Source organism: Lactuca saligna, chromosome 5 (assembly GCF_052625555.1).
Source record: "Lactuca saligna cultivar CGN05327 chromosome 5, ASM5262555v1, whole genome shotgun sequence".
NCBI lineage: Eukaryota > Viridiplantae > Streptophyta > Magnoliopsida > Asterales > Asteraceae > Lactuca > Lactuca saligna.
In genome coordinates, this window is record NC_136421.1 from 182,820,803 (window position 1) to 182,892,891 (window position 72,089).

Consider the following 72,089-nt stretch of genomic DNA (forward strand, 5'->3'; position numbering starts at 1 on the left):
AATAAACATACTAAACTATAATGAGTATAGTTAGGTTGCATATACATTTCAAACATTTTAATAAACTATAATAGGTATATTTTATGATCATTTACATAACACACTCGTACAAAAAGAAAGGGTACAAATACAAAGTGTCGGGTTTATATACAAAAAGAAAGGGTACAAATACAAAGTGTCGGGTTTATATACAAAAAGGGGTACAAATACAAAGTGTCGGGTTTATATACAAAAAGGGATACAAATACAAAGTGTCATTTTTTATCCAAAAAGGGGTACAAATACAAAGTGTCGGGTTAATACACAAAAAGGGGTACAAATACAAAGTATCGGGTTTTATACAAAAAGGGGTACAAATACAAAGTGTCGGGTCTTTATACAAAAAGGGGGTACCGATACAAAGTACCAGGTTCACTTAAAATAGTTATTATGATATTAAAACTATATTTCATCTAGAATTGTTAGACTTCAACTATAATCACTGAGCGTATAAGTTTGAGTCATATAAGAATTTAGTCTCGATTGGCTTAGAATTGGTGGGGCCCGCCTCATCTCCTGTTCCTCGTTGGGTTGTGGACCTAGGGCAGACCCACTATATTCAACGTTTTATCTAATTTAAACCTTATATAACTTATATACGTTGGACGATTATAGGAGAATGCTACGGGTCATTAATACATCATATAGGAATATTCTGTTCACACCTAAGAAAATATTGAATTTTCTGGAAATCAAACTATATCGATTTTACAAGGAAAACGGTTTCTACTTCAAACAAAACTCTTATGAACTCACCAACTTAATTGTTGACACTTTTTCAAAACTACTTGTATTCTCAGGAAATCAGTGAAACAGGAAAAACTTCAGCGCCTTGAGGATGGAACGTTAAACCGTCAACAATTTACTGTTATCATCATAATGTAATTGATTTTGAAACATGTAAACATATACTTTGGTGTAACTTTTCAGTTATATTTATAATGGTTGTATTTACTTTGAGCACTATTATACACGTTGTTGTGATATTGTACATGAAGTCCTCCACCCCCAGACGTTTCCGCCATCCTTGGTTTGGGGGTATGACACATCCAATCATAAGAGAAGAGAGGGAGGCAGGTAACAAATTGAAGAAAGGAGAATTATGCATGATCATGTGGATGCCAATCAATCCACACCTATTAATGATGTGGCTATTGCGGGGCGATGTATCCAGTGGGATTCAAAGCCACGATGGATGCTGAAAGACTACGGGGAGTGGTGCCAACACCATTGAGCTCCGCCTCAGCATTCTCCGCCTCCACCTCACTTTGTTGAGGGAATTTGCCAAATAGCCATAATGGGAAACAACAAGCAAGAGGGGAGAAATAAGAAGAAAGCATGTGAGGGAGTACGGGTGAGAGAGGTGAAAGAGTATGGTGTGCAACAAGGCCACCTCATAGCCTTGGGTGTTTGTGAAGATTTCAAAACAAGCAATCATTTTACTTTCTGCTAAATCAATATGTTATTTTTTTGTATTATTTTGATGCATTATTGTTATTGGATTTCCAATCCACCTACAAAAAGATATACAATATTGGTTACTTCGGCATACGAACTCGACTTTTTGAAAGTTGATGTGTTAATTACTTTATTTGATTTTTTTGGAACGCAAATCTATTCTACTCCTAATTCTCTACCTATATCCCTCACGAGACTTGAACCCTCGATTTCAAGGAGAGAGATCAAGACGTGATACCGCTGGACTAGAAGCCTTTTGTTATTACTTTATTTGATAATTTTTAACTTTTAGTGTGAATCCAAACCGAATCAAAATCACGTGATTGTCTTAGGGGTATTTTAGTCCTTTTATGTTTGATTTAGTAAAAACCATAAACGACACTAACTTGGTTAGTGGATAGAAGTTCAAAAAAAAATTATGGTAGTTTTAGCTATTTATTTGTTTCCTTCTATTGCTGAATAATGGAGTAGAAATTCCCAAGTGGTCAGTTTTTCTCCTTCCTAATTTCTCTCGTATATATTGTTTTGCTTTATCCTCTGTTCTCTTGTATACAGTAACAACTAAGCACTACAAAGATCATATTGTTTTGCTTTATCCTATTTTTTAATATAATTTTGACCTGTTCAAAAGAAAATTAATGGTTAATGCTTCCACAAAGCACAACGGAATATAAATTGTATTGCAAACCTAAATAACAAATTACCTTGCTGAATTTGTAAACAGATTGAACAACCCAGTCATCAAATTAACAACTTGGAAATAATGACATCCAACAAAAAGTTCACACCCTTTCAAGTTATCAAATAAAAGGTGTGATCAATGTACATACATTCATTCTCCAAAATACTAGAAAACACAAATTTCTTACTATTGAAATTTTAGGAAGATAGAGAAGAGAGGTATGATTAACAAATTAACCAACAATCTGGTCAAGTGATTCTAACAGTTTTACTGAAGCATATGTAAACCCTAAATCAAATACAGATTCTAGTCGCTGAATTAAAGGTACCAAAGACAAATGTCATGTATTGCATAAGCATATAATCATACAGAAAAGACGAATTAGAATATTGGATAAGTGATATTGTATTAATAGCTTCAATTACAAGTAATACCACTTCGGATTACAGATAAGCCAACAAATCAACAAGAACCCTACAAAGTAGAAACCGTAAAATTCTCTTAACCACCAAATCCGTAGAGAGTACGGCCTTGGCGCTTCAAAGCGTAGACAACATCCATGGCGGTGACAGTTTTCCGGCGAGCGTGTTCGGTGTATGTGACGGCGTCACGGATGACGTTCTCAAGAAAGATCTTCAAAACTCCACGGGTCTCCTCGTAGATTAGGCCGCTGATACGCTTGACACCTCCTCGTCTGGCCAGACGGCGAATCGCCGGCTTGGTGATACCTTGGATGTTGTCCCGGAGAACCTTACGATGTCGTTTGGCTCCTCCCTTTCCCAATCCCTTGCCTCCTTTTCCTCTTCCTGACATGTTTTCTCTCTACTTTTCTTTCGTTGGAAATGAATCTGATTTTTGTTTGTGTTTGTGTTTGAAATGGGTTCGAAGGATTTATAGAATATTGGGGTTTGAGTTTGAAAGCAAGTATGTATCCGTCCGTTGGATTAGATTAAATAGGAAGCATAGATAGCCGCAGGATTATAATCTGTGTGATGAGAAATAAGACGCTTTGATTGGTTCATTTTAACAGTGTTGGATCCAGGTTAGGATAGTCCGGGTCAAGTATTGCGAATAGCGTTAAATTAACTGGTATATGTAATTATAGAGAAAAATGAAATCTAGTCATTTTTTAATTACTATTTTCTTAAATAGTTAAAAAAAAATGTGTACAAATACATAAAACTAACATACAAAATTATTATTTTTTAAAATAACATCTTTGGACTTAATTACTAAAAAAAATATTATGGATTAAAAGATAACGTTAAAATGTTAGGAATTTACTCTAAAATACAAACGAATAGTGATATTCGCATTTAGGTTATTTAAAAGCGATAGGCCCAAGTATTAGCCAACGGGCTAGCTTTCCCATGGATTTTCCACCTCAATCAAGTGAATGTATAGTTATTTTTATGAACATGATTTTAATATAAATATTTATTAAAAGTATTAAATATATATTGAGAGTTTATATGTGAATTACATCTTTATTATCTGAAATATGTGTTAAATGTATATTTGATGATATATATTGTGCGGAGCATATATGGTTATATGTGTTTTAAGGTGTATATATGATACTAATAAATGATAATCTTAATAGAAGTATTATTATTACTGAATGATTAATGTATATTAAATATTCAATACTTTGTGTTAAATATATATAACCTAAATTAAGATAGTGTTGTCTAAACAGAGTTGGTATTTGAAGTTGATTATAATGATTGTGATTTGGTCTAATTTCTAAATGGAGTCGTATAAATGATGCTTAGATCCATTTAAGTTGGATAATAATATATTCATATATTGTATTGTTATAGTATGACATAAATAGGAAAACGGTTTTGGATGTTGATTACAAGCATTATAGTCCTGCTTGGTGATGGAGTGTAACACTCCAAAAATCATAAAAATTTAAACTTTCCAAATTCAACCATCAACCATCATTGTTTACAAAAGAACCATTGGTTCAAAAGTAATATCATATCAGCGTGTCCCAAAAGTCAATATCATAAAAATAGGAGGATATATACAATCATGCATTTACTGAATGATACAACCACTGACTCGTCCACCAAACACTTCCTCAGCTGAGAAACATGGAAAGTGTTGTGGATCTAGCTAAGCTCTGCCGGAAGATCCAACCGATACGCAACCCGACCCACCCGGGCCAAAACCCTAAAAGGACCAATTAACCTGGGGCCCAACTTGCCCCTCTTCCGAAACCTGATAACACCCTTCCAGGGTAACACCTTCAGGAGGACCATATTGCCCACCTGAAACTCCAACTCCGAACGTCTCATGTCAGTGTAACTCTTTTGTCGACTCTGCGCAGTCTACAGCCTGCTACAAACCTGCTGGATCAACTTTGTGGTATTGAGCACCACATTATCATTACTCCAAAACATGCTATTTGCATATTCATAAAAGCAATATTTTACATTGATATAAAGGATTTACAAACTATTGGATACAAACCTTCTATTACAAAGTGTTATATATATTACATAACTACCAAAGATATTGTAATTTATACAAACATAAAAAGTAGTACAAAAGTACTATTACAAACTATTCTACATCTTTCAATAGTATGTAAACATATTATTTATTTATCACCTGCAATTGTTAAACATTGATAGGGTAAGCGGTGACGCTTAGTGAGTTCAAAAATAGTTACAATATAATGTTATGCCATATATATGTACTTCAATGTGGCAAAAGCAAAGAGGAACAACAAGAAGTATGTGAGATCATGTGACAAGCGTTCATATCAATTAAAGGCATTATTCAAAGATATTTTTTCAATTCTTGATATACATCAATAAAGCTTTGGCCCAATTGGCATAGAAGACATGCAATTTATGATTAACATCTTGTTATATTTCAGGCTTATAGTCCTGTCTACAAGGAAATGGAAATTTGGGTACCTCTAGAAGATGATAACTGAGATAAGTGTTGATTCCCACCTTCCACTTGCTCCAATCTCGTTCTCCTCCAAGCCTTCTACCTCCAAAGATCCTCTTTTCAAGCTTCAACACACAAGGGCACACACACACACACACGGATTAGGGTCTCACAAGGGCTCTCTAGAACTATAAAGAGGACCAAAGGGGGATGAGGTTCCTTTAAATAGGGTGTAAAACCCCGAGAATTAGGGTTTCATTTGCCAGCACCTACTCGACGAGTCCCAATATGGACTCGTCGAGTAGGTCACTTATCACGCGATCCCACCTTGTTGCTACTCGACGAGTAGGGAGACCAACTCTTTGAGTAGGCCTTAACCCAAGAAATCTTATTTAAACCATACCTGAGAATTGGGGCGTTACAACCCGAGTCTATAAAAGAGTAGTACTTTCCGTATTGGCACTAGCAGGTACATCACCTTTCATAGGACTCATTAATTGTAACACTCTAAATTCTCAAACAATTTTTAAATTTTTTTTTAACATCACATAAAACCCAAAATCACATTTATCAAAAACCACAGAAGGTATGAGTTGTCAAAACACAAGGAAACAGATGCTTGATAATATCCCAGAATCCTCAAACATAATCTCTAACTGGTGTATACAATCAATTCGGCGCCTTCCCGCGATCCTGAGAGGTACCTGAAACACATATCACACAATACTGTAAGCACGAAGCTTAGTAAGTTCCCCAAAATACTACATACACAAATAATAAGCCTCTCATGGCTATAGCTCGGCATGGACCCTCCAATCATGCATCTCAGTGAGGACCCTCCGGTCTCACGACTTAGTATGGACCCTCCGGTCATGTGTCTCAGTGAAGACCCTTCGGTCTCACAGCTTGGGTTGGACCCTCCGGTCCTGTATCTCAGTGAAGACCCTCCGGTCTCACAACTCGGTTTGGACCCTCCGGTCCTAACTCAGTAAGGCACAAAATAACATATATCATAAATCACAAAGATAAAATTTATAATATCACATAACTCAGTATACGTACATAAGATCCTCCGGTAGATAACTCAAATAAGACCCTTCGGTCACATAGTATTACCAGTTAAGTAAGTATAGTGAGAAATCTCACCTCGCCTAGTAAAACAATATATCCCACCCTCGAATTGCTGGTTTAGACCCCGCCCCTCCATGGTCTCCAAAATCCACAACTTGACCAAAACCCTAAAGTCAACAGTCATACCTGACCCCGACTCGTCGAGTGCTACTCATGAATTCGTTGAGTTCCTCAATTCTCAATAAATCACAAAAATTTGATTCAACTCGCCGAGTTGCTAACCAACTAGTTGAGTCTAGAAGATCTGGGAAAACCCTAACAACTTGTCGAGTTGTCCCATCAACTCGATGAGTTCACTTTGAATCCAAAAACAGGAAAATCCGACTCAACTCTTCGAGTTGTGTCATAAACTCGCCGAGTGGTAACGCATCCACAATATCGGGGAACACCCTAGCCAACTTGTCGAGTTGGCTCATCAACTCGTCGAGTCCCTTCAATCCACTATCTCATTTAGATGTTTTTAAGTTGAACTAATGACACATACTCTAGACCTAGCCTTTTAAGGCTGAAGTATCACATAAAGTTGCAAGCTTTACGTCCATGCATGGTATCTAGGGCTCAAAATGCCAAAACATGCTCTATAGAGGGTTTAATGCATGAAAGATGGCCAATAGCTTGATAAAGCTCAAATCTTTAGGCCTAAGGGACCTCACACTATCCAGATCTGAAGTCATAATTCCATGGAAAGCTCAAACAACTTAAGGACCCAAAGAAAAGATGGAAATGGACATAAACTCCTAGTGAAGAGATCTAACCAAACAATGATCAAGGTGATAGCTTTTTACCTCCAAATAACAGCTAGCACTGAAAGAACACCGAATCCAAGGGCTTTTTCTCGTTCCAAGACTTTTTCTCTTCAATATTCTTCCAAAAATACACTAGAACATACAATCTTATCCTCTCTCTCTCTCTCTCTCTCACACACACACACACACAGATGAATACAACTTGATTAGGGTTTCTCTCAGTGGGTCAAAATGATAAGGGAGGTGTAAATGAAGGCTTAAGGTCCTTTAAATAGGATATAAACCCTGAAAATTAGGGTTTTCACATGCAAGTCCTACTCACCGAGTTGGGGTCCTCCAACTCGTCGAGTAGACTCAAAAAGTAACGCGGCCATCTCAACCTTACATGATGAGTTGGGACCAACCAACTCTTCGAGTAAGTCCTATATTGTGAATAAAATTCTCAAGTTCTGTATCCAAGAAATCGGGGTGTTACAATTCTCCTCCACTTAAATTAGATTTCACCCTCGAAATCATTCTTTATCGATACATAGGTTGGAACAAAAATATGAGAAGCACAACCGGAAAATATATGGTAACATATAACGATCCCCTCTCCCATGACCTTCGAAACCAAACAGGAACCCTCAACCCAAAGAAGGACAGACCCGTTTTCTGTTACAGTATCAACTCTAACTCTTTGGAACTTGGAAACTGTAGTGGACTGTCTCCCCTACAGACTGCCCATGCAGAATATCTCCATGTCAACTGCTCATCGAATCACGGACCGATAAGGCGCTTATAACTCTGATTATTTCATTGCGACTGATGGGAACAAGTCTTTGACCCTAATTGATTGTTAATTATTCATGTCAAACAGACCAGTCGATCCAGATCATAGCTCAAAAGGAACGGAGGGGTCACATCTCACCAAGTATCAACTGCCGGTACCGCTATCAGAACCAATCTGAAGAATAAATCTCAATACTCTTCCCTCGGATACTAGAAGAATGATTATGCATGGTCGGAAATATCCTCTGATACCCATAACCATAAGCCCCACCTTCCTTTCAAATGTTCCTTCCAACACTGGGTACCAAGTCATCTCCCGACCTAAGAGTTGAACCTCCGACGCTACCCTAACACGTACGGTAATACGACTTCACAGTCGTTTTATCCAACCAAGTTGTCTCAACCAATCAAACTAGGCTCACAGTCACCAAGTTCGCTTTACCCTAAGCGATTACTACAACCAAATTGAAGTTGCACCTCACCTTCGACCTCTGTTGTCTACTACTTGCTATTTCATGTGTGTCGTGGTTCTCCTCAAACCAACGAACCGATCCACCCAGGTCTAATACATCACATGGGAAACATTCCCACTCACAATGAAATCCATTTGAAAACTCTGAAATCCCAACCTGCCCGTCCTCCACACAGATAGAGCCTAAACTCAACACAAGAGTTTGGACCGACATAGAACTAGAACCACTTGTATCCAATCTATTACTCAACTCATGATATGAGATCAATGAATCCATGCGTACATTACTCTTCCCATCCTTAGATTTGCGACAAACTCTCCCTCAATCAAAATAATATGATTCCTGACCATCATAGAGACCCCAATCTCGCCCCTGGTTCGGGCACCAAGTTCCCAGAGACTCATTTGGCAAGGCTACCCAGGCCTAAGAACAACTCTGCGTCATACCTTGACTAGTAAAGGCTATGAATCCCTGCAACTTTACAACACTCTCTCACTGACTAATAAGTGTTGCAGCTCCCCGCAGTCTTGTGACACTCTATCACTGCCTCGTGTATTCTACGACTCCCCGTAGTCTTATGATACTCTCTCTCACTGTCTCGTGAATGCTACGACTCTCTGCAGTTATACGATACTCTCTCTCTAACTCGTGTATGCTAAGGCTCCTTACGGTCATACTCTTTCTCTCTCTCTCTCTCTCACACACACTCTCTCTCTGACTCATGTATACTAAGGCTCCCCGCAGTCATATGATATTCTCTCTCTGAATCATGTATACTACGACTCCCCGCAATCATATGATACTCTCTTTGACTCATGTATACTATGGCTCCCCGCAATCATACAATACTCTCTCTCTCTGAATCATGTATACTATGGCTCCCCGCAGTCATACAATACTCTCTCTCTCTCTGACTCATGTATGCTTCGACTCCCTACAATCATACGATACTCTCTTTCTGACTCATGTATGCTATGACTCTCTATATTCTTACTACACTCTCTCACTCGCCATGGGCTCATCCATATGTTTTCTCTTACAGTCCTAAGTGATTACTCTCACCCGGATCCGCTCACTCTCTTATCACCCGATAATCTCATCATCAAGTCATCACCACACCGAGTTCACTATCTCATGCTTTGCGGTCCAACATAGTTAGGTGCATACACCTTCCCATATTATGCATCACTACTCTTGAAAAAAATTCTCTTAGACAAGGCACTCTCCTCAGTACAGTCACACCTTTGGACAATTCCCATATGGCGACAATTAGCAGATGGTCCCACATCCGGAAATATAGTCACTTGATGCTCCAATTTTCTTCTGACAAACCTAAACCTCATAATAACCCAACAATTTAAGGCCTCATACTCAGATACCCCGATACACCATCACAGAATCTCACGATAGCTTGTTACGACCACTGATCTTCTGCTTACACAACTCGAAACCTTGAAGTACTCCAACTCATAATTTGAAACATGGAGGAATTTTCAATGACTGATAACACGTTGACGACAATCCAAAACCCCATACTCTACTGATCAAAACCCATGCAAAACTACTCATACCGACTCTGAAGTTGACTGACAAATCAACTGCTGCCCTTACCGGAGTACACATAACAATCTATACGTCGAACTATCAGTCTCTCCGCAATCAAGTCTTGACCTTGGCAACCTAACCACCTTGAAACTCAAGCATTGGCACACCTGAAGAAACACAGATCGCAATAAGATTCCTGTCCAATGGCCACATGCCATGAAGACACTCATTTTCTCCTGAGCATATGTGACATGCATCATCTCGCTTTGTACGTTGCCTTAACTACCACATGAACCCAACCTCATATATTCGGACTGCAGATCACCATAACCCGAACTTATGTACCACACTAGGCTGAGGATTCTCCCCACATGATACTTAGTTCTATCCAACTTAGGTTTCGAACCATCATCCATTGACATAACAACAAACCTCACTACAGACTGGCTCACCAGATGTACCATTCCCGACTCATGGAACGTACACACAACACTTGATTTCCATCTAGATAATGACCTAATAACTCCAAGTATCCCGAATCTCAAGTGAAAACCTCGGGATCCTCCCGATGTGGCTGCCTCTGGTCACCCCAAAATCTCATACTAACTCTTCACTAGACATCTCGACTGTCCCGAATTAGTTACGACTCGCAACCTGAAATAATGAACTATCACACACCTCATCTCCGATTCCTCAACCAAAATTCCATCATGTGAATTATCACAAAATAAAGAGACCTCACTCTCATAGTTGATATACAATGTAAACAACAAGGGCCGCCACCCCGATATACTCCTATTAACTACCTGGAACTGCTGCTAAAATATGCCTTACTATACTCAACTAAGGCATACCCTTGTCCTCATCCATCTCAATCCCCACTAATGACTCTCTCTGGTGTCTAAGTCCATAACTATTTCTGGTATGTACTTGACCCAACCCGACATGGTCCATTTGGGTTGCATGGCACCATGCAATTGGATAGACTCAATGAGAGAAATAACACTTGTGGTTTATTAATATATTATAAGGTCTAATATACTAGTAGTATTATTTAATTAGTTTGATCAATAATTAATTTAGAATTAATTAAGTGATCAAAAGATAACTAATTAAATATATGGATTGATTATGTAAGTCATCCATAACTTGTATAGTGGGCTAAGAGGCTCCATGGATTATCAAGTTGGGTTAAACCCATAGGATGCTACATGGGAGTTACAAACCCATGGGTCATGGAAATGAAGAGCCATGACACATTAGGGTTTACATGGTGTAACCCTAGATGTGTCACACTATATAATGACCATCTCCTCCACTAAAATCGGCTACACAAAGAAACAAGAGGGATAGAGCCGATTTTGCAAGTGTAAGATTCTCTCAAAGTTTACTCCTTTGCATTTGGTGTTGTGTGAAGCATTTGAGGCATCACACTTGGGGTGCTAGGCTCACAAGGTTTCAAGGATCATAATCAACAACAAGGTAAGTTATTCTATCTTTCATTCAAGTTGGAAATGTTCCCCATGTATGCTAGATAGGAATATAACCTTGGAATTCAACTTTGCATGATAATTAGACAAACATAGATCCAAGGTTATTAGGGTTGCATGTACGATTAGGAAGTGTTAGAATGCTGAAAACCCATCAGTGGTATCAGAGACTAGGCTTGTTTGTTAATTTTTGTGCAAACTGCTTGAAAAAATTGTTTTTCTGTTTTCTGCTCGTATGAACTCGCCGAGTCCATGGGGGGACTCGATGAGTCCATGAACAAATGCAAGCTACTCGTCGAGTATGTTCTTGTACTCGACGAGTAGAGGTTGCAATTTTCAGAATTTCGACATTTGTTGTTGGAAATGGAATAGAAACGTTACCCTAAACTGTTTTGGTGTTTTAAAAACTTGTTTTAGATGGTGTAATGTTTATGCTAATCCATTTACAATGGAAATTATCAAAATTACAAGTTTTTAAGTGTAATTTTTGATTCTTGAAAGTGTTCATATTCATGTTCTTAAACTTATGAAGATTAGATGATCATATGAATTGCTTGTAACCTTCATGATAGTTTAATTCATGATCATAATGTGTTTTAATGGAGTTCATAACTTGTCCTCAAGTTATGGAAAACCAAAAGTCACACTTCTATTAAAGCTATTAAAAGAACACAAGAGTTATAAAAAATGAAGAGTCTTCATTTTTATTACTCAATTAATTCATAAGTTATAAGAAATGAAAAGTTTTGAAAGTTTACAAAAATTTCTCTCAAATTTTGGAACAAGTAAAGTCTTGATTAAAACTTTAATTCCAACCCTTAGATTTTTAAAAGTTAAAAATCAACCCTTATACTTTATAATATTATAAGTTAATAATATATATATATATATATATATATATATATATATATATATATATATATATATAAGATCAAGTCGTCTTACCGCTAGTACGCCTCATTCACGAAGCCAGTCTATAAAGGGGGTATAAGGTTGTTGCCTATAAAATGGCAACTTAATGGGTGTCCACTCTCACCCACCGCTTCCTTGATCGGTGGAGGGTCGTTAGCCGATCGGGTAGGACAAGGACTTATAAATTATCATTAAAAGTATGATGAATATTATAAAGTAACTAAATGCTCTTATTAAATTCCCAACGTTACTTTAGGAAAAATGTGAATAAGGTGTTAATCCATGAAATTACACTTTACACTTTGTTTAAATCGTTGGTGGAGCGTATGTGGTCAACCGGTAAAGGGTGACTTAAGGTTTATCATAGTATCGGTGGAGCGTGTGTGGTTTACCGGCACATAGATTAAGTGATAAAATTTAAGGGTACCAAGTGATTTGCATGGTAACTTCACACCTCGTTTTGTGATCCTCGGTATCCCATTCACAAAACTTGGAGGATTGAAACATGCCTTTGAAAAGTTCATTGAATCTAAAAAGAATCTAGGAATTTCTAAGAACCAATTAAAAACCTAATAATTATATTTCGTTTTTCATGGTGGAAATTGGTGAATCGTCATTCACTTACCTTTCAAATATGTTATAGCTTGGATTACGACATACCTCTTCTAAGTTATAATATATTGTGATTGGATCCTAGCCTTAATATTACATTTGGGTGTTTTTTTAAGGACTCTCTTAATATCTAAACTAATCTTGTTCTCTTCTTTCAGATGTCTTCAAACAACGCTGCTTCTGGTTCTAATCCTAATGGCTCCTTTACCCCTATGAACTTGTGTGAGAAAGTCACTTTTGATGGATCCAACTTCAATGAATGGATCATAAACATCAGGATGATTACCCGCTACTAGGACAAATAATATGTCCTCGATAAGGAGCTTAAGGAGATTGATGAGACAACTGCAACTCCCCAGGAGATTGCTGACTTCCGGGCACATGAAAGGGATGCTACCAAAGTAGCATGAATCATGTTGGTCACCATGACAGCAGAACTCAAAAAGTCATATGAGGACTTATACCCTTTTGAAATGCACCAATATATGATGGAAAGATACCATCAAAGTGCACGACAAGAGATGTATGAAATCATCTGCTCCATCATAACGACCATGATGAAGGATGGGGAATCCGTCACAAGCCACATGCAGAAAATGCAAAGGTATGTGGATTGGTTGTTGAAGCTTAATGTGAACTTCCTTGAGGAGCTTGCAATATATATCATTTTGCACTCCTTACCATCGTGCTATGATCAATTCCGCATGACATATCACATGAATAAGGAAGAGTCACACTCAGCAAACTTCAAGGACTCCTCAAGACCACAAAAACAGGTCTTAAAGGTAATTCGGTTGTTAACACTCCTACTCCAAACTTCGCCCCTGTCTTGGCAATAGGGAAAGGTAGAAGGAAGAAAAGAAAGAGCTCTTCAAAGGGTACCAAGGCTAGGACCCTTGATGGCTCTTCTTCAAGTGGAACCAAGAAAGGTTTTGTCACTCCTTCTTCTGACCCAAAAGAGGCTGAATGCTTCTATTATCATGAAAAGTCTCATTGGAAGCGGAACTGCCCAAAGTACCAGCAAGATGTGAAGGATGGGAAAGTTAAACCCAACCATGCAGGTATTTACACTATCTTATCTAATAACTCACCCCATTCTAACTCTTGGGTCCTTGATACAGGTTGTGGTATTCATATCTGTTCCGATTTGCAGGGACTAAGAAGAAGTGAGAATGTGGAGCATGGAAGAATAAACTTAATCAAGGGGAATATGAAAGCTTTACCTGTCACCAATATTGGAGTTTATACTTTATCGCTAAGTAGTGGGTTTAATTTAGATTTGAATAAATGTTGTTATTCGCCAGAAATGGCAAGAAATATTATTTCCTTTCATGCATTGTATAAACAAGGTTTTACCTTTTCACTTGATAATGAAGTTGGTTTGATTAATGCTTTCTTTAATAATGTTCTTTATTTTAAAGCATTACCTTGTGATGGTGTGTATGAAACTGTATATGTGGTTGATAACTTAGGAAATAATGTATTGTGTATTGATTTTGTTAATGATAATAACTTGGATAAAACATCATTATGGTATTGTCGTCTTGGACATATAAGCAAGAAACGCATAGGCCAACTCCAAAAGGATGAAGTCTTGGAGTCATTTGACATAAGGTCAGATGATAGTTGCGAATCATGCTTACTTGGAAAAATAACAAAGTCACCCTTCACAGGTTCTTGTGAGAGGGGTGAAGGTTTGTTGGATCTTGTGTACACGTATGTGTGTGGACCATTCAAACATGCCACAAGGGATGCTAATCGTTATTATTTGACTTTTACTGATGATTATAGTAGATATGGATATGTCTACTTAATCAAGCATAAGTCAGAGAATTTTGAAAGGTTTAAAGAGTTTAAATAGGAAGTCGAGAATCACTTGGTCAGGAACATTAAGATGCTTCGATTCGATCGAGGTGGTGAGTATCTTAGTTCAGAGTTCCTCGACTATCTTAGGGAATGTGGGATTGTCTCACAATTGACACCTCCCAGGACACTGCAGTTGAATGGTGTGGCTGAGAGGCGTAATCGAACCTTGTTGGATATGGTTCATTCCATGATGAGTCGAGCTTCGCTACCAATCTCATTTTGGGGGTATGCCTTAGAGATTGCCACCCATATCCTTAATCTGGTCCCTACAAAGAAAGTTGCCAAAACTCCTCATGAGATGTGGACTGGTAAAGTACCCAAACTAGACCACATCAAGATTTGGGGTTGCAAGGCTTTCGTGACACGCGAGACTCATGATAAGATCGAACCTCGAAGCGAGAGGTGTATTTTCATCGGCTACCCACAACAATCCTTTGGTTACCTCTTCTACAAACCTAGTGAAAATGTGGTATTTGTAGCAAGGAGGGTTGTCTTGAGAGAGAGAGAGAGAGAGAGAGAGAGAGAGAGTTTATAAGCCAAGGAAACAGTGGGAGGCAAGTTGACCTTGAAGAAATTCAAGAGTCAAGTGGTGAAGGAACTTCAAACCCTAGCACTCAACTTGAGGAGAGAACTCCTGTTGAGCTAATTGGCAAGTCTGTACGTATGAGGCGTTCCACAAGGATTAGGAATGCACCTGAGCATTACTATGGATTCCATATTACTGCGGAAGGTGATACACTTATCAGTGATGAGACACTGATAGGTCTGGATGAACCTAACAGTTACGCGGAAGCCATGGCAGGCCCTGAGTCAGCCAAATGGGAAGAGGCAATAGACAACGAGATATAGTCCATGTATGGCAATCAAGTTTGGAACATGGTTGAGAATGTACCAGGTCGTAAGACTGTAGGGTGAAAATGGATCTTCAAGAAGAAAACCAACATGGATGGTAATGTACACACTTGTAAGGCACGACTGGTTGCAAAGGGTTTCTCACAAACTCCGGGAGTTGATTATGATGAGACTTTTTCTCCAGTGGCCAAGATTAAGTCTATTAGGGTTCTGTTAGCCATAGCTTCATTTCATGACTATGAAATATGGAAAATGGATGTCAAAACCGATTTCCTTAATGGAAAGTTGGCTGAGGATGTTTACATGAGTCAGCCAGAGGGTTTTGTCAATACAGAGTACCCTAATAGAGTGTGTAAGCTTGAGAAATCCATTTATAGATTAAAGCAAGCACCTCGCAAATGGAATCTTTGCTTTGATGAGAAGGTCAAAGAGTTTGGCTTTTCTAGGAGTGAAGATGAATCTTGTGTGTATGTCAAAGCTAGTGGGAGTATAGTTAGCTTTTTGGTATTGTATGTGGATGACATACTACTCATAGGAAATGACATCCCAACTCTGCAGGAAGTTAAGTCCTGGTTTGGGAAGTGTTTCTCTATGAAGGAACTAGGAGAAGCTGCCTATATTCTAGGGATAAGGATCTTAAGAGACCGGAGTAAAAGACTAATTGGACTTAGTCAGAGTACATAGTTGGATAAAGTGTTGAAGAGATTCGGCATGTAGGACTCCAAGAAAGGAGAGTTACATATCTAGAGTAACGCCAGATTGAATAAGACACAAAGCCCTAGTACTAAGGCTGAAATAGCAGAAATGAGTCGAATACCTTATGCGTCGGTTGTAGGATCGATCATGTATGCTATGAAGTGTACTCGACTTGATGTAACCTTTTCCTTGAGCATGGTTAGCAGGTACCAGAGGAACCCTGGCAAGGCACACTGGACTGCAGTAAAGAATATCCTTAAGTACCTACGGAGGACTAAGGACTGGGTCCTTACCCTCGGTGGGAGTGATGAATTGAGAGTTGTAGGGTATAGTGATGCTAGCTTTCAGACTGATAGGGATAATTTCCGCTCTCAGTCAGGCTGGGTCTTTACCTTAAACGGAGGAGAAATTTATTAGAAGAGTTCCAAGCAAGATACAGTGGCTGACTCAACTTGCAAATCAGAGTATATAGCAGCTAGTGAGGCATCAAAGGAGGCGATATGGCTGAAGAACTTCATTGGAGACATTGGAGTTGTACCAGCTATTAAGGAGCCAATGGAAATTTTCTATGATAGTGAAAGTGCAGTTGCCTTAGCCAAGGAACCAAGGGATCACGGGAGATCCAGACACATTGACAGAAAATACCATTTCATCAGACATCGAATAGAAGGACTCCTTGTGGCAAAGAGGGTATCATCGGATGAGAATCCAGCAGATCCCCTCACGAAGGGCTGACTTGGGTTAAGCATCTCCAGCATGCTCGGAGCATAGGACTGAAGGATGATATTAGATTTAGTAGTTAGATAACCTCGAAATTTGTTAAGTGTAAATGACATTAGATGATGAATAAAATGTGTTTTATTTATGAGTAAAGTATTGCTATCTCTTGTTGATCGTTTACTATATTTCTTTTGCATGTTTTGACTTCTAGAATAATTATGTTTAGTATATCATATTATTCGAACCTCCACAGTCGGTCATATGTTGGAAGTAGGTATGAATCAAGACTGTCATGATTGGTTGCAGAGGTCTAAGTTGTTGGACATGGCTACAACAATCATGAGTGCTCATAAGTTCTAAGCATTGGACTCAACCCACGCTCACTGGAATCACTTCATGGAGTTTATCTCGAGTGATCATGAGTCGGTAATATCATATAAGTCTTCAAACCTAGAGATATGATGTGTTACTTATGAGTTGGTTATGCATTGATTGTACGAAAACGCATTGGTAACTCGATGTGATAAAACGTGCTTTTGTGTATAATTCAATGAGTAGTAGAACAAACATATGAGTCAAAGTTTATCTGTTCCTTCTTGGATTATAAGCTAATATCTGGGCCCCTCGATGATTTTGTTTTGACCTATGTACCGGGCCCGGTTAAAACTAAGTTGATGTGTTCAATTAAGTTTTTTGTCAAACAAATCGGAAATCGGGAAACAAACTGCTGAACAATAAGTAAGACATTGTTCCATGTATTTGTCCGGCTGATATCTAGAACAAAGGATTATATGATCACTTATCTTAAATAGCGTATAATCATCTTCTCAGTTCCGAGAAACCTTGAAAGAGCTACGATTGCTGATCGGTTCCTGAAGTCATACATGCAGTTATAGTTATTAGACTTATCCAAGTGGGAGACTGTTGGATAATGTGTCTAAGTCCATAGCTATTTCTGGTATGTACTTGACCCGACCTGGCCTGGTCCATTTGGGTTGCATGGCACCATGCATAGACTAAATGAGAGAAATAACACTTGTGGTTTATTAATATATTATAAGGTCTAATATACTAGTAGTATTATTTAATTAGTTTGATCAATAATTAATTTAGAATTAATTAAGTGATCAAAAGATAACTAATTAAATATATGGATTGATTATGTAAGTCATCCATAACTTGTATAGTGGGCTAAGAGGCTCCATGGATTATCAAGTTGGGTTAAACCCATAGGATGCTCCATGGGAGTTACAAACCCATGGGTCATGGAAATGAAGAGCCATGACACATTAGGGTTTACATGGTGTAACCCTAGATGTGTCACACTATATAAATACCATCTCTTCCACTAAAATCGGCTACACAAAGAAACAAGAGGGATAGAGTCGATTTTGCAAGTGTAAGATTCTCTCAAAGTTTACTCCTTTGCATTTGGTGTTGTGTGAAGCATTTGAGGCATCACACTTGGGGTGCTAGGCTCACAAGGTTTCAAGGATCATAATCAACAACAAGGTAAGTTATTCTATCTTTCATTCAAGTTGAAAATGTTCCCCATGTATGCTAGATAGGAATATAACCTTGGAATTCAACTTTGCATGATAATTAGACAAACATAGATCCAAGGTTATTAGGGTTGCATGTACAATTAGGAAGTGTTAGAATGCTCAAAACTGTAGCATCCGGAATCCTATGTATATTATTTTAATATTTTATTTTTAGAATTTGTGAAGGAACTCGGCGAGTTGATGCTTAGACTCGCTGAGTAGGTTCGCAGTTGATCATCCGGGTTCGCGTTGGACTCGGCGAGTCCATGAGTGGACTCGGCGAGTCCACGCTGTTTAATGAAAACCTAATCCTCCAGGGTTGGAGCCTATTTAAAGGCCCTTATGGCCGTCCATTGCGGCTACCACACGCTAGAGAGAGTCTTAGATCGCTTGTGAAGAGAAGAGAGGCCGTTGTTGATTAATTGTTGGTAAAAATTGAAGAAAAAGGTGACCAAGGCAAAGGAAGGCTGAAGGAAGTGCAAAGCTAGTGTCTTCAGAGAAGAAGAATATGTAGAGTATTTAGTCCCCTCTCGAGTTTGTGTTTGGATCTGGACTCAAAGGGGTCTAGAGACTTCAACCCATGAAGCTTTATGAGTCTTTGTAGGGTGATTGGATTTAGGTTGCCATTGTTGGGACTAAATCATCATTTGATGCCATTTTATATATATATAAGCATCAGGTTTTGAGCTTTACGTGATTATATTGCTTGGCAAGGTCAGATCTATGGATTTGAGGAACAAATCTGACCTCAGGAGGTCAATAGAACTTGTGCATGGCATGTACTCGCCGAGTTGTTCTTGGGACTCGACGAGTTGAGTCGTGGTATCCCCACGATTTTTACCTAGGGACTCATCGAGTAAAGGGAGGGACTCCACGTGTTAAATGGGACTAAAGAGTTAAGTGGACACAGGTGGACTCGCCGAGTTGCCCAAGTGCACTCGCCGAGTCAGGTTAAAGTTTGACCATTGACTTTGGTTGACTTTTAGGCTTTGGTCAGCAGCGAGGCCTTTGAGCCAGAAGAGGGGTAAAATGGTCTTTTACCCTTCTGAGGATGTTAAGAAAGGTTGGAGTATAGTTATATTTGTGGGAGTATTTGCTTTATGTGTTTAGGCGGAGGCTAGATCGTATTTCTACCGAGTCCATGATTTATCGAGATATCAGAGGTGAGTCTTCTCACTATACTGTACCTGGAAGGGTACCTATGTGTGACCGGAAGGTTTGATATGCTATATGATATATACATTGTATGTGATTAGTTACCCGTTTTGTATGTGCTATGTATGCTATGCTTGTTATGGGCCGGAAGACATTATGTTATGGGCCCGAAGGCATTATGTTATGGGCCGGAAGGTCAGGGAGTTATGGACCGGAAGGTCGACACGGGTAGGATCGGAAGGTTTACCGGGTTGGGACGAAAGTGCCCTGAGACACATGGACCGGAAGGTCATGGCCCGGAAGGGCGTATGCGTGTAAGTGGTATTTTGGGGAACTCACTAAGCATTTATGCTTACAGTTGTTGTGTTATGTGTTTCAGGTACGAGCGAGGACCGTGGGAAGGCGCCGACATGATCTGTACACACTGACGGAAGATTTATTTTGTGATCTTGGGATGTATTTTTATTATGATGACATTTGCTAAACATGAGATTTGAGAATATTAAATTTTTGGTTTTGTGTTGTTTGAAAAATGAAAATTTGTTTTGAAAATTCACGTTGTTACAAAAACTCATCAATTTCAACCATTGGCCGATCACTCAATCCAGACCGTAATCCTCCACAAAACATCAACTCCACTATTCCTTGAGCCCTGCGACTCTAACTGGCACCTCACCAGTCAAATCCATCGGGATATAAACTCAATTTTCCTTGAAAGGTACACTCCATTGAAGCTCAAACGATATGGATCCCTGGCCCACAATCTACCATATCCACTCTCAGTTTGAACAACCACAACGGGATAACTGGTAAGGGCGGAAACACACTCTATTACGAATCATGGTACCTGAACCATGTTAACCCACCACAATATGTTATTTAGAGCCTTTGGAATTCTCCCTGTTCTGAGTATGGATCCTTCGCTTTCAGTAGTACGGGCCCATACTACCTGCCACATCTACCCATACTTTCCACACGGATCGTCCCAGATTCTTAAGTAGCTTCTCAACCTTCTCGATCACCAATCCTATTACACATGTTCGCTCTCCAGCGAATACTCACCTCTAAATAGCATACTCATCTGACTAAAGTCACTCCCTAGGCTCTTCCTAGGTTCTCAAACTTCTATGCCATTAGGTTGTTGAGGAACTCCTTATGATGCCAACCATCTACCTCATGGATATCATCATATTCACTTAGTAGCTGACTCCCATCATCAAGAATTCCACAAAGCATAAAGCAAGCATCATTCAGGCATTGAATAACCTCCACCAACACATAAAACCACTATAGCATACAACTCCACTCGCTATATCCACAACTCAAAAGGCATCACCGAACTCAGGCAATCCTTCCTTTCGTGGGTATCTAACTACTCTCTCAGTAGATTCCTTAAATGCTCATCTAGGTATCTCTCCTAAATTACCCCTCCACTCAAAGCTCTATTTAAAAGATTTTTGCTAGGTACTCCTACCCAACACATACATAGATCAAATATCAGATAATATCAATCAATAGCATCCCCTAGGCTAAGACATCGTGAATCAGGCAACTCTAGCTCTAAATTCCTGAAGTACCTAGCCTATCTTCTAGCATGCAGCTCTAATATCTCATAAGCATCTCATAATATAAAAAAGTAATGGTATTTTGGGAGATCACTGTTCAGGCTCTGGCTGATTGTACACACTGCTCCATCTCGTTTTCTGCTGAAAGCTCTTACTCGTTTTAGAAAATCATTTATTTTAAGAAATGTTTTTCTTAAATCCTCAGTTTGAGTCCAGACATACCTGAGGGTACATCCGAATACCTCAAACCAAGGCTCTGATACCAACATGTAACACTCTAAATTCTCAAACATTTTTTTTTTAAAATCACATAAAACCTAAAATCACATTTCTCAAAAACCACAAAATGTATGAGTTGTCAAAACACAAGGCAACAAATGTTTGATAATATCCCAAAATCCCCAAAACATAATCTCTAACTGGTGTGTACAATCAAATCGGCGCCTTCCTGCGATCCTGAGAGGTACCTGTAACACATATCACACAACACTGTAAGCACGAAGCTTAGTAAGTTCCCAAAAATACCACATACACAAATAATAAGCCTCTCATGGCTATAGCTTGGCATGGACCCTACGGTCATGCGTCTCGGTGAGGACCCTCCGGTCTCACGGCTCGGTATGGGTCCTCCGGTCATGTGTCTTAGTGAATACCCTCCGGTCTCACAGCTCGGGTTGGACCCTCCGGTCTTGTTTCTCAGTGAAGACCCTATGGTCCTAACTCAGTAAGGCACAAAATAATATATACCATAAATCACAAAGATAAAATGCATAATATCACATAACTCAGTATAAGCACATAAGACCCTCCAGTCGATAACTCAAATAAAATCCTCCGGTCACACAGTATTACCACTCAGGTAAGTATAATGAGAAAACTCACCTCGCCTAGTAAATCAATATATCCCACACTCAAGCTGCTGGTCTAGACTCCGCCTCTCCATGGTCTCCAAGATCCACAACTTGATGAAAACCCTAAAGTCAACAAAAGTTAACAGTCAAAGCTGACCCTACTCGTCGAGTGCTACTCATGAACTCATCGATTTCCTCAGTGCTTGGTAAACCATGAAAACCCGATTCAACTCGTTGTGTTGCTAACCCACTCACCGAGTCCAGAAGATATGTGAAAACCCTAACAACTTGTCGAGTTGTCCCACAAACTCATCGAGTTCACTCTGAATCCAAAAACAAGAAAACTTGACTCAACTCGTCGAGTTGTCTCATCAACTCGTCAAGTTGTAACACATCCAGACTACAGGGGAACACCCTAGCCAACTCGTCGAGTTCCTTCAGTCCACTATCTCATTCATACATTTTTAAGTTGAACTAAGGCCCCATACTCTAGATCTAGCCTTTTAAGGATGAAGTATCACGTAAAGTTGCAAGCTTTACGTCCATGCACGGCATCTTGGGCTCAAAATGCCAAAACATGCTCTATAGAGGGTTTAATGCATGAAAGCTGGCCAATAGCTTGATAAAGCTCAAATCTTTAGGCCCAAGGGACCTCACACTGTCCATATTTGAAGTCACAATTCCATGGCAAGCTCAAACTACTTAAAGACCCAAAGAAAAGATGGAAATGGCCATAAACTCCTAGTGAAGAGATCTAACCAAAAAATGATCAAGGTGATAGATTTTTACCTCCAAATAGCAGTTAGCACTGAAAGAACACCGAATCCAAGGGCTTCTTCTTGTCCCAAGCCTTTTGCTCTTCAATCTCCTTCCAAAAATACACTAGAGCATACAATCTTAGCCTCTCTCTCTCTCTCTCTCTCTCTCTCTCTCCCTCTCAGATGAATACAACTCGATTAAGGTCCTTTAAATAGGGTACAAACCTTGCAAATTAGGGTTTTCACACTCATCTCCTACTCATCAAGTTGGGGTCCTCCAACTCGTCGAGTAGACTCTAAAAGTCACGCGACCATCTTAATTCCTACATGATGAGTTGGGACCAACCAACTCGTCGAGTAGGTCCTATAATGTGAATAAAATCCTCAAGTTCCACATCCATGAAATCGGGGTGTTACATTAATGAGACAAAGGAATTTGTTGTATTGTTCAGCCGTCAAGTGTCTTATTTCAAAACCACCAGGACCCTCTGAAGACTGAGAGCACTCAGAAGAGCTAAGATAAGAGGGATTAACAAAGTAGTTATTTTTATTCTGATTATTTTGACCATTTGAACTAAAATCACTTTGTGACTTGAAATATTTTGGGTAACCAACAAGTTTATAAAATTTATCTATGGAATGCCCCTTAATTTAACAATTTCTACATGTAACGTTTTGATTTCTGCCTTTATTATTGTTATTACTACTCTTATTATTACTAAAACGGGTATTGAATGCGGAAGCATTGGTTTTATTAACAGAGGTTGAATTAGATAAATAACCACCCTTTTGATGAGATTCCTCATGAGCCAAAAAGGAAAAGGCAATTTTGACACTAGGAAGAGGTTCTATTAAGAGAATATGACTTTTAACTTGATTAAAAGATCCATCCAAGCCACTTAAAAATTACACTAGCTTCATTAGTTTAGCATGATCATTATGACTAGCAACAACCTCACATGTGCAATTTGTGAAACTAGTAATCCCATCAAATTCTTTCAACAAGGAATCTAGTTTATTAAAGTAGTTACAGAGAGAGAGAGAGAGAGAGAGAGAGAGAGAGAGAGAGGACACACTATAAGTAAGTGAATTAATTTTTTGATAAACATTAAAGACCACATACCCATCAGATTTATTATATATTTCAGATAATTCTTTCCAAAATTCCTCAACTGTTTTAGAATAAGCATGTTCATTATATATAGACTCAGAGATAGACCCCAAGATCCATGAACAAACAACATCATTGACCTGTTCACATTTTAGTGACTTAGCAATATCATTAGTTTGTTTAACAACAATACCATCAACAAACCCTACTTTATTACGAGCCTTTGAATATCTAAGCATATCACTTTTCCAAATTCAATAATTCTCAGTTATAGTTAGTTTGACTATAACTAAAGTAGTCATAACATAATCAGATATGTATATAAAGAGGATCATCAAAATCAATTACTTCATTTTTATTTGAACTACCATCCTCATCAGTTGGACCAACCATTTAAACAAAGAAAGAAAAAAAGGGAATCAGTGAAGACTAAATGAACTAGATGGTCACCACATTTGTCGGGAGCCCAAGCTCAGTCAACCACTTTTTCCAAAACCAAATAAAAAGTAACAAGTAGAAAGCAGTTAGGAAATTATACACATAATCACACAAGAATGCAAGTAATAACTGGTGTACACAAGAAACCAGGATTTCCCACAACTAAACTAAGAAAAAAGGTAAAAGAGAACAATAAGGATCTTACAAAAGGTCCTTAAGCACATTTGTTGAGATAGGCTCGAGATCAAATGTTTTCTGATAGAGGTTTTTGTTAATAGATGATAGATTCCTTTCTCTTAGCGTTATTTCAAAACATCTTGGGTTCCATTCTCTTTTAGAGTTAATCAAAATCTACCAAGTCTTAACGGTAGGCAATAGATCGTGGCAGTTGACAAATTAAACCACCAAAACGAAGCTCCTGCAAAGCAAGCCAAGACACTCTCAGTAACCAAGATATAATAACAAAATATAGATCGTCTGAACAAAAAAACACACCAGATGGACATTGATGGTGTCAAATCTAGATTATTTTTACTCGAAATCTCAGATTAACTCAATAGAAGTCAAGAAACTACGATTCGGAGGAAACAAACGATGATTTTGAAAAGAAACAACAACGGATTATAAACATTAACCTTTAGAGTCACCGTCGTTTGAATCGAAACGCGATAATCGAAGCAAATTATTCAATCGGAACCGGCTCTGATATCATTTTAGAAAACACAAAAGATGAATCATAACTTGACCAATCTATTTTACTATAGACTAGAACATCATACATCAAAAAACATACAATGTAAACTCATTACGATTCACTCAACACTTAATTTATAAAGATTACTTGTATAAGAACAACATATTCTGAAATATGCAACGAAACCCTAATCTTGAAAGTGAGAGAAGAAGACGTGAGCTATCTAAACAAAATGAGATGATTGTGATTGATGAAAACCCCAACTACACATAAATATCTAGTTTTACACTTAAATCCACAAGTAATAAAAAATTACATCCAAGTCCTTTCACTTTTATAACCTGCACAAAATATTTAACCAACACAAACTAACATTTATAATTGAAGATAAATTCAAGTTTGAATATATAATCACATTTATTTTCCAAAATCCTATCTCACGCTTTCTTCAGCGTACCACCATCACAAGGACCGTTCTATATCATATCCAAATTATAACACTACTAGAAACATGGGTTTTAGAGACGGAAGTATCCGTCGCTATTCCGTCGCTAAATGTTGTTTGCGAAGGATCAGCGACGGATTCACTCCATAGGTAATTAATAGGTGGCTAATTTCTCAACGAGGGTTTTAGCGACGGAGAGGTTTTTCCTTGCGACAAATGTAGCGACAGAATATCCGTCGCTAAATGTCGCTCAATACATTTACTCAAGGAATTAGCGACAAAATTTGATAAAGTCATTCTGTCGCTGTTCTGTCGCAAATTTCCTTGAACAGTTTTTTTTTTCCGTAGCAAATCCCTTGCAAAATTCATATACTGATTTTTTTTTTCTGTCGCTGATCTGTCGCAAGCTTTAGACATGGGATTTTCCATAGCTAATCTCTTGCAAAATTTATACATTAATTTTTTTTTGTTTCATCACTGATCCGTCGCAAACTTTAGACATGATATTTTTTTCGTAGCTAATCCCTCACAAAGTTGATGCATTAAAATACTTTTTTTATTCTCACCAATCCGTCGCGAACTTGTAATATCATTTTTTTATGATTCTAAAAGAAAAAAATACTACAATCATCAAATTTTTATACTAAAAAACATCGAATAACAATACAAACAAACATTACAATACCAAAACTATCAAAGTTTACCAAAGTATCATTAACAAGTAAATTCTTTTTCATAAACAATTGTAAAATGAACATTAGTACTCGTTTTCAGAATCGAGTTCAATGAACTTCCTTTTTGATGGGTTACTTCGAACTTGTTCCAAGATGTTTGATCCTATAACTTAAGAAGAAGGTTGACTTTCTGCATTATTGTGTAATTGAGATGCATTTCTATCTCCAACATCACGACCACCAATGTGACTACCACTGCGACCACCACCACGGGCTCCTCGTGGCGCCATTAGTCAAAAGATAACCGTTAAAATCAAGAATTAATAAACTATTGGTTAGAACAAGTATGTATTATACTAGAAAATTATAGAAGTAAGAGAAAGTAACATGCTATAATACACAAATAAATGAAAGTGCAATGTATATAGAAAAAGAAAACGATCATTTTAGCTAAAAAGTTATTGACAAGAGTTAGATTACCTGCTGTTCAGCTTGTTTTTCACTGATGGAACTTTGGATCACCCTTTCAGTCAAACCTATAAACAACCATGACATGTCTTAAAACTAAATTCTATTAAAACGTAACATTTTATATTAAAATTCTACTTAATTAAAGCAATGGGAATGGCTTTGTTTTAAAAGTGCACGTTTAGTGTGCACTTTTAGGTTTCCTGTGAATAAAGATCAAAGTTTACTTGGCATCACATTTGGTTATTATATTATAATAATAATAATAAGTTCACAATATACCTTTGCATAGAGCTCAACATAAGGGCGGAATGCAGGAAGTTTCAAAAGTCCCTCTGATTCACCTTTCAGAAGCTCCCTGGTCCCACATAATCAGGGCAATTAGGGAGATGTTAAAAAAAAGTAATTATTTTATTACAGATACAGAAAGGAAATGAAGTTTTACAAAAAATATGAGTTATAAAATTATAGAAATGAAGCATGCATACACACAGACACACGTGAATTAAACAAGGTTAATTAACCAAATAATGGAAATTTACACACATGATTAATGACCTAAGTTTTTGCACAGGCTTGTTGAAGAGGATAATACTGAGGAGCTGACATGACATGACACTGAAGCCAAAGAGAAGCCGAAAAGAAGGAAGAACAAGGCTAAGAGAGTTAAGGACAAGAAGGTTGATTGCAACATTGGTTTGGTAAGAGAGATAATGTTTTTTTTTTGGAAGGAATGGAATCTGTCTAAAGAGTTGGTATTGAAGGAACTGAAATTGGAATTGGAATTGAGAAGTTGTAAATATTATGTTCTATTTTCGATTTTATTTGGATTAAGAAGCAGGGGCAATGTTGTTGCAGAAAGAAGGTCCATCACGTGAATCTATTGAAAAATGTCACAAATCTCACAAATCAAGGAAGTAGATAAAGAGTTGGTATTGAAGGAATTGGAATTGGAATTGAAATTGAAACTTTTCTTGTGAAATTGTAGGGTTAAAAGGGTATTTTGGTATTTGTTCCAATTGTTTGGCAATTCAAGGAAAGGGGCTGAAACTTGAAGCCATTAAAGTTGTTCTATCACATGCATCTAATGATTTAGGGCAAATTCATCATTTTACCATATAATTCCAAAACAAAATGGAACCACAGGGAGAAAAAAAATCGCAGAGGGGTTTATGTTACCAAAATAGAGCAAAGATCCATGCATTGGTGTCCAGGGGTAAAATGGTCAGAAAAGAGAAAAGCAAACCAGGGGCAAATAAAATAACATCCAATGCATTTCAATTTTGATCAGAATGAAAAATATTTTTTTTGTTCTTTTTTTTTTTTTTTTTCTGTAACCAGATCCAGTTAACAAGCATGCAGGGAACTTACAAAACAATCAAACAACTAAAATATTTTTGAACGGAGAACAGAGGATAAACTTAAGTGTCACGACTATTATAAATATTTTTGTCACAACTAAAACCAAATAAATATTTGATCAAATCTAAAATAATCACACCTGTTTGAACAGAGAACAGAGAAGAAGAGAGGCTCAACAGTTGCTTCTCTCTTGAACTATGGGTAAAGCATGACTGGAACTTCTTCACTCCCACCTCCTATTTAATAAATATGAATAAATAAACATAATGTAAGGCACATAAAACATAAAAAAAAAGCAAAACACTTTATACTAAACTACATTTTAGGCTTTCGAATATTCCTTAAATACCCCTGAATATAAAACTTCCCATTCCCATAAAACCTATCTTCATGCGTGTAATAACAAATGAATAAAGTCAGAACCCAATCCTTATCATGTTTAAACCACTTCTCAATCATTCTAACACAATCTCTATATATATGACCAAAATGCCACTGGTTCCAACTCCAAAAAAATCGAACACCGTGAGCCATATTTACAACCCAATAACTTTTATTTGTTAAAGATCATCACTAGCCCAATAAAACAAATATTATTTAGAAGACTTTAGCTTGTTCTAGAATGCTCTAGAAGATTCTAGAACATTATGGAAGACTATGGAAGACTCTGGAATATACCGGAAGAGTCTAGAATACTCTAGAACGACATGGAAGACCCTGGAAGGTTATGGATCATTCTAGAAGACACTGGAGCAACCTAGACTTCTCCAGAACATGGTAGAACGTTCTAGAAACATATGGAAGGATGTAGAGTATGTTAGATAGTTCTAGAGTTATCTAGTATGTAGTAAGTGTATGCTAGTATCTAGAACCATCCTAAGAGGCCTATAAATAGGTATGGAGCTCATTTGCTCCAAACCATCCAAGAAAGCCTCAAAGAAAGCAAAGTGTGTAGTAGTCTCACAAAGTGTAAGTTCTTCTTAAGTGTCATAATAAAAGTCTTGTTGTTTCCCACACAAAGAGTCGTGTTCAACAATCTGGTATCAGAGCAAGGTTTGTTGATAGTGAGAACGAGTGATTCTCGTTGTATCGTGAGTAGTTTGTGACTCTGCAAGTTTAGTGTCGAAACTAGCTTGTTTGGTATTACCGAGGTACTGCCAACACGATGGGTGATCTCCAAGTCGTCGGAGGAATCAAGAAACTCAACAACAACAACTACAAAACGTGGGAAACATGTATGAAGTCCTACTTACAAGGACAAGATCTATGGGAGGTCGTTGGTGGAAGCGAAACTACGCCACCAGAGGAAGACGTTAATGGTGCTTTGCGCAAATGGAAAATCAAAGCAGGCAAAGCAATGTTTGCCTTGAAGACCACAATCGAAGAAGAGATGTTGGAGCATATTCAGGATGAGAACACCCCGAAAGAAGCTTGGGACACGTTTGTGATGCTTTTCTCAAAGAAGAATGATACGAGACTACAACTTTTGGAGAACGAGCTATTATCAATCTCACAACGTGACATGACGATTGCTCAATATTTCCACAAGGTCAAGTCGATATGTCGGGAGATTACCGAACTAGATCCGCAATCCATCATTGCAGAAGCTCGAATGAAAAGGATCATCATCCATGGACTCAGGCTAGAATATAGAAGCTTCATTACTGCTGTACAAGGATGGCCCGTTCAACCATCACTTGTAGAGTTTGAGAATTTGTTGGCCAGCCAAGAAGCTATGGCTAAGCAAATGGGAGGCATCACGCTGAAGAGTGAAGAAGAAGCACTCTACACAAGTAAAAGTTGGAGGAATTTCAAGCCACCTTCTAAAGAAGGATACAAAAATGCTGACAAAGGGAAGAGTCAGCAAGGAACCTCACAACCATGGAGATCTCAAAAGACCGACATTAAGAGTTCTCGGGGGAGGAGGTTCGAAGGCAACTGCAACAACTGTGGAAAGTGGGGCCACATGTCCAAGGATTGTTGGTCAAAGAAAAAGTCTGTGGAAAGCAATGTTGTAACTTCCAAAAAGGAAATAGAGGATGAATGGGATGCTGAGGCATTATGTGCCATAGAAGAAAACGAGTTGGCACTCATGGCAATTATGGGAGAGCGTATCGACTATGAAAATGACTGGATCATTGATTCAGGATGCTCCAATCACATGACTGGCGATCAGAACAAACTACAAGACATGAAGGAGTACAAAGGGAGTTGCATGGTACTTACAGCCAACAATGCACGACTTCCAATTGCTCAGATTGGAAAAACAACAATCATGCCTGGTAATAAATCTGACATGGTGTCACTACATAATGTCTATCACGTGCTAGGTATGAAGAAGAACTTGTTGTCGGTATCGCAACTAACATCGTCAGGAAACTACGTCTTGTTTGGCCCACAAGATGTGAAGGTCTATCGAGATCTTAAAATATCAGAAAAGCCAACGATGGAAGGACGGAGAGTGGAGTCCGTTTATGTGCTCTCCGCAGAGTCTGCCTATGTAGACAAGACTCGTAAGAACGAGACAGCAGATCTATGGCATGCACGGCTGGGACATGTTGGTTATCACAAGTTGAAGGTAATAATGGAGAAATCCATGCTCAATGGCTTACCTCAACTTGAAGTTAAAACAGATGGTGTTTGTGCTGGATGTCAGTATGGTAAGGCTCATCAATTACCATACAAGGAGTCAAATTTTAGAGCAAAGAAGCCACTAGAGTTAATTCACTCAGATGTGTTCGGTCCAGTCAAGCAGACATCAGTTAGCGGGATGCGGTACATGGTGACGTTCATTGATGATTATTCGAGATATGTGTGGGTTTTCTTCATGAAAGAAAAGTCCGAAACATTCTCAAAGTTTCTAGAATTCAAGACAACGGTCGAGGGAGAAGTGAGAAAGAAGATTCGGTGTCTACGCTCAGACAATGGAGGAGAATACACCTCAGAAGAATTTAATCGCTATCTGAAAGAATGTGGTATACGTCATCAATTCACATGTGCCAACACACCTCAACAAAATGGTGTAGCTGAGAGAAAGAATCGGCACCTTGCAGAAATTTGTCGAAGCATGCTACACGCGAAGAATGTCCCAGGAAGATTTTGGGCTGAAGCAATGCAAACTGCTGCCCATGTGATCAATATACTTCCCCAACCAAGGTTAGGTTTCATCTCACCATTTGAGACACTATGGAACATGAAACCTACTGTTAGCTACTTCCGAGTATTTGGCTACGTTTGCTACGTATTTGTGCCTAGTCATTTACGTAGCAAGTTTGACAAGAAAGCAGTCAGGTGTATATTTGTTGGATACGACAATCAAAGAAAAGGGTGGAGATGTTGTGATCCAACAAGTGGAAGATGCTACACTTCAAGAGATGTGGTGTTCAATGAAGCATCTTCATGGTGGTCCTCAGAGAAGAAAGTACTACCAGACTCGGAAAATATTGAAGAAGTTTTAAAACAAAAGATGGGGGAGCAAACTGCACATATTTGGTCAAGTGTTGATACACCTGAAGATTCGAGCGAAACTGATGTCATTGAGCAAGAAGTAACTCAAACAAGTGATGACGGTGAAAGGGAGCCGCCGCCTCCACAACTTCGAAGGACGGAAAGAATCCGAAAGCCTAATCCCAAGTATGCTAATGCGGCCATTTTAGAAGACGGTGTTAAAGAGCCGGAGACATATGAAGAAGCAATTAAGAATAAAGCTTGGCAGAAGGCGATGGAAGAAGAAGTTACAGGCTTAGAGCAGAATCAAACTTGGGAACTAGTACCAAGACCAAGAGATTTAAAACCCATTTCCTGCAAGTGGGTTTATAAAATAAAGCGTCGCCCAGATGGATCAATTGAGAGATACAAGGCTCGTCTGGTGGCTCGAGGGTTCTCACAACAATATGGATTGGACTATGATGAAACATTTAGTCCAGTGGCGAAGATAACTACTGTACGGGTGTTGTTAGCTCTTGCAGCTAGTAAAGATTGGAAATTATGGCAGATGGATGTGAAGAATGCTTTCTTGCATGGAGAATTAGACCGAGAGATCTACATGAACCAACCAAAGGGATTTGAGGATGAAGTTAATCCCAATCATGTGTGCAAGTTGAAAAAAGCTCTTTACGGATTGAAGCAGGCACCAAGAGCCTGGTATGGTAAGATTGCTGAATTTCTTACCCGAAGTGATTATTCAGTTGCACATGAAGACTCAAGCCTGTTCGTCAAAGAAAAAGAAGGGAAGTTGGCAATTGTGTTGGTTTATGTGGATGACTTGATCATCACCGGAGATGACGAAAGAGAAATCCATCAAACAAGAGAAAATCTATCGGTGCGATTCCAAATGAAAGAGCTGGGGGAGCTTAAACACTTCTTGGGGTTAGAAGTTGATCGTACAAAGGAAGGTTTGTTCGTCTGCCAACAAAAGTATACAAGAGATATACTTCAAAAGTTTGGCATGTTGGAGTGTAAGCCAATATCAACACCAATAGAGCCAAATGCCAAGATATGTGCTCATGAAGGAAAAGAGTTGGACGATGGAACGATGTATCGACAACTAGTAGGTAGTCTTATTTACCTAACTTTATCTCGGCCTGACATTGCTTATGCAGTTGGAGTTATGAGTCGATACATGCAAAGTCCGAAGAAACCTCATTTGGATGCTGCCCGACGGATCTTGAGATATGTCAAAGGTACAATTGACTATGGTCTCTTGTATAAAAGAGGAGAAGACTGCAAATTGGTTGGATATTGTGATGCTGACTATGAAGGAGACCATGATACCCGAAGATCAACCACTGGGTATGTGTTCAAGCTTGGGTCGGGACCAATATCATGGTGTAGTAAAAGACAACCAACAATATCATTGTCAACCACGGAAGCGGAGTACAAAGCAGCGGCCGTAGCAGCTCAAGAAAGTACATGGTTGGTACTCCTAATGGAGGACTTACATCAAAAAGTTGACTATGCAGTACCACTTTACTGTGACAACCAATCTGCAATTCGGCTGGCAGAAAATCCAATATTTCATGCTAGAATAAAGCACGTGGAAGTGCATTATCACTTTATCAGAGAGAAAGTCTTGATGGAAGAAATTGAGATGCGACAGATCAAGACCGATGACCAAATAGCAGACTTGTTCACCAAAGGGCTGAGTACTGGAAAATGTGAAGGTTTTCGCTGTCAGCTTAACATGGTACGAAGAATGAGGGCTAGTGATTGAGGGGGAGTGTTAAAGATCATCACTAGCCCAATAAAACAAATATTATTTAGAAGACTTTAGCTTGTTCTAGAATGCTCTAGAAGATTCTAGAACATTATGGAAGACTATGGAAGACTCTGGAATATACCGGAAGAGTCTAGAATACTCTAGAACGACATGGAAGACCCTGGAAGGTTATGGATCATTCTAGAAGACACTGGAGCAACCTAGACTTCTCCAGAACATGGTAGAACGTTCTAGAAACATATGGAAGGATGTAGAGTATGTTAGATAGTTCTAGAGTTATCTAGTATGTAGTAAGTGTATGCTAGTATCTAGAACCATCCTAAGAGGCCTATAAATAGGTATGGAGCTCATTTGCTCCAAACCATCCAAGAAAGCCTCAAAGAAAGCAAAGCGTGTAGTAGTCTCACAAAGTGTAAGTTCTTCTTAAGTGTCATAATAAAAGTCTTGTTGTTTCCCACACAAAGAGTCGTGTTCAACATTATTCACCTCATGTTCACCATCCAAAGGATCAAAAAAATACCAAATATGCCTCTCAATCCCAACATCAATCTTCAAATGCCAATCACAGGTCCAAACCACCATAATAAAAAATTGATTAAAACACCTTTCTTCTCAGAACAGTAAAAAAAGAACTCCCACCATTTCCGATAATAAAAAAACCCAGAAGAATATATGAAAAGGAAATCGAATACAGGGAAGCAATTAATATGCACAACAATCCAACCAACAATCAGATCGCTCGAGCCCGAAAATTCATTGAGGAAAAAAGAAATTCCCAAAATGCCCTCACCACTTAAACTTCCATTAAAAGAAAGATCCCAAGTACTATTCACCCTACACCGACCAGCAATCTCTTCCAACCAGAAACGAAACTCACCAAAAATTAGGATATACCCAATATGCCCCTGACCCAAAATTCTCCCATCCCAGTAATAAAAATCTCCAAATCGCAAGTATCCCTCCCTCCATATGATCCTGCGATAGCAGGCCTGAGATAAAAAAATCCAATCCTCCTCATTATCCAAAAAAAATCACAATCAGACCCTGTTCTTGAATTCGCATCCAGCAATCTCTATTCTTCAAAATATTATCCCACCAAGAATCCAAAAAGATCAAAGAAAAATAGATACTTTTGAAATTGCAACTCACGATACCTTCTTCTAAATTTCTTATTTCCAAAATTGACAAAAATACCCTTTAAGCCAATTGCTCAAAACAACACATTTATTATAATCCATCCTTATTCTCATCAACCTGAAACCACGACAGCAAACCTGCCAGCACTTCCTTTTAACCAAAAAAACAATTCAAATCAATCCCCATTAGAACCATTGACATTTTTGATTGGGATGTTCCAACTTTTACAAATCTCTATATTCAGCCCAAAATAACCAAATTTAAGACTAAATAACTTCAATCTAATATCTTCCATAACTCTATGAACAACAAATTCAATAGAATTAATTTCTTTTCCAAACAATCAACATAAGTCAAATGATTGCATGTGTTGGTCAACAAATCAGTAGGAGGTCAATGAGCTCCAAACAGATTCATAGATAGAAGTCTTCCCCATTTTCAAAGAATGTCAAAAACCCCTGCTGTATGTTTTACATTTTTACCTCTCATACATTTAACTATCATCTTTCTTTCTTTTATATTTATCTTTTTTTTTTCTTCAATTCAACCTCGTTACAAAGTCTCCACATAACACAATAAAGCCATGAGAATGATAACACCCAACCCTTGAAAGTTTACCAAAGGAACAAACGGAAGAATACCCAAAGAAATGATTTTGTTTGTTAGTGGGGAGCAGGAGGGTAATTCTGTCTTTTTATTAGTTAGTTAGTTGTTCGTGCCATTATCTCTGTGCGTTTAGCTTTTTGAATGGGGGAGCAATATCCTTTTGTCATGAAGGATCTTTTGTTTGTTCCCTCTGTTAGTGATTATTTATAGATGGTCATTTATTCCTTTTGAGTAGGCAGAAAATCATTGTAAAGTTCTTCTAGAACATGGAGAATTCCCCTCTCTCGAATATGGGGCTATCTATTTGAATATTCAATGTTTTTCATTCATTTGTCACTGTTCCATTGATTTGTTTTGGAGTTCTTCTCATTTAATTGGTTCAGGAGTAGTCTAGGAGCTATCAGAGAACAATAGTGACAGCTTACTATTGACAGCCTGTTTGATCTTGTGACAGGGATCCTAGGTGTCCCACCTTAAAAAAAGTTCTCCATGGACATACTAGTAATAAGAATTTGTCTCCACCACTATTTCAAAATCCCATAGACCTTGATCACTTTAGGGCATTATATATAATGTTTTTTTACTTGATCAGTAAACTTATTTTGACTTGCATTTAGGCATATTACACAGGTGAAAACAGCTAACACGGATTGGAGGATTTATCAGTTTACTATGATTGCCTATGAAACTGGTGTTGTTGGGCTTGTTGCAGCGCATGTGGATGCATGTACAGAGATGACAGGAGAGCTTCAGGGTGAAGCTTTGATGCACAAAACTTATGCTACCAGGCTTATATAGGACTAAAGCAACCAATCAAGCACTATATCAAGTTCTAATTCTAAGTATCTATTCTAATATAGATACAATCGATATAAGAGGAATGACGATTGAAAAAGTAAAAAAAAAATGGAGAAATTAAACCCTAACGTAATATATTGTGCAATTGAACCAAACCTAACCTAATATATGACTAAAGCAAATAAAATCAAGAGGATTACCTGAATCGGAAGTTAAGGAAGAATAATTTTAGATTTCAAAAATGTGGAGGCTGTCGGAATCGGAAGCTGCAATGGTCCATGGTGTCGTCATCTGTTTGAACGGAGATGGTGAGATTCGGTTAAGCTGCAACTCGAGAGTCAAACTTCGTGTTCAATTGGAGTGATAAAGCAGATTTGGGAGGGAAGGAGACTTACACAAACTTCGTGAAACTGGAATTGGATTCGTCAATTTCAGCGAGAGATCTTCAATTAAAAAAACATAATGTGTGTATGCTCCGTCGGCATTCTCTCGCTACATACATACAAGATGGATAAAAAGTCAACGATTTTTTTTCCCTTGTTGAACCCTCGCCAAATGCCTTCATTTTCCACCGATTACCGACGAATAATGGCGCCTCGATAAAGACTTGTAAGATCCGTAACTTATCCCTCGCTAAACCCTCTCTAATACGCTATATGTTGAATAAATAAAATACTTGTTTAAACCATCGTAGATCTCTCGTAATTCCGTCTCTATAAGCCAAAATTTTGCTACGGAATAAATCCCTCTCTAAATCCGTAGCTAAAACTCAAGTTTCTAGTAGTGAAAGAAATTGATTCCGCTTCACCCTCACCCTTTCATGATAACCTTATTTCACATTCACCCTTTCGTTGGCGTTTCACCGTCTATCTAGTTTGCTCTATCATACAACACAATTTATTTAAATGGATTAAACTTATAAATACCAAGTTAACCATTCCATAAATGATGGTTAGCGATAAATTATGATGGTCCAGAAATGATTTTCCTATTAGTTCTAGCACCAAGACTTTGTTTTATGCGGATAATGTATATTATTTTTTGAGCTTATTGCAATTGGTGTTTGATGAGACCACAAAAATAACTTATCTTAAGTTATAAACTAAATTATAAGCTAGTTTATAAGCTAAAAACTATTTTTTAGACAATGCATGTCAAACTATTTTTTCAGCCAACGCATGGCAAACAAAGCCTAAGTAAAAAGTCACTTATGATACCATAATGTGATTCAAAATTGATTCACAATAAATAACAATGAGGTCCTGCGATATCAAGTGTAACACCAAGTTAAAAGTCACTTAAATATGGCTCACAATGAATTTTCACATTAGATTTAACATCAATTCAAAAGCCACCAACGATTGTGAATTTCATTGTAAATTATCGTAAACTTCATCCTCAAACCAAAAATGTTGTAATAAGAAACTATATCGTAACAAACACAATGAAAATATTAATATAATCTGCAAGCAACAATAAGTTTGACAAATCAGCATGATTATATACAAGTGTATGAAACTTATACTAAATACATCACTATAATTGTATACAAGTCACTAGAACAACTTACAATCCTTGTGTTAAAAGAGGTCAACACAGGAGGTTCCTTGACTTTTGTGTCTAGTTGGCGAAGATACCGTTTTCATGACATGTCAAAAGTTGCAGTAAACAACAAGTATTCTCTTACTTGGTAACTTATGTTGTAAGTAGCCATTCGTTGAGCTTGAGGAAAGTGGTCAAAACCAGAAATGCATCATTGCCTGTGTCCACAAATATCAACAACCGTTCATTATCCATGATCATATAAAAGAGCGCACAACTTAAGGCGTATAATGTGATGAAACTTTTTATTAATTAGGTTGTTTGATAAAACTGAACCATTTAGTGTTTTATAAATTCATAAGCGACAATGTTTTATAAAGGGCTTTAAATTCTTGCTTTCTATTCATATGAGAAAAGTGATTACATACCTCTCTAAGTTGAAGCATAGGTAAGTCGCAATTTGGAGAAGACTTGTTGACTTTTGTGTTTTTGCTTCTAATATCCGATTGTATTGAATTTAATTTGTCACGAATCTCATACAACAATCTCAATTCTTGTCCCTCTTGTCTTACATTTTGCTCTGCGGTTTCATTTTCAGTTTCAGCCTCAGCCGCCTCAGCTATCTCAGCAATCTCAGCAGCACACGTGGCATGCCGAAATAGCGCCATATGGCAGTCAACATTAATACCATCTCCAGGCAAAAACACCTTTTTGTCTTTATGTTTCGGAAGTAAAGGCTTTTTCCCTGAAAAAAATTCTTCCTTTTCATATGATTTTACAGGTTCTATATGAAAAGCAACCAACTTTTTACTTTTTTCATCATCTTTAATCGATTTCTCTTCGTCTTTCTCATATGGTTTTTCATATCCCTTAATCTGAGGAACTTCAAAGACATCATGGACACTTGTCGAACATGTATTGGAAGATAGTTTTTCATCTGTCCACTTTTGGAAATTCATTGCACTTTGTGTTCGATCTAATTCGTTAAGTTTAGAACGAACTGATGAAGATCTTGAAGTTTTAGCAAATGTACAAAAGTTCTGCTCTCCCGCCATTTCTTCTACTAATTTATCTAATTTTCGTATTTGTTCCAAATACGAATTGATATCGACAGATGTAGAACCTTCGGTCTTCAAACCAAATTCAAAAGCTTGATTATTTTCATCTTCACGTTCACGTGAACTTTCTTCCACTATTTTTGCAATCGTATCAGAATCTTCTTGTATCGATCTATCCCTTTTAAGAGTAGCAGTACCCTTTTTCAAATTTGATAACTTTAAACGTTTTGGAGGTGGAGTGTTCTTTTTGGTGATACCATGAACATCTGAGCTTGTTTCCCCAACTAGGGTTTCATTTCGTTGTAATAAATTCTCAGGGAATTTGAATTCGTTGGCTCCAAGATCATCGATTCCTAAGCTTACTAGCTTGTAACGATAGGCTTGAACTTGGTAATCTAAAGAAGCGATTTCCATTTCTTTATGGTACATGATTTCTTCAAATACCTGGAAAGATTCCTCGGCATGATTCATTTTCTCCTCTGCTAACCTTTTGTATTGTTCGGCTTCCATTTTTACAGCGGCTTTTTCTCCTTGAAGACGAAGTATCATGGATAATGCTTCACTGGCTGCGGTAGCAGCAGCTTCTCTTTCAACATCCAATTCATTGTAAAGTTTTTGGAGGAGGCGTTGTTGAGCACAAAGTGCTTCTTTTAAACTGTTGTTGGTGGGTTCAACCGCCGTTAGTGGATTCATGTTGTTCTCATTCATTGATTATTGTGTTATGAATTGAAGCAGAAACCAGGAAAACCGATATGCTGATGAGAAAACATGAGGTACCCAATAAGGAAATCAAACACATTTTCACCATTAATGACGAAAACCAGATATATGGTAGGCGTTAGAAATAATGTACCTGGTTGCGTCGATGAAGATGAATTAATGTAGGTCGTAGAAGAGAAAGAAAACGAAGGGTAATCAAACAAATATCGATGAACTTTGTAAACGTCTCTTGTTTTTGTTGATTTACGAGATAACAAGAGGCAATGATCGTTGGGGATTAGGTCTCAAAAATTAAGGATTTGCTGATTGCTTATATCAAAAGCCAACCCCCATGGATCATGGGTATGGCTTTTGATTTTACCTTGTAAAAGAATCTTTTTGTTTCCTTCAATACATGCGATAATCCGAAACTCTTTAGGTGATCTTGGCCCTACTTTTCTTAAATCTTGCATATATATCTTATGCATACTGTACAATTATCCGTGATGATGGTTTTGATAGATTTGGAATTGCAAGGTAATAGTCTACGTGTGGGGTTGGGAGTAGTTGTAGCAAAGATGGTGGTCGTTAGTTACTTCTTTGTAATTTATCCGTTTTTTTCTCAAAAATTTTGATTCATGGTCTATTTAAATCATTCAATTTCGAGGTCGGTGGACCAAAACTAAGCATGCTCTTTATTTAAATAGAGCAAATTATTTGTAAAAAAAATATATGTAGAAATATCAATTTTCGATAAACGAACTTATTACCATCATACATCGATGGTTTTGTTCTTTCATGATAGACTAGGTTCATTGCAATGTGGAGTGCAACTTCATTGTCCCACATTAATGGAGTGGCATTTGATTGCTTGGAATCTAAGTCTAGCCAGCTCAACGATAACTTCGAAAAGTGTAGTTTCCAATGCTCTATATTAGACTTAAGTTGAAGATCATAACGCAACACTTTTTCTCTTGGTTCTCTACGAAACTGGTGCACCACAAGGCTAATAAACAACATGTGCATGATAGTCAGGTAGTTGAATGACTCAAGCCAACTTGCATCACAATATGCCATAAGATCAAAGCTTCCACTTGATGGTAGAAATAAGCATTGTCCCGATGTAGTTTTAAGGTATCGAAGAGCATGAAATGTAGCTACATGGCCCATGGGCAAAGGTCTAATGAAAATCTACACCTTCAACTTGCGTATAGCCTTAGATCGTTCTACTTTTTTCATTTGGTTTATATTTACGGTTTGACTTTATTACTTTATTACTTTCTTACCAGTGACATAACCATTATGTTCCAAGTTCCATTTTCTTCAAGTGTTTCCCCCAATTTAGCTACATAGGCAAAGGTCTAATGAAAACCTACACGTTCAACTTGCATATAGCCCTAAATTCCAAAATATACCGGCGGGTGTTCTTTTTATTAAAATTGTTGAAGATATGAAAATGCATTTTGACATGCGGTTTAGCAAAAAACAATTTTCGAGTGTTTACGAGCACCACATGCTCAATATTTTCTTCTAGCTATCCCTATAGATGGGTTTGGCCAACATATGTCTCCTTTGGAGTATCACACCATCCTAAAATATCGGCTAATGATTCCTATATTTCTAGCTGACGAGATGTGTCTGGTGTGCCACAAGGCATGTTTGGACTCTTTTGGAGAGAATGCGGTTCATTATAAAGAACTTATGGGGTTCAAATACCAGAACAATATGGTTAGAAATGTTTTATTGACATATTTAAGTGTGTCATGGTTCTGTCAAGAAATAAGCACTTGCGAATTTCTTGACTGACTCAACAGAAGGAATGCAACCCTAAGACCACCTAATGTTTTGGTTTTTAGATGGGTTGGAGGGAAACATGCTTGTGTGGACCTTACAGAGGTATCCCCTCTTGTAGGCTTGAGGGCTAGGGGTTTCAAGGTGGGTCATGTTGCTTTAAAAGTTGCCACATGCAAAGTCACAAAATACGAGAAATCGTGCTTGGAAAATCAACATGTGTTCATACCATTCACGTTTGATATGTTTGGCTTCCTCGCACCGGATGCGGTGGAGCTTCTTAATAGAGTACAACGGATCATGCATAGCAATGTTATATCCCCTATATCTATACATGTAGTCTTTAAAAGAATTGGTTTATCATACAAAAAGGTTTAGCAGCACAACTTGTTGCCCGTTTGCCTTCTCACTATTTGTATTGTGATAACTAATTTATATGAAATGGAAAATATTCTCAACCTAAAAAAATGGTTTATATTTGATTTTATAAACCCAGTTTGACTCTATTGCTTTCTTACAAGTGGCATTGCCATTATGTTCCAAGTTCCATTTTCTTCAAGAACTTAGATTTCTTTGCTTATTGCCTCATGCCAACTTTTAGGCTCATATATAGTCATGATGGCTATTAGAAAAGCACAATAAGTTTTTGAAAATTTAGTAGAAAATACATTAGGCCCATATTAGGTCTTTGTGGGATGTTTTTAGTTTGGAAACCTATTATCTTGGTTTGCTTGGGTTTCATCCTCATAGTTTTCACAAATATATTGAACCATGGCAAAGAATCCACTAAGTGTCCATTTGTAATGGTTCGATGACCTTCATACCAATCACCTAAAGGAAATTTATATATAAAAAGGTAAAATTGCTACTTGTTTGTTGGCTTTTCAAATCATTGAGTTTGTACCTCTTTTGTTACACAAGGCAACCTATGAACATACATAATCTCTTATTTTCTCCAAATTTATCTTATTTGTAAAAATTGTCATGTGCATACATAAGGCAATCAAAGTCTAAGAAGTTGGGGAAAGCGGGCATACAAAATTTCCTTACCCAATACATTTTGATGAGGTGGCTTGTTCTCAGGAAATGTTGTCAACAATTGATTTATTACATATGCCTTGGATAAGATCATAAAGAGACCATAATTTACTAAGACTTAGGTAAAAATTTCCTAAGTAATATGCATTCATTCTACAATAATGCGCTACATCTGAAAGAGTTTTTTCCACTATATTTCTATCTCAAAACTACATCAAGGGGCTTTTCCCTTTGACCCATGCCTTTCATCATGTTTGGGATGGCACTCGTTTTATACAACTGTACACTATGCACTACCAAAAGATTACACTATATAATAATTTGATCCTTTTTGGAACTCATATAAATTCTAATTACACTAAAAGAACACGTGTTCCTAAATTTGGGAACTAAAGTTGTTACATGTGGTAAGAGTATACCAGTGTAAACATCTTTAATGTGACTATTTTTTCAAACATTTTTTGTTGCTCACACCAAAAAACCAATGCTACAAGCTATCAACAATATAGCTCCATGCATTCTTATGCATTCTATCGGTGGTTGTTGACCCTAAAAACAAAAATCGAATTAACCATGAAGATTAGGAAAATGTATAATTGTAAATGTAAGTACCCTAGATTTAAACTTACTTGTTTGTTTAAATATCAAATCATAAGGTTACAAAGTTGGTGAAGTTTCAACTTGTAATTTATATTCAACAATGCTGGAAAAGACTCAAAAGGACAAGGTAAAGGAAGGAAACAATTGTATTTCTAGAAAAATGCAACAAATCAATGTTAGCCTATATGTTATTAGCTGTAACACTGTAAATTTTCAACTAAAAATTTTCATTTTCAAAATCACATAATTCCAATTATCACTTTTGAAAAACCACAATTGTTTAAATTATCACAAAACACAAATCAATAATTGTTTGATAATAATCCAGGATCCTCTAAAACATAAACTCCATCTCGTGTGTACAATCAAGCCGGCGCATTCCCGTGATTCTGAAAAGTACCTGAAACACATATCACAGCAGTAAGCACAAAGCTTAGTGAGTTCCCCAAAATACCGCACGCATATCATTAGCCTCTCATAACTATATCTTGATAAAGACCCTCTGGTCAATGTGTCTCAGTGGGGACCCTCCGGTCCCACAACTCGGGTTGGACCCTCAGGTCCTTAACTCAATAAAGCTCAGAATAATATACAACATAAATCACAAAGACATGATGCATGATATCATATAACTCAGTATAAGCGTACAAGACCCTCCAGTCACACAATATTACCATTCAAGTAAGTATAGTGAGAAGACTCACCTCGGAAAGTAAGCATGTAGACCTAGCACCCTTCGAACGGTCTAGACTCCGCCTACATAATATAATTATCTAATAAGCAATTTGTAATAACCACTCCACGATGCTAAGATAACTCCTCCACTAAATCTCAAAAGGGTGAAAACACCATTTTACCCCTCCATGGCCTCGAAAGTCCACAGCTGACAAAACCCTAAAAGTCAAGAAAGTCAACACTCAAGTCAACAATCTAAGTTGACTAAACCCGTCGAGTGCCTCTACACGACTCGTTGAGTTCCTTCATTTTTCTCAGAAGTATCGGGGAAATCCAACTCAGCTCATCGAGTTGTCTCATCAACTTGCCAAGTTATAGCACGTCCAGTCTTATTGGGGTAAACCCTAGCTAACTCGTTGAATTGTCTCATGCACTCGCTGAGTTCCCCTAGACAATTTCTCATTCAGACGATTCTAAGCAGAAATAAAGTCCCAAACTCTAGATCTAGCCTCCCAAGGCGGAAATAACATATAACTTGCAAGCTTTACGTCCATGCATGGCATCTAGGTCGAAATGCCAACATAAGCTCTATATAGGGTTGGATGCATCAAAACTTGCCACTAGCTTGATAAAGCTTGGACCTTTTGGGCTCAAGGGATCTCATTTGGTCCAGATCTGAAGTCTCATCTCCTTGGAAAGCTCAAAACACTTTAGAACTCAAGGAAAGATGGAAAAAGGCTCTAAACTCCTTAGAAACGAGATCTAACCAAACAATGAGCAAGGTGGTGACTTTTTACCTTCAAGCAAGAGCTAAGAATGAATGAACACTGGATCCAGAAGCTCCTTCTCGTCTTAAGCCTCTTGCTCCTTGAATTTCCTCCAAAGATGCACTAAAACACACGATATTATCCTCTCTTTCTCTCACACAAGGTTACAGCTCGATTAGGGTTTCTCACAGAGTGTTAAGGTGATAAGGGAGGCGGAAATGAAGGCTTAAGGTCCTTTAAATAAGACACAAAACCTAAAAATTAGGGTTTTATCACTCAACACCTACTCACCGAGTTGGTGTCCTCCAACTCATCGAGTAGACTCTAAAAATCACGCGACCGTTAACTCCTCTACTGGCGAGTTGGGGCATCCAATTCGCCGAGTTGCTATGAAATTATGAACATAAATTAATTAAATATTATACATGAGATTCAGGATGTTACAATTCTCCCCCACTAGAATCAGACTTCGCCCTCGAAGTCATCCTCTGGAAACAACTCTGGGTACTGCTCCTGCATCTCAGACTCCAGCTCCCATGTCCACTTAGATCCCTTCTGATGTTGCCACTGAACCTGAACCAGGGGTACATCTTTATTCCTTAAGACCTTCACCTTCCTATCTAAGATCGCTATCGGCATCTCAATGTAATTCAGGCTTCCATCAACCTGGATGTCCTTTAAAGGAACCATTGTCGTCTCATCAGCTACACACTTCCTCAGCTGGGACACGTGGAATGTGTTATGGGTGCTACTTGTAAAATATGGGCCAATGACCTAATGCTCTTTCTGTCGTTTATGTGAAACGAAATGTGTAGATGGGGTTCTATGTGCTTCTTGGAGATAAAAAAATCATATCAGGAAGAAAATGGATCGCAAATGGTCTTAACGACAGACGTCGCTGATTGTAAAAGGACTCGAATGCGTTGTTACTTGAAGATAATCAGGAAAGTCAATGATATTAAGTAGGCAAATCGTCAATTGCCTCATCCGCTCCAGGTGATCGGCAGCTAGAAGTTGTGACGTTGGCTGTCGTTGTCGGGGGTTGTAGAGCGATCTGATGGCGACGACGACTCTATGGAGGAAGACCAGAGTGACTGGTGAAGGTTGCTTTTTCTGATGCCTTGTCAAAATCCGCCACCCATGGAAGAGCACGGAGCAGCATGTTCCACCGGTAATGTTGGTTTGTTGCATCTTCCCTTGAGAGTGATCGTGACCGGTAGTGGTGATTGATCGGCGACACTAGATCATGAAGATGTCCTCCGGCTGTAAGTGGTCCAATGATATCACATATGATCATCGTTTGGGCCCCAGTTGCACAAATGCAGGAGGTCGGTGATGATGATTGTGTGATGTTGTAGCTGCTAGCAATTGATATCGTCGACATGCTGCTCTGATGAGGAAGCATGGTGGCGTCAAGCGGTCGGGATCGACCTGTGATGGTAGCTGTTGGCACCGGGTACTGGGGTTGCTGTTTTATTTTCTTATAACATCGAAGGCTTTATAAAACGAAACAAACACAACATTGTTGGTATTTTCTCGATTGGTGGTGCTCAGGAGGTTATGTCGGATATGATATGATATGACGGTGATGGCAAAGGTCGACGCTGAAGCTGTTGTTGGGGGGCCGACGACTGATCGACGATCAGAAGGTGTAATCAGGAGGTCTGGTCTCTCTATGGAAGAACGATGGGGTGTCGGGGCCCACCTTCTTTGTCTTTTGGCTGAATGGAGAAGTCGGGTGGGTCCCGGAAATACTTTTTGTCTTTTGATTTATGAATGTATACACCCGTAACCATCCTTTTATTAAGGCTAAGAGAAGTGGTAACACTCCTAACATCTTGCCACATCATCTTTTTGAATGCCGCCTTATTTTTTTCCATTTAGCATCTCATCTTAACATTTATTAGAGAGTGGTAACACTCCTAGCACTCTATTTTTTTATTTTCTTTTTCTATTTTAATTTAATTACTTTATTTTAATACACAAACATTTTTTATGCACAAATATTAATCAAATTTTATTTTTTAAACCACCAACAATTAATATAATACCTAACAAAAAGAACAAAGCTAAAGCTAATACAAGAGGAAATTAACAAGCCATTTACATTAATAATGTAAGTACATACTAAGCACACAACAACGAAACCAAACTTATGGAGGCAACTTTTTCAAGTTGTGACTTTTTTTGCCATTATCATGAAATTACTAACAATGAAAAGAAGCTTCTATTGGTATAGTATCTTGATTTATGTCCTTCCACTGCTCATGGGTCTTGGGGCTATACAACAAATTCAAGACAACTTTAAAATATGTGACATGTAATCAGAAAAATATCACCATTTTTAAAAGGAACAATGTTTTTAAGATTAAACAATTAAAGCAAAACATAAAGAATTACTAAGTTACCACCTAATGTATTTAAGATGAATGACTTTTAACTTCCAAGGTAGACTCTTTAACAATGACAATATATAATATAGAGTAAATTACTAAAATCATCCCTGTGGTTTGGTTAAAATTGCACGTTTGGTCCCTAACTTTTTTTGCACTTGAATCGTCCCTGTGGTTTGGTCAAAATTGCACGTTTGGTCCCTAACTTTTTTTTTTGCACTTGGATCATCCCTGTGGTTTGATTTTGTTGCGTTTTTCGTCCCTATGGTTTGGTAAAAATTGCATGTTTGGTCCCTAACTTTATGTATGTAAGGGACGAAAAAATGCAACAAAATCAAACCACAGAGATGAAAAACGTAACAAAATCAAACTACAGGGACGATCCGAGTGCAAAAAAAAGTTAGGGACCAAACGGCAATTTTGACCAAACCACAAGGACGATTTCAGTAACTTACTCTTTAAATAGAGATACAAATTTCACTGGTTAACAACTTTACCTTCAATATCTTCCCAATTGATGCAACTAATAAATTAGGAAATGACTATGACCTTGGATTAAAGGAACTCGGTATTACATGAATTTATATTTCCTTCTTGGGAAACGACAGATTATCATTAGAAACCAACAAAAAGGACAAAGCTAATGGTGAAAAAAACCACAATGGATCAGATTATATTATTCTGGACATGAAAACACATGAATTAGATGTTCAAGACCTACAACTATTTTCTTTACTGTTTGGTGAAGCACAAACACTCTAACAACTAACAAGTAGAACAAGCACTTCAAGAAAAGTTCTTCAGATTGAACCATCGATTACACTGTACATGTTAGAAAGAGAGTTGAACATGCCCAGCATATGAATTGATTTTGAATTTGGATGGGGGCAGGTAGATACAAATGCAATATTTGTGTATTATCCCATAAGTTCAAAATTAAAATTGTAAGTAGTGTGTAGTCATTTAGTTGACAGCTCTATTCAACCTTATCTTAACCACACAACAATAAGCAAAATTAGAGTCATCTCATTCTCATCTAACATCTCTTAGCTGGGCATTTAGTCAAACACTTAGTAGGAAATAAGAAAACAATGAAACATCTAATCCATTAGGCATGATCACATACAACAAGCATACTATGCTTCTGTCAGTAAGATTAAGAATTATGAACTTATGCGAGAGTAGCGACCCGGTAGCGAGGCCCCACTCCGTTCAGCCTAATGCTTTTGTATGTTGTCTCTTCTTATGTATCAGTTCTTCTTGTAGCACTCCTCCATTCCAGCTGGCATATACTGAATACCTTTTTCCTATTTCTTTTTCTTTGTTTGTAAGCTTAGAAGTGATAGCTCATTCTTGTAATATTTGTACAATTTTGCTGTAAATGTGGGTTGTGAAGATTTTTTTCTGTGTCTACACACTAGCTTTTGTCTGCATCTTTTTTTTGAAACCATTTAGTGATGGTAAAACTTTGGGATAAAAAATGTGGTTTAATTGGTTTTGGGATGCATAAAAATCACAATTGAATTTACAAGCAAATGTTTTTTGCATGTAAATCAACTAAAAAGATTTTCTTGGTAATATAAACTTAAAATGAGATGAAAACTCATCAAATACTTTTCCTCCTCATTTTGCTGAATAAATCATCTAAATAAACCGAAATAAGATAAAACTCATAAACATTCCCTCTCAACTTTCTTCTATGTCATCAAAGAGAATGACATAACAGATCTAAGATAAGTAAAAGTTTTATAGAGACTTATTTCTTCCTTCAAGTTTTTATACAACTTGAGTAAACTTATAGAGAATATCATAAAATAAATGAGATTTTTTGAGAAATACATGTTTCAGAGGTAGAAGTTCTATACAGAAAATCTAAACAAAAATCGTTTTTCTGCAACATATAAACTAAAAATGGGGTAAAAACGTCTCTTCTTCTCAAAATTTAAGAAAAAACCCTATATTATATAAAAAAACCCGGATCTGATGAAGTATGCTTCTCACAAGACTTCCTTTTCTTTTCAGCTTCTTCAAAAAGTCATCACAACATAAACAAAGAAATAGATTTGAAGAAATTTTCGTTTTGTTTTTATAAACTTCTAAAGAGAAAAATGAAGTACATGAACAAAGGTAGGGTAAGAAACTCGTTTTTTTTGAAATGTACAAACATATCAGCTTTGTTTACAAACAAATGTTACAGGGAGTAAGGTTATACCCAAAAAATCTTGACTAAAAACGATTTTCTAGTAATATAAACTTTGATACAAGGATAAAATTATAAAATTTTCTTTTCTCCCCAACTTGTTGAATGGGTCACTGAAAAAAGATGAAGCTGATCTGAAATGTCTTTTCAAACTTCGTGAATGCTCATATAAGCTAAAAATTGAACACATCTTGAGGTCTAAACTTAAAAACGAAATAAGATCTAGAGATCTGAACTGAAAATGAAGTAGACCTTAAGATCTGAGTAAGAAAAACTCCACAAATCAAGATATCTGAACGAAAAGTAAGCAGATCAAAAGATCTGAACGATGGTTATACAAATCTGAAAAGATATTGTGAAGAACCAAATCGATTTGAATAGATCTTGGCAAAAGCCAAACAGATCTAAACCAAATGGTGCAAGAAATGAAAATTTTTGAGGAAAACCTGACGTGAATAACAATAAATCTGAACATATCTGAGAGAAAAATGAGCTTGAAAACAACTGAGGATTTTGCCACTTGCTCGAATCCGGGATGGCGCCAAATAATGTGACATCGACCTCCAACGACTCTTCTGGTCTTCTGTTGCGGCGGAGATCTGCTAGTTACAATCAGAGAGATGCGTTAGAGCCGCCACACGGAGTGTGCCCCGGGAACAGACTCCGAAGGTCAAGTTAGATCAGTTGATAGATCTGAGATGGTCCTCCATAGCTGGAGAGAGCCATCTTGGTGCTAGTAGTGGTGTGTGGTGGCTGACGACGGCGGGTGGCGGCTGAGCCACCCGGCCTGAGTATGGTATGGCGAATGAGCCATGGGGGAAGAGCCCAAGGGAAAGGTCTTGGGGCCAAGGTCCTAGGATAGGTCCTCCTTCATGGAGGATACACTATTCTATTTATAGGGGACAACTAGGTCAAGGGGAATTAGGTCAAGCCTTAGGTCAGCTCTATTCAGGCCCAACTAGCAAGGAGTTGGGCAAGGCTGCCCGGAGGCGCCAGGCGGGGTTGGCGAGCGTGCCCCAGGAAAGGCTGGCGGGTGCACACCAGGAAGGGCTGGCAAGGGAGTGCCAGGCGAGGGAGCGTCGGGTCGGGCCGGCAGGAGAGTCCCCAGCAAAACTAGCAAGGGAACGTCAGGCAGGGCTGGCGGGAGCACGCTAGGCCAGGCTGGCACGCTAGAGCAATCTAGGCCATGCTAATGGACCATATATCATCATCAACACATAAGGATCTTTAACAAGCTTAAGAAAACAAAATTCACCAAATTAAATAATCCAAGCCATAAAATTACACCATATTCATAAATTCATTTAGTCTAAACAGAAGTAATGAGTTTTTAGCTCACATCTACAGCAAATAACAAACTAAAAACAAAATCTAATGATTGAAACATTGTTAATGCAAAAGATTAAGATAAAAGTAATGTGTTATTGCCTTTGATCTTCTTCCAAATTGATATCTAAGTTGAAATCTCGATAACCACAACTCTAAGAACCCTTTTGGCCTCCAAAAATCGTCCAAAGCTTCCCCAATTAATTAGGGTTTGAATGAGAAACATTTCTATATATAAATTCTGAACACATGACCAACTCGATGAGTTTGTGACCCAAGTCGTCGAGTCCTTTTGGAATCAACATTTTCTAAAAACATGAAAGTCGTTCGAAATTGTGTCTAGTTTTCAGAAATTTTTTTAATCTCTTCAATCGGAGTTACGGTTCATGAGATATGGCCAAAATAATGACGAGGGGTCAAGTTTTCCAACAACATCCTTCTTTCTTCAAGATCCAAGATCCAAGCTTTCAATTGCTAAATCCGCTTCCTTTTCCATCCGAGCATGTCATTGTTGCTGAAAAATGAAATTTTAAACTAATTATGCACCTTTTATTCATTAAATGCGATAAAATCAACATAAAGTATTAAGATAATAAATAAATTATATGACTAAATATGCCAATATCACCCATCACTCTCTGCCCTACCTCTCCCCAACAGATGAGTGTCTAACACCTCCTCCCCTTAAAGAGCTCAAAGGGAGGCATACATATACTGGGATGATGGATGTTGTTGTATGAGAACTCAACCAAGGGTAAGTAAGTGTCCCAACTTCCACCGAAGTCCATAACACATGCACGCAACATGTCCTCAAGTGTCTGAATCGTCCTCTCACTCTGCCTGTCTGTTTGTGGATTATATGCGGTACTGAAGTGCAACCGCGTACCGAACTCCTCATGAAATTTCTCTAGAACCTGGAAGTAAAGCGCACATCCCGATTTGACACTATCGATGTTAGCACTCCATGTCGTGCCACCACTTATCGTACGTATATCTCGGCCTATTTCTCCGTAGAAGATCTCTTACTGATAGCCAGAAAGTGAGCACTCTTCGTCAAATGGTCTACAATCACCCATATCGCGTCGACACCTCGCGTAATCCTCAGTAATTTGGTAATAAAGTTCATGGTAATCTTTTCCCACTTCCATTGGGGGATCTCTAGAGGTTGCAACAGTACATGTGGATGCAGGTGCTTCACCTTGACTTGGCGACAGGTCAAGCATCTCTCGACTACCCATGCCACATCTCTCTTCATGCAGGACCACCAGTAATCCCTCTTCAAATCCAAATACATCTTGGTGGCCCCCGGATGGATCGAGAATCTCGACCTATGATCCTTTTCCATCAAAGTACTTCGAGCTTCGCCCGTATAAGGCACCCAAATCCATCCACGGAATGTCATAAGCCCCCGAGTATCCGTCCTAAACTCGGAAATCTGCCCAATCACCTACTCTCTCTTATGTTTTTCTTGTCTCACTGCCACAACCTGGGCCTTTCGAATGGTATCTAAGATTGGAGTCATCACTGTCATCCTCATGCATACATCTCGGATCGGAGTACTCACTGCTCTGCGACTCAGGGCATCGGCTACCACATTAGCCTTGCGATGGTGATACAGGATCTCACAATCGTAGCCTTTCACTACATCCAACCACCTCCTCTGTCTCATATTCATGTTGGGCTGATCCATACGGTACTTTAGGCTCTTATGGTTCGTGTAAATGGTGCACCAGACACCATAAAGATAGTGATGCAAGATCTTGAGGGTGAACACCACCGCCCCCAACTCCAAATCGTGGGTGGGATACCTCAGCTCGTGAGGCTTCAGCTGCGTCTATGCGTATGCTATCATGTGCCCCCTCTACATCAAAACATCACCCATCCCTGATATAGATGCATCACGGTAAACTACGAAGTCCTCCACTCCCTTGGGAAGGACTAACACTGGAGCTTCGCACAATCTCTGGCGAAGAGTCTCGAACGAGGCCTGCTGCTCGGGTCCCCAAGTAAAAGTAACACCCTTCTTGGTCAATCTGGTAAGAGGAACAATAATCATGGAGAAATCCCTGATAAATATTCAGTAGTAGCTTGCCAGGCCAAGAAAACTCCTGATCTCGGATGGGGATCTCAGTACCTCCCATCGCATAATTGCCTCAATCTTGGCTAGGTCGACCAAGATCCCATTCCCGGTTAACGAGGTGTCCTAAGAAGTGGACCAACTAGAAATCACACTTGGAGAATTTGGCATAAAGCCTCTCCATCCTCAATACTCCAAAAATATCCCGAAGATATTCCTCATGATGCTCCCTGGACCTCGAGTATACCAAAAAGTCGTCGATGAACATGATCACTGACCGGTCCAACATGGGCCTACACACCCGGTTCATGAGATCCATGAATGCTGCCAGTGCATTGGTGAGTCCAAAAGGCATCATTACAAACTCGTAGTGCCCATAACGAGTCCTAAAGTTCGTCTTCTGTATATCCTCATCGCAAACTCTCATCTGATACCCAGCTCTCAAATCGATTTTGGAAAACCAAGATGCCCCTGCAACTAATCGAATAAATTTTCAATTCTCGGTAGTGGATAACGGTTCTTGAATGTCAGCTTGTTCAACTCCTGATAGTCAATACACATCCGGTGTTTAAGAGACTCGTATGGATCAGCCCCTGCAACTGATGGTCGAGCATTCTGATTTTGCCTTCATAGAATGATTCTTCATCCCTCCCCCTTCCCTCAGTGGATTATGTTGATCATGAGCTGATTGTTGAAGAGACTCGTATCAAGTCTCACATGGATAAAGGGTTTAAGGTAACCTCCATTCCTACTTCTACTCCTGTTGTGCTTGCTGTTTCCTCTAATCAGTCTCAACAAACTCCAATGGTTGCTTATGATAAGTGTGTATTCTGCAAACAAAAAAATCATTGGAAAGCTCAATGTCCATTGTTAGTTAACAAGGGTAAATGTGGTCAGCCTTACTCGGGACAACAAAATAGGTCTGATCAGTAGAAGTTTCAACCATGTTTTTCTGGCACTCCTCCATGGACACCTCGTCCTCTACATTTTGTTTATTGCTTCTACACCACCAGTTGACATAGAATCTGTTGGAAACATGCCACCATCTGTATTGGATCCCAAGGTTTTTGAGAGTTTCAAATAATATCTGGCCTCTAATCCTACTGTCATGTCTGCATCTATGTCTCATTTTGGTCCAACTTCTTTCGGTACCTCAGGTATTCCATCATCTTTATGGATTTTAGATTTTGGTGCAACCCATCACATGACTCCTCATTTGTCTTCATTTACTTCTTTGTCACATGTGTTATCTATCTATGTTATGTCTGTTAGTGATACATCTATGCTAGTCAAGGGTTTTAGGTCTATCTCTATTTCTCATATCACTCTCCCTGATGTTTATTACATTCCCAAACTTACGTTGAATCTTGCTTCAGTCAGTCAGTTATGTAAGTCTGGTAATTAGGTGATCTTTTTTTATTCTATATGTGTTATACAGGATTAACACACCTAGAAGGTGATTGGGATCGGCCGTAGGGTGGGGGAACTATATGTCTCGAAGGTTCTTAAAGTATCCGCAGTTGCTGCCTCCAACATTGATTTATCTTCTAATGATTTAAGTCCTTTGTCGTCTAATTTTTATCTTTGACATTCTCGTTTGGGACATGTGACTATATCAAGTTTGAGTTTTCTAGCATCTAGTGGTGTTTTGGGTCATTTGAACACTTGTGAGATTTCTGATTGTAGTGGTTATAAATTGGAAAACTTCTCTGCTTTACCTTTCTATAAAAGTACGTCTTGTTCTACTGCTCCTTTTGATATCATTCAATCTGATGTTTGGGGTCTTGCACCAGCATCCACAAAGGGTGAGTCAACCTATTATTTATCTTTTATAGATAATCATACTCGATATACCTGGGTTTATCTTATGAAGCATAGATATGATTTCCTTGGCATTTACAACAATTTTAGAGATCTTGTTTAAACTCAACATTCGGTTGTAAACAAGTAATTCATGTGTGACTTAGGAGGTGGATATACCTCTAATGATTTTACTCAGTTACTTGCTTCTGATGGTACCATACACCAATCATCGTGTACTGACACTCCTCAGCAAAACATTGTGGCAGAACGAAAACACTGTCATATTGTTGAGACATCCCACTCATTGCTCGTGTCTATGCATGTTCCTAGTGCTTCTTGAGGAGAAACAATCTTACTTGTTGTTTATGTGATTAATTGTATCCCTACTTCATTGAATTCATGATTGTCTCCTTTTGAGAAGCTATATGGTTACCTACCAGACTACTCTTCCTTACGATTTTTTAGATGTACTTGTATTGTTCTTTGTCCTCATATTGAGAGGAACAAGTTGGGGTCGAAATCTGCTATTTGTGTATTTTTTTGGTATGATGTTAGACAAAAAGGATAATATATTGGTCTTGATTTAAGGCTACGTTTATACCAGTAGGAAATATGGGATTTTCTAGAGACTAACAAACAAAAACGAACCATTTCATTTCCATACAAATACTATCATTAAATGCTTATGAAACTCACCAGCTTAAATGCTGATCTACTCTTTCAAAACTACTTGTATGTCCCAGGGACTCAGTAATTACAGGTACTAAACAACTTTTGAAGAAGGAACGATGCGGCACTAGTTTAAATTCGTATTTTGGCATCATATTGTAATTGGTTTTGAACATGTACTCTTTTAAACAATGTAAACTTTCAATTATATATATGATAGTTGTATTGCTTTCTTTACTATGTATTCATTTGTTACATTACCACATGAAGTCATCCGCCCCCTAACGTTTTTTTCGTTCCGATTTGGGGGTGTGACACCAATGCAATGCAATTGAACTAGTGTAAATAAACTAACTAACTACAATTAAACTAAAATGGGGGGTGGTGTGGTTGCTTGAAAACTAAAAGACTTGAATAACTTAAAAGCTTGCAATTAAGCAAGATGGTGAGATGCTCAAATATTGGGGAGAATTGGTTAACCAAGGAAATTCAACACAATGAACATTTGTGTGTTTATCATTAGGATTCAATATGAAGCTTATCATTCATCCCAAATTGGTTATAGAAATCATGAAGCATGATATGCCAAGATTCCTCATAGGTATTATGGAGGTTGGGAAGTCCCACAACACACCTTCTTAATCAAAATCAAGGATTCATTTAAAGCAATTGAACCGAAGAAGTTGATTAGCCTTAAGAATGAAGGAATCCCCAATTCCTAGAGGATATCAATTCTTATACATCCATAAAGGAGTCATGATTTATAAGCTAGAGATGATTTCTACCATCATAAAGCCCTTTTTCTAAGTAAATTCAATGATTCAATGTCAAACCAACGAAATAAACCAACAATTGCTCATTCAAGTAACAAGCTCATGGTCAAAGTATTAAACAAGCATAAGAAATATGAAATAGAATCATAAACATAAGATAAATGACAATTAAGCATGAATCCTTCAAAAACCCACAAATATCCAAGGGTTTTAGCCAAAGTTAACCAAAATAGAGAAACTAGCCACTCATGGCAACAAAATAACAATCACAAAAGTGTATTTGCATCAAGAATCTACCAATTACTTAGAAAGATGAGAAGAATGAGTATCAAGCTCCAAAAATCGCCTCTAATGGTCTCCAATGGTGGAAAAACGAAGTGTATCTGATAAGATCCGAACCCCAAGGTAAATGGTGAGCAAAATGACCAAAATGCCCAAAAGTGTGCAGTTGCACTGGTACCCGTGCAAGTGTTGCGCAACTTGAGACTCCACCATTGCAAATATTGTTGGAATGCTATTGGCCTAGTTTTCTCCACTACACACCCCACTACCCAAGATTCTCTTGGTCCCCTCCATGCATTACATGATTCAAATTTCGTTAATCATCTTCAAGATTCAAATATGGATAGTCGAAGCGCAAAATAGAAATCCATGACCCATCTTTACAAGCCCACTTCATCAAATTCTTTAGCTTTTAAGCCCAAATCTCCTTTGATGGATCTGCTGTAACGTCGAAAAATACAACCAATTTAAAATTTCCAAAACAACCTGATTTTCATTAAAATGTTTACAAAAAGGTTTTCAATACAAGTCATTTGAGTATTCCCATAATCACATTGCTACAAAATCATGAGGAGCGGTACGATCGCGCCTTCGCCTTGCCACAGTCTCTTGAAGAACCTGAAAAACATTAAACCACAACTGTAAGCCCGAAAGCTTAGTGAGATACCCCCAAAATACCAACCACGTATACGCCCTTCCAGGCTACGACCTTCCGGTCCAAAACATGTAAAACATCCATAACATAACAGAACATAGAATAACCATGCATATCGGGTCTACCGTGTGACTGGTCCGCCGTATCGGGCCTTCAGTCCAACGGATCCATCCTCCGGGTCTAGTCATGTCCTTCGAGTCTACAGTGGGGTTGGTCCGCCCGCATCGGGCCTTCAACCCACCTGGTCCACTCTCTGAGTCTACAGTGTGACTGGTCCACCCGCATCAGGCCTTCAGTCGGCCTGGTCCACTCTCCGAGCCTCGACACGTCTGGTCCGCCCTCGTGGGGCCTACAGCCTATCCGGACCGCTCGCTGGGCCTTCGGAACAACCGGTCCGCCCTGGGTATCTTGGCCTACAGCACAAAGCAGGACCCGCCTCAACCCATCTCCAGTCCAAACAACCATGTGCACAAAAACATACATTCATATAACAGTCATAGTCAACAAACCGAGCAAGCAGATCACATAGCATATCATTACCCTAACCGGGTTACCGACCTAACCGGTCACTAGCATAGCATCACTCTGTATATCGGGAAAACTGACCTTAACAAGGCCTCCTAGCATGTACCATCCTAGCTACCAGGATGCAGACACATCAAACAATAACATAATAACCATATCCGAATCTCAAAACAATAAAGGGCCGGCCTTGGTGCCTTAGACCCTGTTGATATAGTGAGGATAACTCACCTCGAAACTGCCGGCTGAAAAGATAAGATCCCGCTGCTCCGAACTCTGGCACGAACTCCTTCACTAAACATCAAAACATACAACTCCATAAATACTCTTAATTACCAAAATACCCCTGGAAGACAACTGGTCAACCTTGGACGAGTCAAAGTCAACCCCTGACTGACCCTACTCGCCGAGTCATCCCGATGACTCGTCGAGTCCTTATGCTCAGAACTTCCCTCAATTAGCGACCCAACTCGCCGAGTCACCCCAAGACTCGTCGAGTCCAACAACTCTGAGTCCACTCGCACCCAACTCACCGAGTCATCCCTTGACTCACCGATTCATCGACTCAACCAGAAATATTGGGACTTTCCTCGACAAGACTCGCCGAGTCCAAATGGACTCGTCGAGTCCAAGGCCATCTTCAACCTACTCGCCGAGTTGTTCTTCCAACTCGTCGAGTCCCAGGCCATCTTCAAGCAACTCGTTGAGTCCACCCATGTGACTCGTCGAGTACCACCTATCTGAATCCATACAGAAGCATCTCAGGCCATGCAATTGATCCAAAACATAGATCCAACCTCCTACAATCCATCCATCACGTAAAGTGGCAAACTTTACGTGAATCTAACGAGATTTAAGCCATATTCACCTTAAAACCAAGGTTTGGGACATGGTGGCTCCACTAAGCACTCAAACACAGGAACTTTAATGCACTCTAGGCCTTCAATATTCCAGATCTGGGGTAGCAACCTCAGATCTATCCTCCAAACTCCAAAACATTCCAAGACATACTCCCCACAAACCCAAAAATGATGAAACTAGGAATGCACAACCTAAGGACGAAGATATTACCTCCAAAAGATGCCTCAATAGCAGCTAAACTCGAATCCAAGCAAAGCCCTTTGATCCAAGCCACTTCTCCTTCAAGATCTCTTCAAACAACACCTCTCCAAGCTCTAATTTGCTCCACAAATGATCTCTCCACGTATTTAAGGTTTCTGGAACTCAAGGGGGAAATAAGGGAGGCTGTGGAGGAGTATAATGCTCTTTATATAGGGCTCAACCCTGAAATTTAGGGTTTTCTCCATACAGCACCTACTCGCCGAGTCCATCCCATGGACTCGCCGAGTAGGCCACTTGACACGCGACCATGACTGCGACCTGACTCGCCGAGTCAGCCATGGACTCGCCGAGTCATCCTCTAAAACTTGCACTTTTAGCCCTTCAACTCTACTCTTGCGATTTCGGGATGTTACAATTCTCCCCCACTTAAATTAGGCTTCGTCCTCGAAGCCTTCGGCATCTCTTCTTCAATTACTTCCCACGACGCACCACTTGACCTTGACCGAACCAAGTCCCTCAAGGTACAACCATAGAACTAGAAGCTTACTTTCTCCTCCCATACGGTGTCCCCACCACCTACTCAAACCGGGCACCAACTGTACCCTCCGATAACCACACTCAACAACCGAGAATTACCCATGATGCCTTACCGCTCCAATTCTCATCCTTCACTTGGCTCATATGGCTATAAAGCCACGGACCATCGGATTCCCGATCCGAATTCCGCTCTATCCATCCCATGACGACCGAAAGACCCATTCTTCCATTTCGGAGCAACTCCCCCCGAGTTCTCCTCTCGCAATCACACACACATGCTGATCTAGCTCTAGCACCCTCAGGTTTGGAAAAACCGATACACTGATGATATCCTCGAACATCCTTCCAGGATGAACCGCTAAAACGTAGCCAAAACCCTGATCAGAATCACACTGAGATTCCAAGACTCTTTCTCTGTATCCCTTCCGAATCCCTCTCCCTGGCTCTACATCGCGGTATTCCCTCTGCGCCCGAAGCAACACATCAAATCGAATGAGCTTTTATTCCACTGCCGCACACACGCTACTCAAAAACCACCGTCGGACCACTCCAATCATAACTCTACACTGCCGCTTTCACTTCCGTGAATTCACACTCCCTTTTCGGAATTCCATTCCTCCCTCTTTTCTTATCAAGGAAACCACTCGTCCGCCCAGTCACCATGACAGGCACCATGGTGCTCATCTCACGCTACATTACCTCTTTAAAGCGTACCCAACATCTATGCACCACCACTACTCTGACTCTCATCACAGGGACTCTCAAGCCCTTGCACTACCTTCACTGCTCAAGATTGCTACCCGGGGCCAGACCTCCCAATGTAATCACACTGCAACATACGCAACCCATAACCTTAATCCGATCCAACAATACTCGCAGAGTCTTCAGCATGACTGGGCCGCCTCCCCAGGCCTTCAGCCAATCTGGACCACTCTCAGAACCTTCAGCCAATCTGACTGGACCATCCTCCGAGCCTTCGGTCTGACTGGTACGCCTACCGGCTTACAGTCTATCCGGACCGCTCAACTAGCATTCATCACTCCGAACCATCCCTTCGGGAAATCCTCCCGCACATACCGTTCTAGCCCTCTAGGGGTTCCGAACTCTATCTCCATCATACATGCTCGATCCCGGTCTGCTCCCATGCCTTCCTCAATCAACTGCTCTAGGTCTGTATTCCGCCCCGCACGCCTGTTACTCACTCATACGAGCCTGCTCTCGACTAATAGAAATACCGTTGAATTTCCCAAGCAGCTAAACAACCTCTCAGGCCCAACGATCATCCGGAGAATTTCCAATTCTCCCCCACTTAAGACACTGACAGTTAGTCACCGGTCGCCATCACCGATCTCCCCAAGAAACCTTGCAGGAATCGACACATGCACTCAAAAATGTTTTTCACCAGCACCAACAACTTCCATACAATCATGTTCCCATGCTGCACAACCTGCTCGAAAGGAACCCAATCTTCAACTATCAATTCCTCAGACTACAGAATCTAACTGGCCTTCAAACCAACGCCGCATCCGCCACCAATCCTCACAAAGATAATCAACGATAGCTCGAAGTGCAAATCCATAACCATAACGATCCTTCAGGGAACAAAAGATACTAAAACGAAATCTCGATCACAACTCACCAAACCCTCAAGGAACAACGGATACCACACGAAAACCCGAAACGCAATTCAACGAAACCAACAGATAACAATACTCCACAACAATCATAAATAATCAAACATCAGAAAGAAACATACCCGCAGCAGCAAGCTGAAAAACACGACCCTAAGCCCTTGGGGGCTCAGCTCCATCCTGATCTCCACCGGTGATCCTCAACGCAGCCGGTGCTGGAACCTGCACCGGTCCTGCAGCAAGCCGTGGACAGTTGACCTTCAAATGTCCAACCTGATGACAATGATAGCATATCCTCAAATCCCGAACCGGCACTGACTGCCGACAATCCCTCGCATAGTTCCCCTCCTTTCCGCACTTGCGGCATGCTCCACCGGACCGACAAACCCCGGCATGACCCCTTCCAACTTTCCACAGACGTGGCCACCCTGATCTCCCATCCTGGAATCAACGGTCTTAGACCGTTTCGCCGCCGGCTGCGACTGAACCGGAGCTTGCCTCAGCTCACGCATCTGCAACTCAATCTCTAACTCACGCCGCCTGGCGGCCTCCTGTAACTCCAGCAAAGTCTCGCACCTCTGCGCAGACACAAACTGTCTGATGTCTCTCTTTAGCATACTCAGATATCGGGACATCTGAGCCTGCTTCGAAGCGAACTCAGGGCAAAACATCGCCCTCTCAGTAAACATCCTGGTGATTTCCGTCACCGATTCCGAATCCTGTTTCAGCTCCAAGAACTCCTGAGCCAACCTCTCCCTCTCGACCTGCGGAACATAACGAGTGCTGAACATCTCTCTGAACCGATCCCATGAAATCACAGCCCTCTGCGCATCCGAGTACGACCCCGTGGTCAATCTCCACCAATCCTTGGCTCCGAGCCTCAACAGGTTCAAAGCACACCTCACCCTCTGATCAGCAGGGCATGAACACGTGAAGAAACATCCCTCCACATCTGATAACCATCTCATAGCAACGATCGGATCCTGAACTCCATCAAAAGTGGGAGGCTTCGTATTATCGAAGTCCCGATACTGAAAACCTCTACTGGCTCCTCCCCCTGCCGCTGCTACTGCTGCGGTAGCCGCCGCGGCAGCCGTCTCCGTGAGAGCCGCATAGCGCTCATCAAAATACTCCACCATGGCGGTCTTGATCGACCCAAACAACTCTGGCAGCTCAGCCCGAAACAATGCAGCAACCTCATCATGCAAGATCTCACGAATCCTTGCATCCAACTCATGCGTACTCATCTGGCTGACAACCTCGGGTTGTACAGACCCACCCGGAACTCCCTCTCCGGCTCCTGATCCTGACCCGGATCCACTCCCAGCGTGCCCTGAAATCTCCATACTGAAAATAAAACACCAAATCTCAGACATATTCCACTATCCCGGAAACTAGCTCTCATCCCAACCCTAGAGGTCATGGTTTCCCTGATACGCGTATGAGTCCGTGCTTTCAGTAGTACGGGCCCATACTACCTTCCACACAAACCCATGTTTGTATGAAGTACTCCCACAACACCCTAGCGACACACACAACATCGCTATATTCTCACAACTAGAGGAACACCAGAAATCTCTCACAAGGAACCCCAGGCTAGCAGGCATCATGAATCAGGCAACTCATCAATAAATCCTGAAGATCCCTAGCCTAACTCTAGCATGCTGTTCTATCAAAGCTCAATAAAACAATTGTCATGTATGGTATTTTGGGGTTACTTACTGGCTCCGGCTGATCGTACCTCCGCGTCCTCCTTTACTCATTTTGAAAACCATTTTAAATTCTCTTTTTGAAAACTCTCCTCGATTTGAGACTGGAGTCACACAAGTGTTCCTCCAATTCACTCAAACCAAGGCTCTGATACCAACTTGTAACGTCGAAAAATACAACCAATTTAAAATTTCCAAAACAACCTGATTTTCATTAAAATGTTTACAAAAAGGTTTTCAATACAAGTCATTTGAGTATTCCCAGAATCACATTGCTACAAAATCATGAGGAGCGGTACGATCGCGCCTTCGCCTTGCCACAGTCTCTTGAAGAACCTGAAAAACATTAAACCACAACTGTAAGCCCGAAAGCTTAGTGAGATACCCCCAAAATACCAACCACGTATACGCCCTTCCAGGCTACGACCTTCCGGTCCAAAACATGTAAAACATCCATAACATAACAGAACATAGAATAACCATGCATATCGGGTCTACCGTGTGACTGGTCCGCCGTATCGGGCCTTCAGTCCAACGGATCCATCCTCCGGGTCTAGTCATGTCCTTCGAGTCTACAGTGGGGTTGGTCCGCCCGCATCGGGCCTTCAACCCACCTGGTCCACTCTCTGAGTCTACAGTGTGACTGGTCCACCCGCATCGGGCCTTCAATCGGCCTGGTCCACTCTCCGAGCCTCGGCACGTCTGGTCCGCCCTCGTGGGGCCTACAGCCTATCCGGACCGCTCGCTGGGCCTTCGGAACAACCGGTCCGCCCTGGGTATCTTGGCCTACAGCACAAAGCAGGACCCGCCTCAACCCATCTCCAGTCCAAACAACCATGTGCACAAAAACATACATTCATATAACAGTCATAGTCAACAAACCGAGCAAGCAGATCACATAGCATATCATTACCCTAACCGGGTTACCGACCTAACCGGTCACTAGCATAGCATCACTCTGTATATCGGGAAAACTGACCTTAACAAGGCCTCCTAGCATGTACCATCCTAGCTACCAGGATGCAGACACATCAAACAATAACATAATAACCATATCCGAATCTCAAAACAATAAAGGGCCGGCCTTGGTGCCTTAGACCCTGTTGATATAGTGAGGATAACTCACCTCGAAACTGCCGGCTGAAAAGATAAGATCCCGCTGCTCCGAACTCTGGCACGAACTCCTTCACTAAACATCAAAACATACAACTCCATAAATACTCTTAATTACCAAAATACCCCTGGAAGACAACTGGTCAACCTTGGACGAGTCAAAGTCAACCCCTGACTGACCCTACTCGCCGAGTCATCCCGATGACTCGTCGAGTCCTTATGCTCAGAACTTCCCTCAATTAGCGACCCAACTCGCCGAGTCACCCCAAGACTCGTCGAGTCCAACAACTCTGAGTCCACTCGCACCCAACTCACCGAGTCATCCCTTGACTCACCGATTCATCGACTCAACCAGAAATATTGGGACTTTCCTCGACAAGACTCGCCGAGTCCAAATGGACTCGTCGAGTCCAAGGCCATCTTCAACCTACTCGCCGAGTTGTTCTTCCAACTCGTCGAGTCCCAGGCCATCTTCAAGCAACTCGTTGAGTCCACCCATGTGACTCGTCGAGTACCACCTATCTGAATCCATACAGAAGCATCTCAGGCCATGCAATTGATCCAAAACATAGATCCAACCTCCTACAATCCATCCATCACGTAAAGTGGCAAACTTTACGTGAATCTAACGAGATTTAAGCCATATTCACCTTAAAACCAAGGTTTGGGACATGGTGGCTCCACTAAGCACTCAAACACAGGAACTTTAATGCACTCTAGGCCTTCAATATTCCAGATCTGGGGTAGCAACCTCAGATCTATCCTCCAAACTCCAAAACATTCCAAGACATACTCCCCACAAACCCAAAAATGATGAAACTAGGAATGCACAACCTAAGGACGAAGATATTACCTCCAAAAGATGCCTCAATAGCAGCTAAACTCGAATCCAAGCAAAGCCCTTTGATCCAAGCCACTTCTCCTTCAAGATCTCTTCAAACAACACCTCTCCAAGCTCTAATTTGCTCCACAAATGATCTCTCCACGTATTTAAGGTTTCTGGAACTCAAGGGGGAAATAAGGGAGGCTGTGGAGGAGTATAATGCTCTTTATATAGGGCTCAACCCTGAAATTTAGGGTTTTCTCCATACAGCACCTACTCGCCGAGTCCATCCCATGGACTCGCCGAGTAGGCCACTTGACACGCGACCATGACTGCGACCTGACTCGCCGAGTCAGCCATGGACTCGCCGAGTCATCCTCTAAAACTTGCACTTTCAGCCCTTCAACTCTACTCTTGCGATTCCGGGATGTTACATCTGCAAAGCCTAATAATGCCTCGAAAGCCCACATAGCCCGTCTCCAAGCTAATCTACAACCACAAAAGCTCCAAAACCCTTCAAAATACCTCATATAAAATAGAAAATACCCGATACGATCCATGATAAAGAAAATAAATAAAATACAATGCAATAATAATAAAAAGACCTAAAAATCTAAAATAAACTAATAAAAAGAAGGAAATAAAATAAACTATCAGCAAGCCCTCTTATTTATATGCATAAAGAGAAGGTATTAACCATTAGGTCTTAACACTATAAACACATATGTCCACATGTCATAAACATGTCTCTCATGCTTCATTACTTTTGAATAAACTAATGAAAACCTATATTTTTCTTCTTTTTATGCAAATCTCGAAAATTGCATAAAGAAGAGGAAAGTTAGTTTAAATTTTATAAACTCAAGGTTTATAAAATATAAACTTTGTCTTTTGAGTAAAAGAAAAAAGGTTTTCAACTAGTCCAAAAAGTTGTGCATGACTTATTAATTCATACCATATGAAATAATATAATGTTACTTGTTAATGAAAATTATTATTTCCATAAAAATTACTATCCAATTTAATTATAAGAGTTTTATAGAATATTTATAAAAATTAATTTCTAATAAATAATTAATTATATCAAGTTGTTGTTAGTGTGCCCATTAGTATCATATGTTATTTAGCAATATCACTTTAATATGACTCTTGAGCATACTAGACCTTTCATATATATATATATATATATATATATATATATATATATATATATATATATATATATATACACACACACACATATTATTATGTATTTTGTTAATATAGTTGGCAAATTTTCTTATAATACTTTTGTTACTTTGATTGGGTTTAGGGACATCCAAAAAGCTACTTCTTTGAAAACTGTCGCATTATTGTTTCCAGAGCTTTGTGCGGAACTCTTTGATGGAAGCAGTTCCTCTGGTAATCTCAACTATGCCACATCCCACACACCATCGGGCCATGGATCATCTTCTTTCCATATCAAACCACTACAACTTATGGACACCCCTTCTATAAATATAGATGATGATGATGATGATTACTTTTCCAATCATGCTAGTGAGCCTTTTACCCAACTACCACCTTCAGATGCTTCACCTTCTGCTGCTTCACCTTCTGGTAACCCCAACAAAAGGGCTAAACCAACAACTCCTAGACCTCAAGCTTCAAGCGCCTCACCTTATCCTCCTTCTAGCGCCTCACATATAACTTCTATTACTGCTGACGATTTAGCACTAGAGATGCAAAAAGCTCTACGACATTTGACTCAGGGGCCTACAATTCCTCAATGTTTAGAGAAGTTGGAATTGCTTGAGTTAGGCACAATAGACCATCTACAATTTGATGCTTATAACATTTTTGGAAGGACCATGAGTATAAGAGAGATGTGGGTAAATTTACCCAATGATCCAGAAATATTAAGAGGATGGATCGAGATGACGGCTACTAGTTTAGGAGTTTTAAAGGATGGAACGAGTGTTCGTTAGGTTTACATATTTGTGTTGTTTATGTGGTTATGTTTTTTGCATTTGGTACTTGAGTTGTATGTTATTTGGTACTTGAATTTTATGTTATGGTATCCGACATTCTAATTTTATGTTATGTTATTTGGTACTTGAATTTTATGTTATTTGGTACTTCAGTTTTATGTTATGTTATTTGTAACTTGAATTTTATGTCATGTTATTTGGTACTTGTGTTAATTAATAGGTTTCTAACGGATCACGAAAAAAGATACTTCTCATTATTCTAATGTACTTGTACGTACGCTATTTTTGCAAGAGGGGTGTGAAATGAGTGCGGGACAACGATTCGGAAATGACGGGACATGAATACATGTTAGAGTTATTGGGAAAAATCCTCTACAATGTGTTGAAGTACTACGCATGTCACGTGAATCTTTTGTACGACTATGTTCTCATTTTAGAGTAAATTACGTGTTAAAGGATAGCAAACATGTATCGGTTGAGGAAAAGATGGCTATGTTTTTAATGGTGATCGATCATAACTAACGTTATGCGATCATCAAGCAAAGATTTCAACACTCAAAGCAAACAATTCATAAATTTTTTCATAAAGTGTTGGACAAGATGCTACTTTTCGCACATGACATTATAGTACCAACTTCTTTTAATCTGAATCCAAATATTCTAGGACATAATGGGAGGTTATGACGGGTATTCAAAGGAGCAGTTGGTGCACTTGATGGCACTTTGATACATGTTGTCCCTGCAAAAAAAAAACAACAACAACAACAACAACAACAAGATTTATATAGAAGTAGGGGAAAATGCGATTGTTACCAAAACGTATTGACAATTTGTGATTTCAACTTGATGTTTACATTTGTTGTGGCCGGTTGGGAAGGGGTAACACATGATTTCAGAATATTATCACAAGCAGTAGCAAATCCACATGCACCATTCCCGTTTCCACCATCAAGTAACGTTTATGGTTATTTAAATAGCTTTATCTTAGTTTGAAATTGAATTTTTTTGGGCTTTTTTATAGATAAATATTATCTTTGTGATGTCGCGTAAGCACACACTCGAGGTTTTATGGCAACGTATCGTAATGTGAGGTATTGGCTTGGAGATTTCCATCAAAGACGTGCATTAACCAATAAAGAAAAATTTAACCATGCACATGCAAAACTTCAGAACGTCATTGAGCGTGATTTTGGAGTCTTGAAAGCATGATACCCTATATTGAAGAGGATGACACCGTTCTCGTTAGTTACACAAAGTAACATTACCTTGCATGTTTCACGCTTCATAACTTTACAAGTAGATAGAGACTGAGTGATGAGTATTTTGCACGGTCTGATGAACCAAATGTCTCACTTCGAAATAACAATGTGCCCTTTAATGATGATGAAGATGACATTCCAACACATGGTATTGTAGCGGACTGTGAATATATGACCCTCTCACTTCGAAATAACAATGTGCCCTTTAATGATGATGAAGATGACATTCCAATACATGGTACTGTAGCGGACTGTGAATATATGACCCAGTTACAGGATGAAATTGCCGAGCAATTGATGCGAAATATTGAATGAGAATTATTAAAGTTTGGTTATATGAAATTTATTTCAAATTGTTTTATTGTAAGACTAATTTGGTTGTATGAATTTTATTTCAATGTTTTAAGACTAGAATTATTAAATTTTCAGTGTTGGAAAACTATTTTATGTTTATAAAATCCTTTTGTTTTATTTTTTTAACATCTGCAGCAGCCTGCAGATGTTAAAAAACAAACACGCTTCTAATTACAGTCTGCAGTCGTTTGTTCCACCTCTTTTGCTACAGTGGCAGAGGTCGTCCGTAGACTTCATAAATTTTTGCTTAAAACAAACAAACAACACCTTAATTTTGTAAAAGCCTCTTAAAGTTTCAGACTTTGGCTTGTATCTGAAAAAAATCAAGCCTCCTTCCCTCGTTTACCCTCATGCATTGCTGATACGTTCGCCTCAAAAACAACACACCCACCTTCAAGTCACCTACTTCGACCTCCTCCCATTATCTACCTCTCTGAAATCGACTCCCACCATGACTTCCAACGATAAGCTCCAACAATATTGCCCCTTCTCCTCCCACCCATCCCTTATCCTACGTCTCAGATATACAGTCTTCTACTCCCTCCGGCATTAACTACACCACTAGTAGCTTCACCGCCTCTACCAGCATTCGCTAGCACCGCAACGACGACGACCTCATGTTGTAGGTAAGTTTTTTTTTCCTGAAAATAGATTCTCTATAAATAGATCGATTATTCTTCTCTTTTCCCTTGAAAACCGATTCTTAGAAATATATGGTTTTTTTTTTTGCCATAGAACTCGATTATCAATCCTCTATTTTGATTTTCTTTGTATTTCATGCCCGATCCGGTACTGGATCGTCATATGATACATGTATTTGTTTCAATATTTGTGTCTCAAATTGGTTATATTACAATAGAAGATGATAAATTTTAGTAAAACCTGTAATTACTAGTATCAAGGTTCAAGAAAATATGAATGTCGTTTGAAATATTAAGACAGAAGATGATAAAACAACTAATTGTTTGGTGTATCTGAAATATACCACAAATTTATATCTCTACATTCAATATCAACTATGTTGTTTTTTAACTTTTAAATCCTTCGGATAAAAAATTGATGTTATTTTTGTAAATATATCTCAAAAAATTGTTATAAATTATTGAAGATAAAATTTTGATTTATGTTTATTTGGATTTTGTATGGTTTTTATAACTATTCAACAAAAATGATGACAAAGGGGTAAAACGACCATTTTTCTAATTCAACACAAAAATTCAGAGGTTCCAACCAACAACATGTTAAAAATTCAGACATCTTAAAAATTCAGATACTGCCAAACAACAATGTACCTGTTTGGATGAAGGAAGCGATGAACACCAAAAGTGGGTGAGGAACACCGGAGATACGGAAGTGATGAAGGAAGCGGAAAGAAAATCAAATTTCTTCACCTTGTTTGTGAATCATGATTTCAGAAAAAAAAAATGATAAATTATGTTGCTTACCTGCGCTACTGTGGAAGGCTGAGGAACACCGGCGACAAAGGTCGATGGTGTTGCCGGCCAGGAGCAAGCAGGCACCAAAAATTGCAGATGTGAGGATGGAGGTGATAGTTTCTCTCTATTTGCATTTTTTTCTAAAAGGGTGTAGGGGTAAATTAGGGCAGGGTTTATTTTGTTTGGTTCAACAAGTATATAGGGTGGACCGAGTCAGCTTGGTGGTCAGTAACATCAAGTCGACCAAATTTTCTGTTTATCAAACTAAAAAGTCTAAATTGCCCTCTTAATACCTTTTTTAATGTTTTTTTTCTATTTATTTTAAAATTTTAATAAAACTAACTATGGGCCTCTCTCTCTCTCTCTCTCCCTCTCTCACTCACTCACTCTCTCCAATTAATACCATATCATAAAAACCCAAACCATATAAAGATCTGGGTTCAAATTTAAGATACACACATCTCTTTGTAACACCCTAATAACACAAAAATCAATTGCCAATAAATCCAAGAAAGCAAAAATTAGGACCATGATTTACCATATCTCTATTAAACTCGAAAAACCAAATCAAAACAGGATTTACCAAGAATCTTATCAACGCATCTTCAGGTTAGAAACGAAATTGGTCACTTTCTCCATAGATTTACCCAACTTCCTCTCATTTTCTCTGATCGAAAACAATCCATGTAGCTCTTTGTTCACTTCATGTTCCATATCTTCCTCGAACCTTCTGAACTCCTCCATCGCACTTTCCATGGCATAATCGAGGTAATCTTCCACCTCTTTCATCAAATCCTCACCCGCTACTAATTCTTTCTTGTGTTAAGGCTCCATTGCTACCCATGATTTGTATGATTCGAGCTCAAATAGTTAATGGGTTTTATAGATAAAAAAAATCATATTTTTGTTTGAAAACATAAAACCCTAAGTTCTTATACACCCTAAAGGATCTACGTTCTCACTATGATATGCAAACAACAATTTGAATTCAAGAACATTAAAGTACATAACTATTTTCAATTTAGGAGAAGTGATAATAAAAAAACATACCTTTTAGTTTATTATTGTAAATAAACTAGAAATCCTTTTTTTTTGTAGAGCTTTAGAAAGCCAACACTAGAAATCTCATGTCTTTGATGGATCACACCCAGACCTGCAGTTGGATGCCAAAGAGGATGGAGGAGAGAGGAAAGGATTTTTGGAATTCCTTTGGGAATTATGAGTGCCGGAAATATGAACTCCAAGGGGGGTTTATATAGGTGACTAAATGGGCTTGGATAAGGTGGGGTTTCCTTGAATAGGACTTATCCATTTTGCTTCCCCCAAAGTTTCCTTAGAGCCCAAGAAAAGTTCTAGAAACTATCTAGAACACTTCGTAGAACCGTCCACCCAAAAGGGAGGTGCTAAAATTGGTCAATGCTCAATCTCTTGAACACTATAACCTTTAGTCCTTCCACTTTTATGTAACATCCTAAAAATCATGATAAATTTAAACTTTTTTTTAAAACAACCCAAATTCACAAATTGTTTACAAACATAGTTTTCAAAACATTTTCAACATTAGAGTCTCCCAAAATCATAAGACAAAACATGAGGATGTGTATGGTCACACCTTCGCCTTCATGCGGTCATCTGAAGTACTTGAAACATAACCCAAAATTGTAAGTCGAAGCTCAGTGAGATCCATAAAGTACCAACACACAAACAAATAACATATACGATAACAGCATGTCGGGTCCAATCAACAATAGGGTTGGAATACCCCAAGCCCTTTAACCATCGGTTTGGAATGCCAATACACTATGGATCCAGTCAACCATCGGGTTGGAATACTCCAGACCCATCAACCATCGGGTTGGAATGCCAATACACTATGGGTCCTGTCAACCATCGGGTTGGAATACCCCAGGCCCATCAACCATCGGGTTGGAATGCCAATACACAAGCTGATAAGGTCCCGACTCTCAACCTAAGCTCTCTAACCGACACCTATTCCCACGAATTACCAATTTCCATCTAAATCCCAAAATACCATCATGGTCAAACTTTGTCAAAGTCAATTGGTCAAACCAACTAGGTCAACTAAGTCAACCCAACCGAGACAACCCAACCGAATTGACCCAATGTGAGTATGTGGGGCGTACTTTGAAGGTACGTTGGGAGTACTTCGTCCTTGCATGTTGACCACCATCGGGGTGGTTGAGCTCGTATGCAATGTGTACTTCAAGTACGTGGGACGTACACCCCGAAATCCAAAAATCCATTAAAAGATTAATGGCTAAAGATCTTATGTCCATAACTCATATCCATGGCTAAAATACTTTAAGGAGTCACAAAGTCTCCAAATTTATGACTTAGCATTTCCAATAAGTGCTTAACTCAAGGTCTTGTTCCATTAAGACCTTCTAAATGATGCATGGAGAAAAACCAACCACTTGAATTCCTTTTTTTATGACTCAAGACCCTTCCAAGGGTCTGAAAGTATAACTCAATGGGTCAAGAACATGCTTTGTTCAAGAATCAACATTTTGGGACCAAAAAGATACTTTAAAGAGTAAAAACCTAGATCTACAAGATGGAGTGGAAAAGATGCAAGCTTTATACCTTCCTAAGGTTAAAAACAAGCTAGAAATCCCAAATCCAAAGTGCACTCCAACTTCAAGGTCTTCAAACCACCTTCTTCTCTCTTCTAACCCACCACAAATCCCACTTTAAGGCTCAAAATTTCTCTCATTTGCTCTAGGGTTGCCTGAGTGTCAAAAATCCAGAAGGAGGCTGGGTAAGAAGAGGGTTTGTGTCCATAAAGGTGCTTAAATATAAGTCAAGACCCAAAAAATTAGGGTTTGCATGCTTTCTATGTATGCCCCGCATACACACACATACGAACGACATATTCACCATTTCTCAACTTTTACCAAAATGCCACCAAGGGCCCCCCTTTTCCATTCTTTCACAACTTAGGAACCAAAAGTGAAATACATCTCAATATAAGGATCAACAATGGAAGTGCTTCAAAACCAAATCTTACAATTCTTCCCCACTTGAATTAGACTTCGTCCTTGAAGTCTGCTACAATAACTATCCCAGGGTAGTGTCTCTATATTTCTGCCTCATGTCACTCAGATGATCCTCCCCCAGGATCCGATCTGAACTAAAAGTCGGCTCATTCAGGTGGCTGCCTACCGATACCATCATTGACTTGCTAACTTTCATCACTGAAGAAACCGTCACCACCCTCTCAAAATTCGAGCATCTACTACCTCTATTGATTCATAAGCAAGCAAAACCATCCCAAAACACAAATGATACGATATCCCTCACCATCCAAACCAGATGGAACCCTTTTGATCCTTACATAGCTTGTTGGTTACACTAGGGAATCATGACTCCTAACCAATCCCCGTTGATGATCCCTTCATCCGAAAACAAGGCGACTCCTAATACAAGCCTCAATTAGATGACCACCGAAAACAAATACATACAACCCCAACATATCCCGCAACTTCCTAGCTATAGAACCGAACTTCTAGTTGGAACCATAAAGTTGGGTACTCTCAATGATACAACACCAAATCAACTCTATCAATATGCTTCCTGA

General features: G+C 39.1%; 2 protein-coding genes across 2 annotated transcripts; both read right to left on the reverse strand.

Annotated features, from left to right (window-relative positions):
• Nucleotides 1–2,568: 2,568 nt before the first annotated feature.
• Nucleotides 2,569–3,060, reverse strand: LOC145045651 (histone H4). The gene has a single exon (XM_078993974.1). It carries the CDS (start codon nt 2,990–2,992, stop codon nt 2,681–2,683), a length of 312 nt encoding a protein of 103 aa, XP_078850100.1. The 5' UTR covers nt 2,993–3,060; the 3' UTR covers nt 2,569–2,680.
• A 34,136-nt stretch (nt 3,061–37,196) lies between these two features.
• LOC144997715 (uncharacterized) lies at nt 37,197–39,518 on the reverse strand. The gene is made up of 3 exons (XM_078957587.1): nt 39,181–39,518; nt 37,698–39,082; nt 37,197–37,487 (listed from the first exon to the last, which is right to left on the reverse strand). The coding sequence occupies exons 2-3, from the start codon at nt 39,033–39,035 to the stop codon at nt 37,464–37,466; spliced, it is 1,362 nt and encodes a 453-aa protein (XP_078813713.1). The 5' UTR covers nt 39,036–39,082; nt 39,181–39,518; the 3' UTR covers nt 37,197–37,463.
• Between the last annotated feature and the right edge of the window lie 32,571 nt (nt 39,519–72,089).

What these genes read in the sequence shown, in the direction of transcription:
- LOC145045651 (XM_078993974.1), bottom strand. Translation starts at nt 2,992, where the DNA reads ATGTCAGGAAGAGGAAAAGGAGGCAAGGGATTGGGAAAGGGAGGAGCC.
- LOC144997715 (XM_078957587.1), bottom strand. Translation starts at nt 39,035, where the DNA reads ATGAATGAGAACAACATGAATCCACTAACGGCGGTTGAACCCACCAAC. An exon ending in CTATGCTTCAACTTAGAGAG is followed by an intron (nt 37,488 to 37,697) that starts GTATGTAATCAC and finishes TTGTGGACACAG; the next exon opens with GCAATGATGCATTTCTGGTT.